This window comes from Pseudochaenichthys georgianus, chromosome 15 (genome assembly GCF_902827115.2).
Source record: "Pseudochaenichthys georgianus chromosome 15, fPseGeo1.2, whole genome shotgun sequence".
Classification (NCBI taxonomy): Eukaryota; Metazoa; Chordata; class Actinopteri; order Perciformes; family Channichthyidae; genus Pseudochaenichthys; species Pseudochaenichthys georgianus.
In genome coordinates, this window is record NC_047517.1 from 29,259,570 (window position 1) to 29,331,658 (window position 72,089).

General features: G+C 41.3%; 2 long non-coding RNA genes across 2 annotated transcripts; one reads left to right on the top strand and one right to left on the bottom strand.

The window, feature by feature from the left end:
- Nucleotides 1–8,786: 8,786 nt before the first annotated feature.
- On the bottom strand, nucleotides 8,787–9,948 carry LOC117460125 (uncharacterized). The gene is made up of 5 exons (XR_004553604.2): nucleotides 9,863–9,948; nucleotides 9,590–9,776; nucleotides 9,382–9,437; nucleotides 9,188–9,300; nucleotides 8,787–8,976 (listed from the first exon to the last, which is right to left on the bottom strand). It is a non-coding gene; the product is annotated as an uncharacterized lncRNA (long non-coding RNA).
- A 2,215-nt stretch (nucleotides 9,949–12,163) lies between these two features.
- On the top strand, nucleotides 12,164–13,463 carry LOC117460103 (uncharacterized). The gene is made up of 3 exons (XR_004553599.2): nucleotides 12,164–13,028; nucleotides 13,113–13,296; nucleotides 13,374–13,463. It is a non-coding gene; the product is annotated as an uncharacterized lncRNA (long non-coding RNA).
- Nucleotides 13,464–72,089: the final 58,626 nt, after the last annotated feature.

Consider the following 72,089-nt stretch of genomic DNA (forward strand, 5'->3'; position numbering starts at 1 on the left):
TTATTCTGAGAGTTATTTCCCTCTGCATTATGAACGCGCATCTAACCCACGGGACCGCGCCGCCCGGCACGTTCATGTTACGTGTTCAGCACTACATGCGTTTATCTTTACCCATGGATGCACAATAACAACGGACCATATCGCCTTACTGCCAGCCCACGGAGCTGTAATAATGGATATATTGCACATGTTTGCTGTAATTCATCATTTGTAAAATATTATACTACTTATGATGTAAATCTTGTACCGTAAATGTTGTATTAAATAAAGTTAATATTACCGACGTAGATTAACGTTCCTGTAGCTTCTTATTGCACTTGCAATTGTTTTAGTTACTTGTGGGCTACTTAAAGGAATGGTATGCTCATGACACTCATTTTTAAATAATTATCATCCGATAAAACAGGCCAGTCTTCTTCTTCTTTTTTTAATCCGATGACATTATCAGTGATTTTAAACTGATTATATACCGAAATAACAACACTGTGGGCGCCGCCATTTTCCGGACGTGACGTAAACCATGCGTTTGGTTTTCGAAGACACGTTGATCTCCATGTTATTTACTGTAGTTTCTCTCTTCAAATATGCCTCACTGTATCGCGAAATATTGCCACAATTCTGATAGAAACAATCCACGGAATGCTCGGTTCCATCTGTTGCCAAAAGGTAAGCGTAAGAAGTACATTCGGAGGCAGTGGCTAGCGAAATGTGGCCGGCCCGAACCGAAAGATTCACAGACTCATGTATGCAGCGAACATTTCAAATTTCCGGACGACTACTCTGAGAGTATGATAAAACATAACATGGGATTTATGGAACAACCATTACTTAATGGAGATGCAGTACCATCGGTCTTTCTGGTGTCATCACCGACCAGAACACCAGTTCGGAGGAACAGCCAAGCGACGGAGGAGCAGAAGTAGTGCTCGGAGTAAGAATAAAGTATGTTATAGCGCATTTCCATTGCAGCGGCTCGCCCCGTTTTAACGTCCTTTAGTGTCCAGGCCAGGACAGTTTTTGGGGGCCTTTCCATATAGCGTAGTACCGGCTAGTGTGTATTTTCCCCCAGTTTTTTCCGGCCCCATAACATCGTGATTCTATGGCCAGGGACAACGAAGCTGAGTATGCTAAACTAGAGAGGGAATCGCTATCAAGGGTGGTACTACATGCATACATATAGTATCTTATATCATATTCCTATTATACACACATGCATTTCCAAACATTTGGACTACCTATGTTGCAAATGTATTATCTTTTCAATTTACACACGGCATCTATTGCACGTCTGTCCGTCCTGGGAGAGGGATCCCTCCTCTGTTGCTCTCCCTGAGGTTTCTCCCATTTTTCCCTTTAAACTGTGAGTTTTCTCCGGAAGTTTTTCCTTGTACGATGTGAGGGTCTAAGGACAGAGGGTGTCGTATTGTCATACTGATTCCCCCATCCAATCTCTTCACATTGGTCAAAACTTCTTCCTCTGCTGACGAGTCCGAACTCAAATACTCCGCCATGTTTCCGTGTGTTGACAAAGTGAACGCATGGATGATGTCGACCATCACGTGACTACTGAAAATGGCAAAAATGGCGGCGGCCAGACGGAATATACAGGTTTTGATAAAAAAGAGCTATAAAATCATTATTTACCGGGGAATATCGCTGATTTCTTCAGGGTATGGTTTAATAATGTTTCACTAAATACTGAAGTTTTGAATAATTATCTAATGAGTGGACCATTCCTTTAACATGAATACTCACAGTTACTATCCGTTTACTCCATCACATTTAAAAAAGAAATAGGCTATTGTTATTTTAACTCCACCACAGTAATCCATCATCAGCTTTACTTTTTAGATAAAAGTTTTAACTCACAATTGATCATAACAGGCTTCAACATATACATTTTTATATATTACCAAGTGGTTTCATGTACAACCCACAGGCCCGGTTCCAGAACAAAATGACTAAGGGTGCATCTGAGATTAGAGAGGGTGCAGTGGTAAAGTGCTATTTTTAGTGGGGAGTGTACCTAACACCCTCTATGGGGGTCCTCACCTCCTCTGGGGGGGTCCGGGGGCACGCTTTTTTTTTTTTTTAAATATTGAAGTTAAAAGCATCAATCTGGTGCACTTTGAGAGCAACATTAAGAGATCTATGGATCTATGTGCCCTTTGCTTGATTCATGCCTTCCCAGTCCCTTATCACGTAGCCTATAAGAGCATGGCGCCAGTTGTTGTAGCCAGTTGTGGTGAAGGCACCTGACTTACTTGAACCAAAATGTCTACATGCATAGCAGAAGATGGCATCTTTTTCACATGAATATTCCAGCCAATCTCTGTTTTGAAACCATGAGCTGCAAAATGAGCGCCTTACCCCACTGTACAGGCGAGTTGGGTGCTTTTTTAAATATACCTGGGCAGGCTCTGTTTTGCAGAGGTCCTCTGGCACTTGCGGGCCACTGAGAGGCTGCTCTGCCTCTGTGGGCGAGGCGGGCAAAGCCGGTGAGTCCAATAGGGTCTGTCTGCAGACCGCAGCAAGGAGGCGTTTCCTATAGGGGCGTTTCCTATAGTGAACGACGGGAGCCGGCTCGCGAACGAGACGTTTTTTGTTTTGTTTTTGCGGAGGGATCTAGATCGGCATGAAGGCACAGTATGCAATGTGCAATGTGGACATTATCCCGCTTATTACACATGGCCACATTCTCAACAAAGTAACGACATGACTCCCAATAATAATGGAAATGCTTTTATGGATTTAGAAAAATATTTTATTGATTTAAAAAATAGTTTTTTGTATTGATTTAAATTGACATGCATCCGCTAAGAAAAGTAGTCCGTTGTTACTGTTTGAACTAACGTAACAACGGCAGGAACTGCTTCTATAGTGTTTTTGAGGAGCTTTTTGATTACAGATTTGAAAACATCGTTGCTTGCTTTAAAAGTAGCACAATTCATTATGTCAAACCTTGAAAGATATCCCTGCCCTAATGCCAAAAGTAACTGGCAACTGTAGCGCCAGGAAAAGGGAGTCGGAGGCGATGTATTCAGAACGGAGTTCCACTCTTTATTATCCATTAAATATAGAGAGGTCAACACATCGTCTGCTCTGCTTAACGAGCTAGCAGGAATGGAGGCTAACTCTCCAGGTGTTCCCACTAAAGGGTCCGTGTGGCAACACAATAAGAGAGGTGAATTATGTCCCATAACGTGTCACCACACAAGCCCCCCCAGAATTCACGTGTAAACAAAATCCGTATGGCGGGGAGGAACAATCCGCCTGCCCCCACGAGACCTGCGCACCGGAGTCGGTACAGCGACCTCCGCCCGTGCGGCCGCTGACAGAGGAGGGACCGGAACAACAGGTCCACACTCCCTGACAGGAATCAAAGCCGGGGGTCGGCCCCGCCGAGCCAGCACCACCGGCCGGTCCACGTCCAAGTGAGCAGCCTTCACCCGGTCAACCGAGACGTGCTCAGCCTTACCGCCCATGTCGACCACCAGGTGTTTTTCACCGTGTTCCAAAACCCGGAAAGGTCCGTCGTAAGGGGGCTGCAGGGGGCCTCTGTGTGCGTCGTGACGGATGAAGACGTGCCCAGCTGAGCGTAGCTCCGCGGGAACTTGAGACCCTGGCGCACCGTGCTGAGTAGTCGGGACTGGAGCGAAAGCCTCCGCCGCGTCACGCAGAAAAACTCGCTGGGCCTTGGCAGACCAGGGAGCTGATGCATTTGGGAGGAAATCCCCCGGAACTCTCAGCGGCTGACCGTAGACCATCTCCGCTGTAGAACACTGCAGATCTTCCTTAGGTGCGGTCCTCAGGCCCAGCATCACCTATTCTTAACGTCCACTAAGAGTCCATGAGCACACAAAAAATCCGCTCCGAGGAGGGGAAAAGAAATGTCCGCTGTCACGAAATCCCAGCTGAAACGCTGTCCTCCGATGCACAGACACATAGGCCTCACGCCGTACGTGCGAATGGGACCGCCGTTAGCCGTCGTCAATCGCGGTCCGTGCCTAACGTCTCTGCACCGGGCTGTTGTGTAGCCAGGAAAAAACGATCCGCTTCCTCAGCCAAGGCACGCGGCTCCGTGACAGGCGTGTTGGCCAGCGCCGTCTGGACCCGGGGAGGCAAGTGACGCAGGAAAATCTCCGTGAATAAAATCAGGGGATCTTCCCCCCCCTAGCAGATTTAGCATTTTCTCCATTAGCTGAGATGGCTTGCTGTCTCCCAGGCCTTGAATGTCAAGTAACTGGCGGGCCCTCTCCTTAGCAGATAAGCTAAATGTCTTAAGGAGAAGGGCCTTAATCGCCTCATATTTGCCATGATGTGGGGGGGCTGCGATGAATCCCACCAACCTGGACGACGTAGAGCTGCCCAGCGCTGCTACCACATGGTAGTATTTCAGGTCCCAGTCACGGACCTGTCGGCAGGCGAAGTGCGCCTCCACATGTGCGAACCATGCCTCCGCGGCGTGCTCCCAGAATTCCGGCAGCTTTACGAACACATTGCGTTCAGCCATGCTCGTTAATTTTCCGGAAACTTTCTCGGAAACGTCAGGGTCACCAGTGTAGCGCCAGGAAAAGGGAGTCGGAGGCGATGTATTCAGAACGGAGTTCCACTCTTTATTATCCATTAAATATAGAGAGGTCAACACATCGTCTGCTCTGCTTAACGAGCTAGCAGGAATGGAGGCTAACTCTCCAGGTGTTCCCACTAAAGGGTCCGTGTGGCAACACAATAAGAGAGGTGAATTATGTCCCATAACGTGTCACCACACAACTGAATATATGTCGCCGTAGCTATGATGTCTATGTCTGGACCGCTGCGTAAAAAGGAGGGTTTCTGACCCATTACTTCTCTTCTTACTTCTATAAGAATAAAACACGGAGGACGGAGATCTCTCTTTGTCCCCCTCTTCTCCCCGCTGCAGCCTAGCAGTTGATCTCAAAGCACGCTCCCCTCTCCTGCAGGGAGAAAAACTATATTTATATACTTTATATAGGTTGATACAGTAGCCCCTTTTTTTAAATAGTTTTTATAGGTGTTGCCATCTGTTTTGTGTAGCGTGGTTCTACAAGCAAGTCAATGCATTCATTGGGTGGTATCAGAGAGTTACACGGGTCTGTAAATGCAATGAAAACAATTGGCCACAGCAAATAATGTAATTTTTACTTTTGAATACTTTAGTACAAAGGATGTCTTGAATAATTTAAGTGATATATGTGTACACATACAAATCATTAGTCAAAACAGCACTACATTTGATTTAATTAAAAGGTATAATATGTGGTCAACTGAAGAGCCCTTTGGGAGCCAAAAGAGCCGGCTCTTCTTGGTGAGCCAAATGATCGGCTCAGCAAGAAGAGCCGGAATTCCCATCACTAGAACTTGACTTCTTCTGCTAGGATTTATAAAAGCAGCTGGATAAAAAACGTTAGGAAACGCCCCTATAGGAAACGCCTCCTTGCTGCGGTCTGCAGACAGACCCATCTCGGTGAGTCGGGCAGGAGGACGTTAGTGTCCACGACAGTAGCGTAATGTCCCCATGATCTGAACTGTTATTACCTGCAGTAGATGCAGTGTATGCTGGCGATAAGGGCTGGTTGTTTTAACCATTTTCTGATCCATCATTGACTGCTGTGTAAACACCTTGCAGATGATGAATGTGCAGCGGCACAGGTCACGCGCACCTGACATAATAACGTTACTTACCGTTTAAATTGATCAAATAAATGCATTAGACAATGCTATTCAACCACAATTACAATTTATTTTATTTCAACTATATTCTTCTTCTTCTTCTTCTTCTTCTTCTTCCTACCATTGTTAGTAATAGTAGGCAAAATGTAATATTTTTCACTTTTCATTTTTTTCACTTTTTATTTTTTACTTTTCATTTTTCAAATGAGGGTGCATAACGACTCAACTGAGGGTGCAATGCACCCTTATGCACCCCTGTAGAACCGGGCCTGCCAACCGACACAAGTATCATGCTAAATGAAGCTCTGTTGCTTGGATATCACTAGATCAGCGTAATATAAAAGTACATAACGATTGATGTGTAATTTAGCATAATTTACTAGCTAGCCGCTAGCTGCTAACTGCCGCCTCGTTAATATAAATCCAGTACAATGCTGTCATGAACGCGCGGTGCTGTTACGTGTACGCAAATTCCCGTGCTTAATGTGAACGAGCCTTTTGGGTGGTGTGGTTAAAGTTGCGCATGCTCTATGAGTGCACATACGGGTACTTCTCAGGCATGCCGGGTAATCTGTGACGTTAAAAGTTGGGCCATTTTGTCATCATGCGCTAATGAGCAACTCTCATCATAGGAATGAATGAGGCCCCGCCTCCCACGCTGTATCCAGTTCTTATTATACATCCATGGCGCCAATGAGCAACTCTCATAGGAATGAATGAGGCCCCGCCTCCCACGCTGTATCCAGTTCTACATCCATGATACAGACATGGAGCTGGCCAGCGTCTGACTCCACGATAAGGAGAAAAGGTATGTGCACAGAAGATTCATCACCTGTGTGGAAAATGTGAAATGGCTCAGTATGTCAATAAGTGTAGTTTTCAGGGTTTCCACACCCAATCCTAGCGTTTAACAATAAGGGATCATCACTGTATTACATTTGTACGGAGCCCCCCTGGTGACATTGGTGAGAAAAATATTAATGCGTGGCCACGAGTTAATAATGCGTGGCCACGAGTTAATAATGCGTGGCCACCAATTAATAATGCGTGGCCACGAATTAGTTATTATGTTCCCACACATTAGTAATTCGTGGGAACACAATAATTATTACGCAATAACTACCCTGCTGAAAAAACCAGCATGGACCAGCATGGTGTTGACCAGCATGGACCAGCCTATGTTGTGTTTTGGTCACCAGCATGGTCTACCAGCATGGACCACCAGCATGGTCTACCAGCATGGACCAGCATGGACCACCAGCATGATCTACCAGCATGGACCACCAGCATGGACCACCAGCATGGACCATCATGGACCAGCATGATCTGCCAGCATGGACCAGCATTGGTCCATGCTGGTCCATGCTGGTAGATCATGCTGGTCCATGCTGGTGACCAAAACACAGGCTGGTCCATGCTGGTGACCAAAACACAACATAGGCTGGTCCATGCTGGTAGATCATGCTGGTCCATGCTGGTCCATGCTGGTGACCAAAACACAGGCTGGTCCATGCTGGACCATGCTGGTGACCAAAACACAACATAGGCTGGTCCATGCTGGATTTTTCAGCAGACCAGAATTGATCTATCACCAGCTTATGTTAGTATTAAATATACAATGTATTCTGGTAACTATCAAAATAAAGACATAGTGTTCATAACAGTATTTTTATTTAATAAATTATACATTAACAATACAATAATATTACAAAAAAAACCTACATCTAAATAAAAATATCATCTATAATAGATGCATTATTTAGAAATAACAAATATAATTCAAAATGTAAATAGCAACAAAGAAATTATAAAAAAAAATGTTCAAAGTATTTTTTTCTTTTTCTTGTTAATATCCATTATCTTCTCTGTTATGTATCTTCCGGTCTTTGCCAATCCGGCCAGCATTTATTGGTCTTTCTCGTACAGCCACTGCTTGAAGCAAACTGAAAATAAGAAACAACAATGTTTTAACAAATCGTATTAAATTATGTGATGACAGAACTGTAAACAGAATAGTTATTAACTTTCTTCCTTTACTTGGCATTCTTCAAAAATACACAGATTGCAGCACATCGTTTCACGTCTTTGTAGAGCCTTTCTCAGCAGTAGAGTAATGTGTTGGCGAACCTTTGTTTCCTCCTGACAGATCACTTAAAGGTATACTCAATTCAATTCAATAGCTTTATTAGCATGACCTCAGTTACATATAGTATTACCAAAGCTCTGTATAGTTGCAACATCTATACAATATATATATACAATATATATATATATATACATTATATATACTCCCCCTTGTGGCCAAAGTGGGACACAACTCTTGTCTTCAGATGTATGCTTGAGTGCAGGAAATGTAGCTCAGTGACTTTTGTCAACTAAACATAAAACAATACATATTTTAGTAAACGGGACATTATAATCTCTGCACATTAACTCTATAATTGCCTCTGCCATGGTGCCAAAATGAAATGAAATAAAGAATATATAAACCATAAACAAATACAGAAAGTCGTGTTCACTGCAGCGATCTATTTCACACACAAAACTATGTAAGATCGAAAATAAATGTTGTAGTCTTTTTGCATATTAGAAACAGAGTTGGCGACAGTAAGACTGCGATATAATGTTTATGTAGCAATAATACATATGACATCTATTTTTTTAACGTCTCCATTACCGATAAAAAGATTGTTAACGTTGGACCTTAACGGTACCACGGTCTTTAATAATTCAGCCCCGGGGGCCCGTTAATGCTGGGGCTCGGTACCCATCCCTAGTTTTAATTATTACATCATCAATATTACATTTCAAATAACCAAGAACTTGGTATCTCACAAAGAGCAAGTGGCTAGTGCTGCTAAGAACATACCTTTCAAAACTGATAGCTTCTGTGGGGTTAGAGGCTGCCTGGTGGTCTTGGTGGTGGGGCATTCCTTTCCAGTCAGGCTCCTTTCCCCTAAGGTGTCGGTGCCCCAAAACGCCACAGCCAACTCCTTCACGAACATGGAGTCCCTTGTGTTGTTTTTTATTTTTGCCCAGACCTCTGGACGCACTGGAATCTCCCCTTGCAAATCAATGACAACAATCTGAAACATAAAATGTGTAGTAGCCTATACATAAAAGCTAGACACCAATATGAGACTGAGGAGCAAAAATAAAAAAGCTCCACTATGGAAATAATATATACCTTCCCATGTGGCTCGCTCTTTGAAGGGGAATTATTGGGGTGTGTGGGTGTCCAGGGTGCAGGCTCACGCTGTTCAGGTATCTCAGATTGTTCTTCTACAGAATGTGAATAAGACAAAGAAAGGACAAAAACATTTCATCAATAGTATAAATTCATATGTGTATATCTCGATGGGCTGATTGTTTACACATTTCACTGCCATCTTGTCTGTTTCTTTTATTGTAGTTGCTGATGAAAGTTAAAATGCAAAATCGATCCAAGACTGTCATTATTATTTGCTTGCAATTTAAAAACAAATGTACTTACTTTGTGAAAATACCTGGTTTCATATTTTATCCAAATTAATGTTTAGATTTGCTGTCCTGTAGGTGGTGACTTCCCCTTCCAGCTCAGCTTTGGAATCCTCCAATGTAGCAGATCTTTATAATGTAATGAAAAATAAAATGATCAACAAAACAGCCTTTTAGCCTACCACCAGTCAAATCTGTTATTAAATGTACCTTCTGTATTAACCGTCTAAAGATAAGTTCCTGTTGTAATTGTGCAGCTGTATTATCTGGGAAATAGAAGAATCGGGTAAGGATTCGGTATTGGCAGACAATCAATATCAAATTACTCGGATCGTTATAAGCATCAGCATTTGATCACCTTTGTCTACTTGCAGCTCAAATACAAAGATAACTCCACTCCTCTCCTACCACTGCTTACCTCTAATAAGCCTTGGTAGAACTAGTCATAGGGTCCAGGACTGACTGAAGACATGTGGAACAGAGTCCCATACAGGCATGGTTCCATGTACAGGAAACTGGAACTTTGACCAGGTGTTTTCATCTTTTCTGCCTGAAGATTCACAAGTTCTTGATCAGGTGTTTGAAGTGGGCTGGCATGATCCTTTCTGCAGCAAAACAAAGAAAACATTATTAATAATAGCAATGATGGTAACAACAATAATATTAGTATAACTATTTATATAGCACTTACACAATTGCAAAGTGATTCTCACTACAAAAATAAAGAACAAAACAATATCATCAATACAAAAAATAAGCATTGTCAACCTCCTTATTATGCTGCAGCGGCAATAGCTTGCAACTAACGCTAGCTTCCGGCTAACGTTAGCTTGCAACACGCGAGCAAGCAGTTAACGGGAGTTTGCAGCTAACGGGAGTTTGCAGCTAACGCTAGCTTGCCTCCAACGTTAGCTTGTTTAACTCAGCGGCCAAGTATTTTGCTTGCTGCTAACTAGCTAAATGGTTCTCCAACTAGCAGTTGCTAGTTGGAGAACCATTACGTTAACGCTACCATTTTAGCCAAAACTCATAACAAATGTAACTAGCATATCTTAGTTGGTCATTTATTAACGCTATCGTTTTAATGCAGTATTCAGGACACCATCGCTCACCCTTTACAAATAATATTTGTCCCTTGAAGAAATCGTCCTCCCAGCGTACCCAATATACAGTGTCAAGGTTACTTTGTATATATTTCTCCCTGTCAAAGTCCTTGATATAAGACGTCGGAACGATTTCTTTTACTCCGTCGTCCAAGTATTTCACGTAGGCAAACATTTTTGCTTAATAGATCTTGTGGTTGCTGTGTGGGTCAGTCCAGAGCCCTATAATAGAGATTATAGATCTCTGGATCAGTCGAACATCTCCTGTCTCTCAGCCAATCACAGAGTGAATTTAACTCACGCGCTTCCCGCTTTGTATAGTTAAATATAATAAGACAAGTAAATACCATAGACTGCATTTCTCTTACAGTTTGTATCTGTGTGCAGTAGACGTAGTATATAGATATATAATGCTTGCAATCTTTTGAACTCTAGCAACACAGATAAGGTTTACAAATTAAATTATACTAATCAGTTTAGAATATCCAAGTTTCTTTTTTGGCAAATAAATTACTTTTATCTAATAATATTCATTGTTTTTTCTCATTTAAAATTACAAATGTAATCTTGTAAATGTTGTGTTTTGTCTGAATATGTACCCCTCTCCCTGGCTCCATAATATTACATTTAATGACCCCCAATGCCCCCCCCCCCCCCCAGCTATATCTCATATTATTTTCCTCTCCTGTTCTGATGGAGCTGTAGCTGTGTCTCTCACATCTGAATTTATAATATAGATCTTAACAATTATTTATTTTTTAAAGTGTGGATTTTTCTAACTACCTTTTTTTAAAACCAACAATTGAGTGTCACCTTACACTGGTGCTATAGTCCGAGTTAGTAAAAACTGCTCGTTAATTTAAATTGTTCGGTTTTTACTGTCAGTAGAATAATTTCAACCTATTATTGGTGAAATTGCCATTCATTAGTCAGTCTGTTAATGATACCCATGTTCTTTTTTCATTTTAGAATTTCAAAACGGAAGTACTTGGAGCCTCACAGTACAATCAACGCTGAGCTAAACTGAAAAGTGGACATTTTGATGTAAGTTAATTCATGATATTTTTGTGTTAAACCTTTCAAAGTATCAATTCTGTAATTATTATTTTTCATTCTTACCTGGTGATGTCATTTTAAGGTGGCAGATGACTTCAAAAACAATTCAGGGTCACACGTTGCAGATGTTGAGGTGAGCGAGGATTATGCTGTTTCAATTTATGTAAGACATTATTTCGGACTGGACAAAACAACGTTTTCTTTATCCTGTGCAGACCATGCAGGGCTCAAAGCTATCTTTTAAAAGTGGTTGCCAGGCTGGCAACCAGGCATCAGCTTTTGGTTGCCAAAACTGAAAATACGGTTGCCATTTTTAGTCACCTTGTATTTTAAATAATTAAGATACTATACAGTTATACATCAACTTAATAATGAACATGTGACACAAAAGAATGTTCAAATGCTTTACAATAAGTAATTAACACAATTATTTTAAACCTAAGTGGTAGTAAACTTGTCCACCCTCAATTGCTGGTATACAAAATACCAGTAGTGCAGCTGCTGTCATGTTCTTCACAGATCCACAAATGAATTGAGCAAGTCACTAGTTTCTTGGTCATCCGTTGTCTCCCTTTCAAATGTGTTTTTTGTTTACCTTTGTGCTGACCCCCACCATAGATGCACTGGCCCTTCAGCATTGAAGTCTTGAATTGGCCAGACTAATACATGTCTAATGTTAAATAAATGAAAACCATTCACAGCTAAGAATTAGATATTAATTATTAATGCTGTAAATTACCTTTAATATGTCTAACTATATTTAAAATGTGTTACCTTTGTATAGAAGTGATTATCATTTTATGCCAATATTTAAATGGTAAAGTTTCGTTTTGCACTTTTATTTTGGTAGTAATAAGATCGGGACTCTTATTTTGAATGAACTTTTACCAGAAGTGAATGGACAACATTCCTCTTTGCTTTTCGTCCGGGTTCATCTTGCGCTTTATCAGTTGAATGAATCACTTTGAACATTCGTTTGAGATGTTGACGGGTTGGCCAAACCTTTTACTCCACAGTCAAACAACTTAATTAGCTTCGCCATTTTTTGTAAAATAAACACACGCGAGTAAACGCGCATCGCTTTATGGCTCGGTAATCACACCAATGCACATGCAACTTAAGTATCAGGTTCCGACTGGTCACAACAATAATTAAATATCACTCTTAATACAACAAATAATAAATTTTTATCTATTTTGGGGTGCACATTTTGCTGTTTGCTGTCCTTATTTCTTTATGTTAAAAACTGGTTGCCACTGAAGGCAACCAAAGGCCAAGAAGTGGTTGACATTTTTTCTGAATGGTTGCCAATGGCAACCTGGCAACCGTTACTGTCGAGCCCTGCCATGTCTCCACGTACAAGTTATGTCTCAAATGTTGAGGTAAATGCAATCACAATTCCCTTTGTGCTTTGGGTTGTCATACATTTCTGTATTCACTCACATTGTATGCAGAACCTGCATTCTTAAATACATGTTTTCTGATGTTTTTTTCCATTGCCCAGCAGATGGATTGGGATTCCCCATTTGAAGGCACTGTTTTTCTGGAGTCCTTAATATAAGACGTTGAAACGATTTCTTTAACTCCGTCGTCCAAGTATTTAACGTAGGCAAACATTTTTGCTTAATTGATCGTTTGATGTGGTTGCCCTGTGGGTCATCCAGAGCCCTATAATAGAAATTCTACATAAAGAAACAGGTAGATTACAAAGAAATGCATTTGATGCTCCCAGTTATTTGCATTATCCATCCTATTATATTGTTTTTTTTCTTCCACATTTAGGTGCCAGTAACACATGTTACTCTGGGGAGAATTCTGGAGGCAGGCGAGACCCCACTCCCCAGAACGTTCCTTGCTCGCCTACACCAAGACCTGGACAACCCAGGTGGACTTGGGGCCTTTAGCATTGCCGGAGGGGACACACGGAATTCTGGAGCGCCCCCGAGAAGAGATATGGGCCAGAGATGTAAATACATCCCTTCTTACTTTTAATTTCAATATTTGTTTTCCTTGAACTGAAAAATGTATAATATGTCATTCCAGGTCCTCAAACATTACATCTGCATGTCTGCAATTCTTTCAAAGAAATTCTACATTTATCAGAATTTTAACTCTTTAAATGTTTGTTTACGTAATGCCATTGCTTGTGGGGTATTTTTTTCTTTATGGAATAGATCAATGATTCGCAAAAACAAAATGCATTTGTATTTGTAAAGACAAACATGAGAAATTGCTATATATGGTCGAAAATAGTAAAAAGCTACATTTTGAAGTCAATGTCATAATTATTTTATGCTGCAAGATAGATCTAATATTGTGTTTTTTTAACGGTAATCTTTTGGGTGTGAGTGAACAAATGTATTTAATATAGATATTCTATGAATTTGCAGTTATTTATGTTATGTATAACTGAAATATTGGTATGTTTTTGTATTTCATGCCATCTTAATAATAATAGATTTTTTTTTTTCATACCATGTTATAGCATGGACCAGCATGAAGTTCATGATGGTCCATGCTGGAATAACGGTTTTTGCGCCAGCAGACCAGCATAACGACCAGCAGTCCATGCTGGTCCCTGCTGGTTCATGCTGGTGTCCATGCTGGTCCAAGCTGGTCCAAGCTGGTCCATGCTGGTCCATGCTGGTCCATGCAGGTCGATGCTGGTCCACCAGCATAATGACCAGCATGGACCAGCTTGGACCAGCTTGGACCAGCATGGACCAGCTTGGACCAGCTTGAAGTCCATGCTGGTTTTATAAATCCAGATAGTGTATAGAAACTGATGACTGAGTGACAACAAGTCAAGTAAAATTGGAACGATATTGGCAGATTCAGATTTCACGGATCAATCACTCATTCAGACACAAATGACGTCTCCTAAGTACCATGGTAAGGTTTACAACTAACTACAATCACATTTTGATAAAAAAAAAAGCCAATACGTGCTGTCCTCCAAACTGGAGACATTACATTGCTCTTTATCTGCAGTCGGAGAAGAAACGAGTGCTCAGGGACCGTCTGCAAAGTGCAACTATTGATGTGTGTCGTGAGTTTGGTAGAAATATACTGTATAATAGTGAAGTGATTGAATATTATTATATTCTCTTTTTTCGGAGTTGCACTTTGCAGACGGTCCCTGAGCACTCGTTTCTTCTCCGGCTGAAGATGGAGACCAATGTAATGTGTCCAGCTCGGAGTGATTGTAGTTCGTTGTCAACCTTACCACGGTACTTAGGAGACGTAATTTGTGTCTGAATAACATTTTGTTCATGAGTTATTGATCCGTGAAATCCGAATCTGCCAATATCGTTCTAACTTTACTCAACTACGTTTCAAACCGTGCATTTTCAGCAGCCGAATCAAGTGCCTTTTGCTAAGGATGACACTGTGCTTAACTGCAAGGGATTGCAGAATATCATTATAATTCATAGTACCCAAATGAAAATAAAATGAAATCAAATCAAAATGATCCATGCTTCGCGATAATAGCCGTAGCCTACGGTAGGCTACAGAGTTTAGCTAGTGTTGTCTATGGTTGTCACTCAGTCATCAGTTTCTATAGACTATCTGGATTTAGTTATTGCGTAATAATTATTGTGTTTCCACGAATTACTAATGCGTGGGAACATAACAACTAACTCGTGGCCACGTATTAATGTTTTTCTCACCAATGTCACCAGGGGGGCTCCGTAGTAACATCTATGCCACAGATAATAAAAAATCATAGGCTCTGTTGCACTTTCATCCTTCAGAGTATCCTTCCTGATAGCTAAACAATTCTAAAGTGTGATGCTCTAAGCATACTTCATATGACTCTGCTCTTTAAAGATAATATGATTCCCACTTTTAGACATGCCCTGTGTGCAATAGCAAATAGAGCTTCAGTGGTTTCAGTAACTGTGCTGTTTAGTGAAAACGCTGCTAAAATACTTTTCTCAATTTAAAAAACCCACAACAACAAACAAGATGCCAGAGGATGCATACATTTCTTTGCCAGACTGTTTGTCAAGCAAGCAGTGAATAGTGTTGTAAATCTACTGGGAATTGCCATATAGATTATAAAAGCATTTTGTATTTGTTCCAGATCAGGTGTCATGTCTGAGACAGAGTCTGTTGATCACCTTGCTGATGGGAGCAGCAGTAAGTCATTTGTTTTAGTCCTGTAATCACTGTAATGTTCTATGTTAGTAGATGGTGCTAAACAAAACTGAAATCACAAAACGAGACTTTTAGTGAAGACTGAGGTATATGAGCATTACATTAGTTAAAAAGCTCCCACCTTACTTCAAATACAGGATAGACTCATTTACCACTGTCACAGACCACTATAAATGTTCAGCTCCAAAGATTTCAATTAACATGCCCAATGGTACCAGCAGGAAAAGATGAAAGTTAAAATTACTCATATGCAAAAAGTGATTGGTCTCAGATTAGTTCTAGGACGAAATCATGGATATGATCTATAGTGTTTGATGGAAAGAGATTTCTTCTCGGTCCGGCTACTAGGACAAGAGAAACCAGTCTATCTGTTGTAACAGTGGTCACGTGTGCAGCTGTCTAGCCATCCTATAAATTGTCAGTAATGACAAATTGCCAATAATGGCTGTGCAGATTTTCTAATTAATTCTAGAGAGAGAGGCCCTTTTACTTCTGCCCTTTCCACAAAGTAAAGGAACAGGGAAACTATATTGAGTGTTTTTTTTTTTTACACATCGTTGAGTCTCTGCAGTCCTCCCATAGATAGTATACAGTTCAACTTAATTTGCTCTCCGACTTTGAGTTAATGAGGTGAAAGGTTACAGACACACACAGCCATATGTATAATCCTCCAAAAGGCTCTGCAGACACTAGTTGCATGTTTTAATGATTTACATTTCCAGAAATTCTATTTTAAATGAATTTATACACTTAAAAAAACAAACCATTTGTATAACTGTTCCACTTGAAAGATTAGGAAAATTAAACTAGATTATAAACTATTGTTTGCTAAGTGTATGCTGCTGTGCTGCGTAGCTTTCAATCATTGATAATGACATATTGCGTTCTGGCTCAGGACATGTGTTTGTTGCTAAGGGATGCCAGTGAGCTAGTTTGGGCTGTTTTTGGCTTCTGCGGTTCATATTCAATTCAACGATGAATATGAATTATTGGCAGTTATGGCTTATGCATGCAGGCCATGTGCTGCTGGCTGTTTGCTATGGTGATACATCTCTATTTATGTGCAACCTCTGTGTATTCATTTCCAGTAGTACATTTTGAGCAGTGCATCTAATATCTAAAGTGATACATTTGAAAACAATTCACTATGGTCTGGCTAATTTTTGGCCCTTTTACCCTGGGGATTTGAAGTTGTCGAGGGATTTTCCATTAACTAATTCAGTCTTATTCAGACTGAATTAGAATGATTTTGCTGCTTGGTGGCAGCAGAACCTTTCTGATGAACTATATTCCCCCATACATTTGTGAATGTGGGAAAAACATTGCCTTTTTTTACCTTCATGTAGCAAACATTAAGGAACTTTGTCATTCCTATGGGGCCGTGTTTCAGGTGATTTGATGATGAATGTATGTCTCATTTTTAGCGTGTTGTGGGCACCATCAGCACCTGACAAATATCTTACTCTAGCTCCTACATCTTCCACTATGTTTATCTTCCATAGTTGCTAACCTTTTATTCACGACATTATAATTTGAATATTTTAGTTGAAAACATCTGCTGGTACTGTAAACGTTGTAGAAGAGAGATGACACCTCAACCTTGTTTTGTATTATAAAGCCTTTTCAAAACTGTTTGAATACACTGAAAATAGAGGGTGGTCGAGCTGAAAGCAAGGCTGTTTGTGTTTGTTCCTTAAACATTGACATGGGAAAGGGTTCACTTTTCCATGGGTCAGGGATAACAAGCATAAGGACATGCAGCATAAAGTTGTTTAACAATTTGAGCCTGGTCTCACAATCAAGTTGTTATCAGTTACAAGTTCTGCAAACAAAGCAATATCCTAGTTCTGGTGCTTTATGTGGGTTTTTCTTCCTTTTACAGAATCACTCTTATATACATGTAAACAGCTTACTTCCTATACTCTGTGTTCTTCTCATTATATACAAAATAACTTTCATCTTGTATTTACTGTAGATCTGAAGGCTGTGTCTTTTTCTGTTGGCTGAGCCTCAAATTGCTGGTTGTATCTTGGCTGTACATACATTCTCGCAGCGATTCCAGGCTCAGTTAATCGTGTTCGCCCATCTGCTTTGATGTTGTTACGTTCCCACTTGGCTATAGGGGTACAAACGGGAAACGACACGACCAGATTAGTATAATTATAGGTGATTTATTTATAAAGCAAGGTGTAACAAAATGGCAGGCAGGCAGCCTGAAACAAACAAAAGGGCCAAAAGGGCACAGGTTGACAGATAACCAAACTAAGGGAGGACTCAAAAGGAGTCTTAAGGCATACAGGGAAAATACATACGAATATACTAAATAGAGAACAAAACAAAACCTCACTTCAAGAGTGGTACAACTAACAAAAGGGAGTCTAGACAAAACACACAGCTAAATTAAAGGCAACAGTCACACAATCCTAATCTACTCTAAACACTAACTAAACTACTCTACCCTCTAACTAAGCTACTCTAGACACTCAACATTAAGCACATAAGTTGTCACTCGACACTGAATACATATGTTGCACCAAACACAGTCTGTAGTGTCCATGACACAAGAGCAAACGGTATGAGGCGTCTGATCGCAGCAGAGCCTCCAGAGTGATGATTGTCCGCAGCCTTTGTACTCCTCCCCAGCAGGTGTGCACCGGCTGTGCGCTGCGATTGGACGACGTCAATCCAATCCCCATCTTCAGAGGCGGACCAGGAGATGGGCAGCCAATGATGTTGGCGCAACCACACAGTTCATTTACATGAACACACACACAGCTGAAAACACTCACAGGCAGATTAATGAGCAGACAAACAGCATCCGTAACAGATGTCCTTTTTCTGGTAATGAGTGTGACATTGCTGTACACAAGCATGACAGTAAGCAACTGAATGTAGTTATTTAGTTTAATGAAGTGGGAGTGAGAGGTCATCCTGCACGCCAGGACCTTCATAAACTGGGCATGTGTGTTTGGTAGGGGTGTAACGGTTCACAGAAGTCACGGTTCGGTTCGTACCTCAGTTTGGGGGTCACGGTTCGGTACGGGTTCGGTACAACAAGAAAAAGCAAAAAAAAGTCCCAAATGCATAATTCCAGGTTTGTTGTTATTTATTTTTTAACAGTAGTGCAAGTTTCAGTTTAAAAATAAGGAACTCTGACATTTTGAATAATTAACTTTATTACACAGTTAAAAACAAACCATAAACAGTACCACACACACTCAGGTGGCCATATTATCTATAATGGCTGATGTCAAACAAAAAGGTTTCATCAAGCTGTACAACTACAAAGAATGTCTTGAAAATATTACATCATAAATAATAAGAAAGTGTTTCAAGAGCGCAAAGTCGTTGAAAAACATATGCCAAAAGCTTCCGTTATTTATTTTGGTCTCACGGCTTTCATGTCTATTGGCTTCTTAAAAACAGCGGGGATCAGCTGTTGAACTGCTGTTGTCTTTTGCCGGGCCCGGGCTCCAGTGATTGGCAAATCTGGGTGATGCCTTCTGATGTGATTTAGCATGTTTGGCGTGTGTTCCCATTAGCATACCGCACCGCTGTCGAACAACGCCGACACATTGTACTCGTCCGGTCCACCACTCGCACTCCATCGTTATTTAGTCCACAGGCAACCCGAAATGTTCCCACACAGCTGATTTAAAAGAAGCAGGTGGGTTCTAGCTCCTGTGTGTTATCTGAAATCGCCATACTAACTTTTCTTCTTCTTGTATTTAGTTCATTTTGTTGTTGTTTCTTCTTGTTCTTCATTTGTTGTTTAAGGGCGGCTGGCAAACAGCTTTTAGGCGCAATACCGCCCCCTGGATTATATATAGTGTAGTCGTGGATACTGCCCTGAATGACAGACTTTTTTCCCACTCGTAAAAAAAAAGGCGTATTCGTCGTGTGACTGCATGTGCCGAACCGTGACGTCCGAACCGTGACGGTACGGGACGAATACGGATTCCGTTACACCCCTAGTGTTCGGTCATTAAATGCTTGTGTATGTGCTGCATTTTCCTGAAACTGACATTTATTCTCACATTATTGCTTCTATAATGGTGTTTATGTGTGGGTCCCTAAACTTAGATTATTGTGGGAATTATTTTCTACAACGACAATATATCTGTATCCCCTGATTTGAAAAAGGAACAAGTTAGACAAACATCCTCATGAGCGTGTTAAAGCAAATACTGCGTACAGTGTTCATGATGCAGGGCATTGCTAGCAATAGATGACTCGTGCCTGTGGCTGAATAAACACACGCCTGGCTGCATCCCCAACTGGCTCGTGCACAATTTCAGAGGCTGTCTTTTCACATTATTCTTTGTTTGTTTAGTGCTTGGACAGCCGTCTCACTTCTGTAGAACAAGGTTCCCCGCTCTCACATACTTGGCCCATCTGCTCATCCGTGTCATGATTCATGCTTTCGTTGATCTGGTGACTCAGAGGAGCAACAGATACATCTTAAGCATGCAAGTAGCCAATGTTTCTGCATTTCAGTTATGTTGTATGCATAGTCTGTGAAGTCAAACTAGTAGTAGTAGCACACAAACAAGGGTATTCATTTTGTATTGCAACTTAATCAGTTGCTCTCTATGGGTCCCTTTTTAATAATGAACACATATACTATATTATTCTAATGTATCATTTAGCTTGTCTGAGCCCAAGCTTTTATAATGTAGGTGTAAATTGTCAATTTCAAACTTACATTAAAATAAAACACCTCTGGACTGACTTCTGACCTTTAAATTAACACATCAACCTTTCTATCCCTGGCTGAGCTGGCTGCCCTCCCCAGGGGGTTACTATATCTCCGATAACAAGGCTTATTATATGCTCCACTTCCTTTAAGTCGGCCAAATCATTAGGCTATAAATGACTTAAATCACACATGTCATCCATCATCGCCCTTTCTTTTCCCAGCTAGGTGACGGCACAAACAGTCTTGTGAGAGGCAAATGTTCTGCTCTGTTTGGGCTTGGTTGTACACTTTTAGGAATAAAATAGTTTGCGTTCTTCATTTGTTGATGTGTAATAGTCTACACAGCACTAGAAGTAATGGGATTAAGAGGGGAAAGAGGATAGCCTAATGGGACGTATTCGTACAGCTAGTACTTAGACCAGGGGTGGGGAAAATGGCCATTTCAATTTTCCAACATCCTCCGAGGGCCGTACAAATGATTGACCTCTGCTTTTAAACCCCCTCCGTTGACAATTGACTAGCGGTACCGAGTTGGGCCGGTCGCCCGGGCTTTTTAGTCCCAGTCCGCCCCTGGTTGCATCTCAACTCAGTATCTTCCTTGCCTCTGAACATTGAATACCAAAAAGTCATGAAGGCAGCGTGAATACATTTGAACGAATGGTTGTTGCTGGTTCACTGACTCATCACACCTCATTGAAATCTCAGTTTGAGGCCTCAGCGTGGTGGAAGGAAGTCACTGCAACCCCTTCGCTTGGTTCACTTAAAGCTCTTTTACACCACTTGCCAACATGTACTAGGTCCCTTTGAGCTGTATCTAATCCTCATTTTTCACACGGCTGGCTGTGCCTTTGGGATCAATTTGGGGTTCAGTATTTTGATACTTGACATGCTGACTGGAGGAGCCTACTGTCTGATTAGACCAGCTCTATCTCTTGAACCATTGTGGCAGTGGCTCCAATAATTACAGCCCACTCACTGTCTGTGGGTGGGGGGGGGGGATCTGTCCGTCCCTTGCTCCCCTCTCAGTGTTGACTGCCGCTGCTACATTTCATTACACTCACATGCAGCTTTTTTAGGACACGCTGACAGCAGGAGAAAAAGCTTAAAATTATGTTTTTACCACTTTCTCAATTATCTCAGTTCCTTATTATGTGACAGAAATACAGATATCAGCCATTCATGTTGGCAGAAACTGTAACAAATGAATTTGTCATGTCGTTTTAATCTGTATGTAGTATTGAACCAGCTAAAGACTTTTGATATGATGCTTCCCTCTAGTGGATGTGAAAAGATGTGCAATAAATAACTGCTTTTAAATATTAACTTTAAGAGATGTTGTAGTTAATAATAAATGCAACAATTTCATTTGATTTAATTCAAATTGTTAATAAGTAGCTAAATAATTATTATACACAACTATTGAGGTTATGGCTATTTAATCGTTTTCATAATGATTACAATTATTGATTTCCACATGTGATCATTGAAATGCAACATCCCTCTACCTAACACTTGATATTAACAGATTACAAAGACAGGACATGACAGGGGGAATGTATTTGTTGAAGCACATCTGGTCCTTGTAGTGGTCATTTCCTGTGTTAACCAGAGGAGGGCACTCTCTGCTCTCTGTACTCTGGGCCAGCTGAACCTGCTGGAGGTGAGCTGATGGCTGTGTGCTGTCTGAGCTGTCAGCACTGATTAGTGCTGTCTCATTAAAGTGATGTCAGTGGCACTCAATTACCAGTTAAATGAACAGCTGCCCTGCCTCGGGGCCAAGTCAACGACACCGACAGGTCAGGGAGGTCTGCAGGTTAACCGGCTATGAGCAGGAACAGAGAACAACCTCTTGTTTGTTTGTTTTTCTCAAACGGTGGCAAAGCTGTTCAATAACAACTTTGTTACTGCCTTATGTTTCTGCTCTAAACTTTCTATCTAACGAGCACTGCAGGGAGTAAAACTCCTACTGTGTTTTTCATACTTGTGAAAATATAATAACAAATATAAAGAGTCAGAGCAAAATCCTCTTTCTTACTTAACACCAACATAAGGACTTCAGTCTAAAGAGAAATGGTTTTACTAATATTTTACCCTTTTAATATGTATCTCTATTTATTTGTTTGAATACATGTATCACATATGGATTATGTGTTCCATATGCAGCTAACTAACATGACTGCTTTATATTGAAGTTAAGATTTTTCTAACAGTAGACACTCTTTGCCATGTGGGGGCACCAGTGTCTGAATTTGCCCTATTTGGCTTTGACATCTAGGATGTTGGTGTAAATAAAATTGTGATTTTTAAATAGTTTTAAAAAGAATGTTGCCTCTGGTGCTAGTCCCTCATCGCTTGTGTTTGAAATGTGCTTTTAACAAACCCCTCAAAAGAAATGTCGCAGAAAGCATTCAATCTTTTGGTCTCATACACTGAAGGCCAACCACACTTTGGCTCTTTTACCGTTATCCCCTTCCTCTCCCTCGGCTCCTTGTTACCCGACACATGGTCCACCTCAGACAGCCACTCGGCTAGACCAGGATCTGATTGGTATTAGGGGTCAAAACCACGATATCCCCATTTGCCTTTCCCCATTAATGGCCTATTTAGCGTGCTGCCGATGGCAGTGCAGAGATAGCTGGGCTTTTATACCTTCTGACTGGATATATTAGCAGGTAATGTCCTTAAAGAGGATTAGCGGATGGAAAGAGAGGAAAGGAGAAAGAGAAGGAGAGTGGCTGAAAGCGCCGTAGGGATGGCATGGCAGCAAATGGAGAGGTGATAGCAGGGAGGACAGGAGAGCTTATGCTGCTTGTGCTGCCTCTGGCTATGGAGAGGGATTAGTATCCACTGTGGATTCTCCGGTATCCGGAGGCTTGTTGAGTCATAGCTGTTTAATTGTTAGCATTTGATGTATGTAGGAAAAATAAACCTTTCTTCCACATATGAGCATTGAAGAAGCGGTTATAATATTGAGCTGTCTCCTCTTTTAAACGCACTCAATTAGACAAATCACTTGTCAAAGTCAATAAGTAGTAATTCACTACTGGCTTTTCGTGGTTAACTTTTGGTTCTGATCCCTTGGAGTCAGTAAAGAATGTGCCATGGGTCGAGGTCAAGAGTCCCAAAAAAACCAAACAAAATACCTTGTTGACTGTGTTCAGCAATTAACCTGCTTCCGACTCAAATACATTCTTAAACAGGCATTGTGACCTTGAAAGAGTGACCTTAAAGTGTGTGTGTGTGTGTGTGTGTGTGTGTGTGTGTGTGTGTGTGTGTGTGTGTGTGTGTGTGTGTGTGTGTGTGTGTGTGTGTGTGTGTGTGTGTGTGTGTGTGTGTGTGTGTGTGTGTGTGTGTGTGTGTGTGTGTGTGTGTGTGTGTGTGTGTGTGTGTGTGTGTGTGTGTGTGTGTGTGTGTGTGTGGTGTGTGTGTGTGTGTGTGTTTGTGGTATTTGAGGACAAACATGAAGCAAGACACAGACAAAAAAAAAGTAAGAGGCTAAACAGTTTAGTAAAAATAAAAGTCACTTAGTCCAACCATAACACATTCTTAGGCCTTAGGGGAGTTTGGCTCTTTGTGATACTAATATGCCAAACGTTTTTACTTTTCATAAAATGTACCACAGTCTGTCTCTATTTCAATGTAAATACTGCTATATTTTACTATTTTTTTTAATGTTATTATAGTTTTCTTTAAATAGTTTTCTATCTGTGTTTTACATTTAGTTTTACCTTTATGTATGCACCACAACACCGAGTCAAATTCCTCGTACGTGTCAACCTACCTGATAATAAACCTGTTTCTGATTCTCTTACCAGACCAGAGGATATTTTTGAAAGACAGTATTTCACAAACATTGGCATCAGTTATACATGTTTGAATAGTCCAGTAATCACATTCTTGTCTGGCGATGTTTGATTTTGGTCCAATGATAATACAGGATATACACATACTGTATAACAGTGTGCTAAATACAAACTGATGTTTATTTAGTGTTTGGATTAAGTGAGTTGCATCAGCCGTTTCTGGTTTCTCCTCAAGACCTTACAGATGACGAACACTTTGAGCTTCTCAGTCTAATCTGCCCGTCCCCTCCTCCACTGTTCTGACTGCCATATGACTAATGCCCTAGACCCGAGGCCTTGGCTCGGCACAGCTAAGCTGTTTTGGGGGGATTTGATCATGCATAGATGACATTGAGTTGGAATGGGTCACTGCAGATTCTGCTTTAGCCACAGTCTGCTGGAAAGGAGTCAAGTGGAGGGCAAGCACCTGGACTAGCTGACCTTTACCTGCAGAGAGGAAAGAGAGCGGCATCAGGAGGGGAGGCTGCAGAGATCCAGTTTTTCATGAGTGTTATTACAGACTTTCAGGGATGAGTAAGTCAAGTATTTAGCATCAAATGGTGTCCTGTTATCCAAACCGGAATTGTATCAATCCTAATCACCCTCCTTCCATTTCCTTATCCCCTTAAACTTCTCCGTGTGTGCATTTCTGCGCATTAATTCTTCCTCATGCACACTCAAGTTTCCACATCTTGAAAAAGTTTGAGACTGCTCACTCTCCTCGGGAGAGATGAACACAATTGTGTTCGTGCCAAGACAACCCTGTGAGCATCTCTGCTCTCAGTAGCACTGCAATGAAAGAAGCATTGTGTGCTGCTTCACGCTCCATGGCCAATTGACTTCTTTTCCCATTAATCAAATGCGCTGTTTACCTAATCTGTCATAGCATTTCAAAACCATTAAAACCAAGAGGATTATCCTAGTATTTCTGAAGGTGTTTCTTTACCTCGGGTACAGGTGCCCCGATAACACTCCCTCTGTGTTGCTCAATCTCTCTCTCCTTCCTCCATTCCTCCTCTCAGTCTCCCCCCTTTATTACCTTTTCTTTTCCTGTTTACACTTTCTTTCCCTTTCTCAACTTTCCTTTCTCTGCAAGGATTACTTTCTGAATGATTCTAAATGCTTAAAAGTGCAACCTCTCCATCCCACCAATGGACCACTCTACCCCTGCTCTCGATAAATAAAGTATCATTGTCTGATTAAAGCAGATTAAGCAGAAGGAAAGGGGTCAATCAAATTGGGTTTAATTCTTTACTTATCTGGATTCCTGACTGCTTTCATAGTGTACACTTTTGTGTCTTTGAGCAGGAAGTTGGTGTGGGTTAGCGGGGCTACATTTCGGAGAGTGTATCTCACTGTAGAGCTAAAAGAGGAAATTGTGAATTGAGTTGCACTTAAAACCCCTCTTTGTAAAACTAGACGAAGCGCAAAGCAAACTCACATGCCAAAGCTGTTGGCCAGGATCTACACAGGTTAGTGTATAGGTTATAGCCGAGCGGCACTGCAGCTTGTTTTGCCCTGAAGCTGATTGGATATCAGAAGCTATTGTGTTTGGGACCTTCTAAATGTGTCCTATAGGAATGATGTCAATATTTGACACATTTGCATCTCACGTATTAGATGACATGCCACTTTTCTGTTTCTATGCAGGAAGTAGTTGGTCCTTTTGAATAGTGTGGCAATAGTCACCTTGTGTGTTGGTGTGGGGAGATGTATGTGTAGCAAGTCCGACTTTAGAGCAAGAGACTGGAGTTATATGACCTTAGTCACTCAGTAGTTGCCTTTTCGAATAATATTCTAGCAAGCAAGAATCTTAAAAAAGTTGATGACGAATATTTTTGTTCTCATATGGTGAATATATAATACAGAGCTGCTTTATTTGTCTGTTGCTGTGGTTTGGCTTCCCAAAATATTATGCACTGATACCATCTTGATATTAATGAAGGTTAATAATACATTTCACTTAAGTGTAATCTTGAAATAAGGAATAATATGGCCTTCAATAATAATGTATATTAAAAACTGGGTTTTAGATCACTTCGAGTTGAGGCATTTCTTTAACCAAGTTGTCTTTTGGTGACATGGACACATTAAGTGCTCATGAACTCTACTGCTGAACCATATATAAATGCCCTTTTGAAAATGTCAGTATTTTCAAGACTGCAGACAGTATATTCTCAAGTAGTGCAAGTTGTGTGTTTTAAGTATGCTTTCACACACACACTAATGCACAAGTGAGTCAGTCATGTTGATTGAGTGACTGCTGATGATGCTGAGGGGTTAATCTGTATTTAGTTGGTCCATCCGGATGCCTTAGAGGCCATCTTATTAAAGGAAATGAGACGTTGTGAGGCCTTTTTCAACAGACAGTTACTGAGCTCCGCGTGCATTCCTTTGTGTTTCCTGCATAGTGGATAGGAACAGCGCTGTCCACAGTGGGCCCTGACAGAACAAAGCTAAGACAAAAAGGCCCTTGTGCTGGTACACATGTTAGAGAGGACATGCCGGTGTGTCAATCCAGCGCAATTTTGAAAGTTTATCTCTAAACAGAACGTGACCACCGCAGACGGCTGAAGTTCTGAGCTATTTGCATCAAGATAGCTGAAGAATCTAGAACCGTAATGCTTTAAAAGATTGCCCAACCCCACTCCCCAGTTACAGAGAGGAGGTTGAAAAAATGGGGACCTGTTGAAATAGACTAATAACGTCTTATTCAGGTCATTTTTTTGGCTTGCCAAGGAGTTGACTGTACGTTTAGATGAAAGGGTTTAATTGGAAATGATAACCTGCTGACAGAGGGGATCTGTCAGCCCACAAGCCCTGGCTGTCTGTCTGCCAGTACTGCAACAATATCCACAGGGAGATTGGCAGATAGAAGCTGCTGTCAACGCCCTCAAGCTCAGGGTTGTTCCAGTGTAAGCCCTGCACTTGTGTTTGCTTCAGCTAGGATACGTGGCATTATTGTTGGCTGTTTGAAAGGCATCTTGAAAGTTTAACACACAACAAGCAAGCAGCGCATTTCCACCCACAAACAATTTCTGACCATTTACAAGGACCCAAGGTAGATGAGCAGCAAGGAAACTCAAATGCTTTCAGACCATCAGAGCAGTTCAACAAGATCCAGGACATCAAAGCCACTTAAATATTTTTCATTCTTGGGGCCACAAAACGCAGGATGATATGACAGACACACAATAGGCCCACAGTTTCCTCTTGGCCCCTGCAGCAGTGTTGACATGAGTAGAAATTAAGTTATCACCCCTTTTTAAAGTCCAGACGGCTGTCAGACAAGGCCCAGTGGCACGGGGGAAGATGTGATGCTTCCAGCAGCGCGCCGCTTTACATGGGAAGCTCAGCCTCACATCTCCCTTTCCACTAGCACTGCATCTCATACCTGCTTCCTACGTGTGTATCAGGAATGGTTTGTTGTTGACTTTTTTATAAAACCTGGCCGTGGGGCTTCTTTGTCTAAATTGTTCAAATATAGGAGTATTTAGTTCTAATATGAGTAATCATGTTTTATATAGTATTCCCCCTTTTATTTACTTTATGAATTTTCTTTTATAAATATTTTTGTTATATTTCTTTCTGATGCCATAATCATCCGTTCCCTCTATACGTTTTGGTCCTGTAGTGATGTCCTGGTTTACTCACCAGTGTGAGTCATTGTGTGTCTCTTTGGGTCCTGTTGCCAGTAACTGATGTGGTTACAGGATAATCAGTCCAAAAATAGACTCCACACAGTTTACATTTTTGAATTAGGATGGTGACTCAGAGTAACTGGGTTTGTTTGCCGATATATTGTTGCAGAAATAATTGTAAAATACGATATTATTGTCATTTTTAGACCATTCTGTCACACATATGATACAATAATGGTAGATGTTGCATTGTTGGAGAAGCCTGTGACCTAAGATTTTCAACGACATAATTACTCTGTAGTTTGACAATAAAGAACCTTGAACCTTTTTAAAAGAGCAATTCATTGTTCATACTTAAGACTTTTCAAGAATTGAGCACAACAGGACACTTTCAAGGTCAGAAACAAATGATCCATGTATTATGTTTATTAAGGATCCCCATTAGCTTTTGCTCTTGACAAAAGCTACTCTTCCTGGGGTCCGACACTTAAAACAATACAACAATAATACAGCAACATTCAGGACATAAGTCCTGACATCATTAACAACATCACCAATATCATCAACAATCTCCAACATCATCAACAATGTCATCCACTTTCAATATCAATCTCAGCCAAGGATGAGTGCACAAGACACCCACCAGTACAACATATGCGATCAAATTCAATTAGGGTTCACAGCTCACAAGGGTACATGGTCATTAGTAGATGGCCCTTCAATCGCTTCTTGAAAGAGGCTCTGGACTCTATTTCAGCAAGGTAGTATGTAACGTACCATGAGGCGACAACTGATTATCAAAACACCTTCTGGCCTTATGCCAGGGTTCTTGTTTCTCAATCTTCTTCAGTCCTCTTCCCATGTTTCTAAACACCCCAATGTCTGAGAAACCTGATTTCAGACTTCACATTTCCAGTGAATCTGTTGGGGACAAATCTTGGCTCATCATCAAGCAACTTTGGTTACATTTGTTTAGGTAACATTGATGATGAACCCTTCGGTGTGAGATCATACTTGGGGCCATAAACCAGTTTTCTGAGCTTGATTATTGTGTATATATGTTGTTCCTCCTGCTCATTGCACCAGTCACTCTACAGCACCTGACCAGCTCTTGACTGGTTCCAGTACTTCCTCTTGCCACCTTGTCTTATTCTTAAGTGGTTCCCCCAGTCCCTTGACAGCAGTTCGTCTTGCATTACTTCCTTGGCCATTGGGTTTGCTTTCCCCTCAAATGGCTTCCTTTGGTTCAGTGAAACAGACTGGCACATTTCATTGTTGCTTTCCATCATTGGCTTTCCATCATTGCGTATACCAACAACCTTTCTGCAGTGAACCCATCTTTGTCCAGACACACTGGTGTGACCCAGCAGATACTGGATGTCTTGGACTTACTCGACTGTCCATCGGGTTTAAACACTGTGGTTCCTTTAGAAAAAATTAAAATCTGATTACAATAAAGAAGGCAACTTTTTCGAAAGAGGTACTTTGCCAACAATATTGCAAGGTAGAGGGCTATTTCAAAAGCAGCCACCTTTTGATATGTGGCTCCCTGTATCCATTTAGAAAAAAGATCAAGGCAAATAGAAAATATTCTACAAACTTCAACTTTCAATACACCATTGTCCTGTCCAACATGTCAGCATAATGATTGACTAAATAGGGCTGTCAAATTCATCTTTTTTCATTGTACTTCCCTTTTTTGGCATATGAACTATTCTAAAAGAGGTACAGAAAGCACCATAGACGTATCAAACTGTCATCATGTTGACCCCATCAAGGGTGTGCCCCACCCTAGATAATCCCCACAAAAACAAACATTAAGAGGTTCCTGCTTTAAAATGGGAGTCGCTCGCCATGAGAGAGCCACCATTTAATTACGACACACAGGAAATTATCCCTAGAATGGACCCTGTGCTGATAAGAAGTCCAAGCCCAATGGATGACAGCTATAGAAACCTGAGAGAACTTATCACCAAAGTGGAGGGTGGGGGCCCACGACTGGGCGCCTGACAATCTGATTTGACTGTCATCCCCAGGTCATAATTAATATATTTATCAAATTAATAACTGAAAAGAAAATCTCATCGTCATTGGCGCTATTGTAAAAAGAGTCTTGCCCTGGCCCCAGAGGTGAACAGTGGCCAAATTCATGTGGCGGTCGGTTTCCCTTGTGGGTAATAAGGCTGCTGTCAGTGTAATGGGGGCGGGGGGGCAGCAAAGTGAGCTGCCTCTTTTAGAAGCCATGACAGATAAATTACCTCCCCCCTGCACACAGTGAAACAGAACTTAGAGGAAGAAAAGAAATATGTTACCGTCTGCTGACAACCACAACCACAGTCTTTGCATATGAAACCTTGTTATTGTATAGAAAGTAACACAAAACATGTTCTAGACTTCAAAACAAAACGCATGATTTCTATAGTATGTTTTAAAGAAAGCTTAACAGATGTCTAAACACTTGTGTTTTCTCACTTTATTTTAAATGATTCATGATTTAACTTGGACGTTATAAGGTAAGGTACGTTTATTTATATAGAACATTTTCAGACACCAAGGCAATTCAAAGTGCTTTACAGAAAGGAACACAATAAATAAACAGAATGGAATAACAGATCCATACAAACCATGCATAACACTTTCTTGGTATAATAATGTACTAGAGCAAATATTAATTTCAGATTGTAATTTATTTGTATCAACTGACCAGGTCAACATGGATTTTCACAACAGTCCTAATAACCAATATGGGTTATGTATTTACATTTGTACAGCCAGTCACTAAAAGCCTATTCATATATTTCACATCATATCATATCATATTGCAATATTAACATTTGGAATAGTGTTTCTGCCTCACGGACATACATTTATTATTTTTCTCCTTTTTTAGTTCTGGTTTTGGTTTCCACCAACTTCTGAAGGAGATATGTTTCCTTAGCTGCTAAGCGCTACACTTTACAGGTATTCACTTAATGGTATTTTCCAAAATAATCGTCTAATTTAATCAATATTACATTTTGACCTGTGTAAGAGGGTGATATTGTGTGTATTCCCCATGGGGCTGCATATTAATTCTGACCCCAGACCACTGCCATATCCTCCTCTGTGCAGGTGGAAAGCCACAGTGGGGATACTTTTATCGGGGCATTCCAAGGGTACAAAACAGGAAGGAGGGGAAGCCGAATTGTAAAGGTAACACAATCAGCCGCTAAAGTAGTCACAGGAGTATCGGTTTCTTTAAGCTGCGCTGAGCGCGGCACAAGATTAAGATGTGGATTACTGAACATTTACTTCATGTCACACAGACAGAGGCATGTGGTTTGTTCTATAAAGTGATACGGCACCCTGACCTTCTAGCAATCCTGTCACGTGATCTAATCATCCAAAAGGGATGTTTTTGTTATTTTTGTGCATTTGATTGTCACAGAGTTTGGAGATTGGTAGAAGTCAAAACATTTAAATATCTGTATATTTAATCATTATGGTGTGACTCACTGCATTTGAACACGAGACTTAAGTTCAATTGAACCCCGCATAAAGCTCAGGGAGTAATTTCTAGGATCATTAAGACAACTCTTTCCCATGCACACTTTGTGTTAGTATTTCCCCACAGACTGGAACCTAAACCTGTGGGGCAGACTTCACCTTTGACTCTTGTACTTGACCCCGTACCTTGGGAATGAGTTTGTGGAAGTCAGACATGCTCAGACACTGTTTTGAATTTCTGCTTGACCAATCTCTGCTTGATCTGAGAGACATGGCTACAGAAAGAGAATCACGGAACATTGTATGTGACATGGAGAGGGAGATTTTAATAACTGACTGTTTAGTGTTTACACACCCTTACAGTACACATGACCAATCAATAGATTAAAATCTTATCTTTAAAAATCAAACATTAATCCATTCAGGGCTGTCTCTGAACACAGCTGTATAATCTAGAGGAATCAAACACACAACTGCCAATCAATATCTGGTGTGTAAGTTAAACCTGCAGTGTGTCAGATGTCAATCACCTTTTGTTCTATGTCCTCAGGGGTTCAACCCACTCCTCTCCGAACCCTGAATCCACTGCCGCTCTGTATAAGTGAATGGCTAGCACAGGTGCACATTGGCGCACAGTTACATAGACCCCTCCTTCATGTCCTGTGTGCATTGTGTCCATTTTCTTTAGGTCCATGTTCCATGGGGGCAACAGTATGTGTGTTTCAAGCTTTCAAAAAGGCCTTTGAGATCCTACCCACCTGTGCTGCTCCTTGTTGCAAACAAATTACGGCTTTCCACTAACGGGGTAAAATGTCGGTGAAGATATAGAGTGAGCAAAAGAGTGAGTAGGGGCTGGGCTACCCCCCCCCCCCTTCCTCTCCACATATCCTCACCAACCCACCCTACAGACTTTCTTTCAGGTTCTTGGTGTAGAGAGGGGCCGTCCGGCTGTCCCAAAGCGTTTCGCCTCTCTGAGCACGCACAAGATGTCCATTCATGTGCCATGGTTCTACAACTTCGCAGCCCCCCTCCCCACCCTTCTCTCCCTTCAACTCCAGCTGAGGCAATTCAACTCGGGCCAGAAGCAGGGACCTTTAATCTAACAGAATGTAGCAGGCACCTGAACTACTTAACCGCTGTGCTTGTTCAAGGGGGTGGGCACGGAGGCTAAGGTAACTGGCGTGTAACAAAAAGCCCGAACTTTATCCCCGGCCAGGATGAGTACATTTCCTTTCTGTTGTTCCCTACAAAGGCCAGCAGGCACAAATGGTCTGCTATCTGTGTCACTGGGAAGTGGAGAGCAATTTGTTTCTATTAAACAGCACTGTCCTCATCTTCCCCAATCGACCCCCCCTACAACCCCACCTCTCCCCCTCCCCACCCATTGATTTGGATGGCTTTTGTGCTGCAGGTAAAACCCTGCTTGTCAATGGGTTTCATTTGAGCTCACCTTGACCAGGTGGAGACCTTGTCGTTTTTACTAGGGGCCCCCTGAATGGACATAAACAGGACCCCCTCATTTTGTTGTTCAGGTTAATGTGAGTATTTATGGGGGGCACAGGGGGCTTCAGGTCAAATTAACCCTAGAGGTTGCTCAGAGAATGGAAACCTGCAGCATTCAGGGAAATGGCGTACTGGCGCTGTTGATCTGTCCTTTTCAGTTCATGGCTGCAGGTCTCAGTGATGCACAGCTACTCAACCCTTGTGCGCACACGCACGCACGCACGCACACACACACACACACGCACGCACACACACACACACACACAGACTACGGCATAACCCATCCCTATGCTTCCTTACTACATCATAGCAGTGGCAGCTTGACCTCTTTGATTTATCCGGATTCCTGTAGAGGGCAGAAATATAACAGTGAGCCACTGTATTTCACCGGCATTGGTTCCAATATCACACAGACTCATCCCCCCACTTTGACAGAGGCAAGATGGCTGCTTTCAGAAGAGGGTGTTTCTCTTTTTTATTTAAACCCCGGTCTCAGCCCATTCGTTTAGTCCCTGCTATAGCTATGGAACATTTTGAGTACCATCGTATATCAGTCATGGTACCACAAATCAAGCCACAGGAAACCTTGCTATTATTTTTGTGCAGTGTAAATGTGTATACTGCTTATGAAACAAAGTGACACGGTTATAGGTGGGCGCCTACTGGAAAGCACATATCAAACTGTGTTGTTACCTCTACTTTTGTTGCTTAGTTTACTGTTTGATTGGATTTCTTGTACATTTCTAGAGATCCCATCATCTTTACCCTATAAAAACATAAAGGCATACTTGTCTTCTGGCATTTGAAAAGGAATATATTGCCTATTTCCTGGTATTTTCTATATGTAAAGATTCAGCATATACATATACATGCCTATTTAGGTGGAACATTTTAAAGTGGATAAAAAAAGTCTAAGAAATATTTTCATTTTGAGAGTATGTGTAAAACAACACAATAATACATATGTGTTCAATTGGTTTTGTTTTCTGTTTCCCTTCCTTTATTTTCCTTTGCTCTTTTTTCATTCATGCAGTTAATTAGGAATTGGACACATATGGTTCAATTCATTTAGCTAATGAGCACTTCTAAATGGTTACGGCGAGACACTATCGCTCCTCACTTTCTCTTCATCTGTCTTTCCATTTCCTTACATTTCCCCCCCCCAGACCTCTTTTTCCCCCCTGCCCTCCTCCCTTCCATTGTATTGACGCCCTGGGACCCCATCTGGGCCCTTTGGAGGCGTGAAATGCACAGTAATTATTAGTAATCATCACACACCATCAGAAACGGATCCTAGTGCTGTAATTACATGATAAATGTCTGCCTAACACATGCCCTCTATTTAGCAGCCCCCTGGAGACCGTGGATAATAGACAGCTAACAGGGATCCGCAGAATGGGCCTTTCAGCGCTGGCCGAGGCTCATTGTCTACGCGCCAATACACCCTCGCCCCCCGTTTGGCAACAACGCAGACCCCGATCAATCCCCTGCACTGCCCCCCCCCAGCAGCCTTCTCACCCCTCCCCATACACACACACATCTCTTGTCAATGCTAAGTAGACAGCAACGTCAATCATGGGCATTACACTGCATTGCTAATGGCCTCCAAACAATTTCACAGGAGAGAAAAGAGTTTTGTTCAGCCATTCATCATGTAATGGTGACTTGGTTTAATGCTGCTGCCTCTGACCCCTGAGCAAAATGTGATAATTGGCATTATTATCATCAGCATGTCTTTTGTTGCTTTTTCCTTTATCGTTCTGGTCAGAATGCAGTTTTTGATTGTGTTCTGTTGTCACCTACCCAAGTGGTTTTACACTGCAGACTGAACCCAATGAGGTATGACATGCTTTATCTGCATACTTTTTTGGATTGCAAAGGATTGTATAACTATTTTTAAACATGTTACTATTACTACTATTATTTATTTTAATGTACACTCACAAGATGTACAAGTATATTTTACCAGTAGATTGATAATGACTGCTTTCCATGCATTAAATAACAAAGATAATTGAACTTGATTTTTTTTATGGGGACAGGTGTTCACACTTAAAATTTAAATTACAAATGTATTTAACATGTGGAGCAATTTCTTTTTTAAATCAGCCAGGGGGCAAAGGAAACACACAATCAAGAACATCACATATCCTATATTCCAGGTTTAACGCCATTACTTTTAGCCGTTTAGCAAATGTAACATAAGCCTAAGTTCAGCATGCAAAGTCACACAGGGTAGGGTGTCCGCAGGGTCTTAAAAAGTATTACAAGTTGATAAAAATCAATTTAGCAAAAATTAAGGCTATTAAACAGCATTAAACAGCATTTTCCAAGGTATTACATTTTGTAGCTTCTTTTCAATAAGTATATAAATTGTCCAAAGAGGTTGTATTCTACAGTCTGCCTGCATGTAATCATTGCGTAGGTGTGTAGTGTGATTCTGTGTAGTTTATTTATGGCATCCCGTTGGATTTGACGTCATCTGAACAGGACATCGCTCGCTCACGGCTTGATCTGTTTACGCCGGTTGTTAAACAACATCGTTATGGGGAAATGCAAGTTTGCGTCCAAATGGTTGGAAGATAAAGAGAAAGGACAATCAATACTGTGTATATAGTCAATGTGAGGTAAAGTGTGTCGCCAATGTAACCGGTTAAAACTCCAAGTGGCGATGAGGTCTTAAAATGTATGGAAAGGGTCTTTAAAAAGGTCTTAAAAGGGATTTCCTTTGACTTCAGGATTCCTGCATATACCCTGTCACAGGCCTGTTTGGTGTGACACTGAAAGCACAGCCAAAGCTGAATGTCACAGAAAGGAGGATAAAAGGGAGGGGATGTCAACTCTGACTATAATGAGACTGAACCGCTGTTTTTAATGCAAATCAGGCCTAGGTGTGTCAATATACATGTGCACGGCTACGTTCAACGCTTGTATCCTTTTTTTTCATCGAGCGCTTCTTTATTATGTGACAACGGTGATGGAGGTCATCTGAGTTTGAGGTCATCTCAGTTTGAATCTACATATGGACTGATCAGATATCCATGCAAAGAAGGATGCTCTTATCTCAAAGCATATTGTGAAATGAGGAATAGAGTTTTTGAACAACAAGGGAAATTTGCCTGAGATTTGCCTATAGCTGACGCCAAACAACGGCCAACTCTATGGGGACATTTTATATATTAGCCAGGCGGGCCCGCAAGCATGTTGGCTGTTAAACAAATTTGATTTATACTGTATTACACATTGTTAAAATATTAACAGCAATTGCTTTAGATGTTGGCATACTTGCTGTTTATTTCTTGTTCCTGTTCATTCATGAATACATAACATAACCGATTTACTGCCCTTCGGTTGCCAGTTGGTACCATGGAAAGCCCAAACTACCTGTTTACCTGAAATGACAGTTACAGAGAGAGAGTTGTGAATTTAATAAGACAAAGGCAGTTTGAGATTAAACTACAACTATAGTTTACCTGCATCAAAAGTAACTGATGTTCGTAAGATGTCAAATACATCTGATTCTGACAATACTTCATTTTACCTCCAGATGGCAACAATTTTCCTTTTTTCCTTTTTTTGTAATAACTTTAGGAATCAAAACAAAAAACTGTCCTTTGTTTTAAAAATATGAATACATGTATTTAATCGATGCAAAGAGATGAATGTGTTCCAATCTGTTGATCAGTATGTATCCTTTCATTAGTTGAGTCTTTATAATCTTAAGCTTATTGACCACCATTGCCATGCCAAGACCACACACAAGCACACAGAAACTACAAATGCATCAGTTCTGCCTCAACACAAAACCAAAAGCAGACATTGAATGAATAGCAGCGCAATCTCAAGCAGAGGCTGACAATAACAGACATATCAACTATCTCCTAATTGATACAGCTAGGCGGTCAGTCCGTCACTTAATGAATTGCTAATAGCCCTCAGCAATGCTGTGAGTGACAGGGGCCGAGCATTCCACCTGGTGGAGCCTGCCTAGGGACCGCAGTGGATGGGGATGCTTCTCATTAATGGGGGCGGGATGCCTGGCAATTGTTCAGTCTTGTGTGGAGAGGCCTCTTGCACATGGAGGCCACGCTTCTCCCTCAGATAGCCCCCATAGCCTCAGACAGCCGAGTATCACAGAGTCACCGATAATGAAGACGTGATCAAAGAGATGCAGCATTCCAGCCGGCCTGGCCGAGCAACCGAACAGGACGAGGCAGAAAGGCAGAGAGAGAGACTGACAGCAAGACAAGGAGAGAAAGGAATAGATGGGATGAGGGGGCGATATGGAGAAAGGGGTGATAGTCCACTCTGCATAGCAATGCTGCAATTAGAGAGTTTGTGAAGCATAGTTCGGCTGCAAACGAGACGCATTGATCTGCAAGCATGGCCATCAACACTGAGAAAGTGCTCGACAAAATGGGTTGGTGTGCGATGGTCAATTAAACTATTTTAATGGTTAAACTGGGCCAACGTGAATAAAGAATTGATGTTACCTTTATCATATATGTATTTATATAATACAATATCTAATTATATTTCTATATATTTTTGTTTTATCTGCAGCAGTCAAACGTGACTGAGAGTATCTCTGTAGTTTTGTTCCAGCTAACGCAACCTGTACACAAATGTTGTTCATGTTAAAAACAGCAAACAACTTGATCTGTTTAAATAAAGTGACACTTTTGAAAACACCTAAGAATAAAAGTCATACAACGAATTATGGTTAGAAGTAGAGGTACGTATGCTACTCATTCATTTGCTGCACTTGCCACAAGCAGCAGCGTTATTTATCTTAATGCATATAACTGCGAGCCCTTCAACTGACCCATAATTTGCTACTAATAACTGCTGTGGGTGGAGTGATTATAGCTTTTCATTAGTGCCAGCAGCTTTTACTAGTGCTACCCCAGCTAAAGGGCCCTTGCTGTAATTGTTAGCCATTATAAATATAGTACGTGGAAAGTATAGGGGGGCCGATGACGCCTCTTTGTTAACTGCTGGTGATTGAGCAATTACACTTTGGCAACTTAATTACCTCTTCACAACAACATGGCTATGAGGCATTAAGACTGGCGTTATGGTAAACATTGCTGTCAGAGCGACGGCCTTGAACTGGGTGATGCATGAGTCTGAGTTTATCACCAGCTGCTACCAGAAATAAACAAAGCACATAATGTCAGGTGTAAATTAACAACGTTTTTTTTGTAAAATCGTTCATTTCGTTATGTAAAAAAATTAAAAATGTTAATAATTACTTTTAGAATACTAAGTGTATATGATAGTAATCTATGTAAAATGGGAGTAGTGGTATTTCTTTTTGTATTACTACTGTTGTAATAATATTGATATGACTGACCACCAGGCTCTTAGTTAATTGTGTACTCAATGTAACTTATTGTAGAATCCATAGAGAGGAACATCGGACCCCACAAGCACTGCCTGTGCTAGCTCTCAGCATAGAAATGCTAACAGATGTTGCAGAGAGCAAAACAAAAACCACCAGAATAAAAACCAACATTCATTCGTCAGGCCAAGTAGGAATCACACTATGCAAGCTCCTCATTAAGTGGCATTAAAACTGTGAAGGTCTATAATTATCGAATAAATCCTTTCCCACATGAATGAATTCATCTGCGTGCCATAATTCTTCCCCACACAGAGCAGCTCTGGCGGTGAATGAGTCTTTTGTGCACCACTGTGGGAAGGCTTTTGTGAAATTACACCTCTGCATAATGATGCTAATCATAAATTAGCATTTCAAGATGGAGCAGCATGTTTGTGTGTGTGTTTGCTTGTGAGTGTGTGCATGTTTCGAGATTGGCAAAGTAAATATAAGCAATCTAATTTTAATAGTTGATCACTAGTTCACTACATTTCAGAGTATTTGAAGGCATGTTCAAATATCCTTTTTCCCCCTTTTTAAAAAAAACGCATTGTGCCATCTTCTTGCAGTTGTATACCACAATCAATGACTATAATTTGTTGTGAAATGTAAAGAATGTATCTGATGTGAAATCTTAAATATGTCTCATGGTTTGTTTCAATGTTATTTCCCCTCAGGCAGCTGCAGGCCACCGAGGAAACACTGCAGATTGTGAGAGAAGTTGAACCCAAGACTGACCTCTCTGCTTGAAAGTAAGTTTCATCCCTTCAAATCTTTTTCATTCCTGTTTGCTTTTTCATTCTCCTCTATAACTATAAATCTCTCATTTCCGCCTTTTATTTTCTTAAAACTGCTGCAAAAATTGAGAAATAAGCCAGTGCACACTGCAACACAGGCGAACATAAAATCAACACAAAACACAGGCATTGTGAACACTAATAGAAGCCACATGACGGTGATATTAGATTCAAGTTTCTATTCATTGGCTGAGAGTAGCAGGTGTGTGTTTCATTACCCACCAAAGAAAACACAACTCCACTGTGGGCTTCTTAATGTAGGGGCTTGACCAACTAATGAAAGCAGACAAAGAGAGCGATCTAGAGGCAGCGCCCACTCTGCGCCTCACACACACTTAGCACCAAGCTGGAACCTTTGCCAATTAGGACCTGTTTGTTTGATGTGACAATTAACAAGGAGGCGCTCGTTCATTAATCCCAATATGGTTTCACTCTGCTCATTACTACGATGTCCACCTTTGTTACAAACATCCGTATTTTGAAGGAAAGGGACACGCGTGGATGCTATTCATCATTAGTTTGCCTTGTGGTAGATGTTGTGGTTGTGTGTTTATTAATATTAAATAGTTTACTTCCTCCAAATAAGTAAATAATTGAATATAAGTCCTGCATTATATGTAAATAGGCCTGTTGGAGTCGTTAAGATGGACACTTGTAAGTCGCAAATAATGGTTCAAACTCGGCGTCCTCATACGATTCTTGATATTTACTCGCTGACTCAAACATTGTTTCCAATCACTAGAACAATGACAGTCAATATGTGTCGTGGTTATAAATACATGATTTGCATGAACTAGACTAATGTGACCTCAGAACAAAGTACACATGTAAATGATAACTGATGCATCGTGACACACAACAAAAGGTTACTGAAAGATTTCCAGTCTCCACATTTCAAATTAAAATAACATTTACCTAACCTTAATCCCGGGAAGGGGATGATTAAAAAACACATTGTTGTACATTTACAGTTAGTCATTGGCTGGCCTCTGTTGTTCTCCAGTGCCATTTATGCCATGCCATTGTGACCACAGTGCTTTGCATCTGTCTCTCTCCTTCTTTGCCAAACAAATGGAGCTCGTACAGTATATGAAAGAATATGGCTTTTCAAAGATAGAACGTCATGCAAACAAAGACATCGAACATACTGTATTCCTGAACATCACGACCGCTTCCACATTGTTTCCTAATCTAATTGTCAAACATTATTTCACTAAATTCCCAATTAAAGCCCTTTCGATACTTTTGAATTTCAGGTGGGGAGACGAAGAAGTAGCTCATTTTGGAGGGTTTCTTTTCTTAAAAATACATATAAAACCCACTCCATCATCTATAGCAAAGGCACAGCACCAAGAGGGAAAAGGCTCACATCAAAGCAACAAGCTCAAAAACAACATTTTACTACAGTACAAAAGTGAGAGCAGAAGTTGTCGCAGGTATCTATATTTAATATATTGTGTTTAAATGTAAAACAAATGTCAGTGAAAGGAAGCTGTGGCTGTGAGTGTGCACTAGGTGGTGCCCCATCTCTTCACCAAGACAAAACCACATGGTGGTACTTCTCAGCTAAATCCTACACTAAACCTGTAATGACCACACTGTGCATGCAAGCAGAGTGATGAAGCGTTAGAGTAAGTGACAGAATATCAAGTTACCAGCGCTGATATATGTTGTTTTTCAATCAACTTGTTCTTTTATATTTTTCGGACAAAGGAAATATGTACAAAAGGTTGCTTGTAGTAGTATAGGAAAAAACGGATAAATGTGACAGATTCACACATATAGGCACAGTTAAACCACGCACACACACTTATATAATAATGCACTCACACATATAAGTGCATACAGCTCTGTACACTCTATACACTCCCTCTGTCTCTCCCCACACCCTCTCTCTCATAACTCATAATAATGTGATCTGAAGAGAGAAAACTAGTGCTGCTTGATTAAAAGGGATTCAGGTGATGAAGGCTCCAGTCTTGTTGCTGAGGGCCTATAGTTTCAGCCCGGCCCAAGGCAGCAGCTGGGAGCGTAATTACACGGGCTGATTTATACATCATTACGGCCTCCATATAAGTCACCCCTTTTGAAAAGAGCAGTTAAGCTACTTATACTTTTCACAAAACAGCAGCAATTCTGTATAAAATGAATGTATGCTGTTCCTCTGAAAGCATATGGTATATTTCTCACCTATTAATAATTCAAGTTGAATGAGCAAAAATTAGTTGGCTCGGTTACCGCCGCGTTTGTCCCACATTAATTTCACCGACATTTTGTAAATGGGGCTATTACGCTAAAAACAAAGCAGAGTGAATGACCACGCTTTGCCGTACTTAGGAAAAGAGAGGGCCTCATTCGTACACCTGTCATTTTCAAACAAGGCACCATTATGGTTTGCAGAGAGGGGATATCACACCTTTCATTTAGCTGTGTCCCTTCCCTGGAAAAGCAGTAGCCTTGAAATTGTTACCTGCCAGAGAAAGCCATTTGCAATCTGAAAATCCAGACATTTGCTTTTCACTTCACAGTCTATCAAATGGCCGCATTTTATTCACCATTTCAAAATGAAAAAAGCATAACATTAGCATTTCCACTGAGGCAATTACAAAGCCTGCGTGTGTGCTTCACCCTTCACCTTTTTTAATTCTACACAATGCATGCATTGAGTTACTCCTAAACTCTGAAAGTCATAACTAAGGTTTGATTGAAATCGAATGAGGTCCTCATTATTTGGGTAGCTGCAGAAAACACAAGTGAACAGGTGTTCTTTGAGATGCATCAGAGCATATACTTTTAACAACCCTTGACACCCCATATTCACACTGAGTTTGAGCACCACACACACACACACACACACACACACACACACACACACACACACACACACACACACACACACACACACACACACACACACACACACACACACACGCACGCACGCACGCACGCACGCACGCACGCACGCACGCACGCACGCACGCACGCACGCACGCACGCACGCACGCACGCACGCACACACGCACACACATTCAGCAGCAACACAGAAGACTCAGCTCAATGGGGCAGAGCACATTGTTGCTTTAACCTTCTGCGCCAGTTATCCCTCTCAGAGCTCCAAGCCTTGGCAGCTAACTCTATTGGCTTTTTGTCATAGAGCCTTGGCTTGTACAGTGGCTTTGGGTTGATAGCAGAGGGGGAGAACAAAACGGCAAGGGAAAAAAAAGCCTTTCTTTCACATTATTTCTGAAGTGAGTGAGTGTGAGCAGGGGCTGGAGGAGGCCTAGTCAGGGCTTGTAGGGGCCCCGTCGTCTTGGGGTCATTATGCTCGGCAGATCATTAGGCTCTGAAGAGGAGGCACACGACACAGCACCCACAATCTCTCAGCTGTGCTGCCAACCCCCCCGTCACCCGACCCCTTAAGCTACTCACCAAGACTGAGCGGTGAGTAAATGACCTGACCCCTGCCAGCCACTCTGCTAAATACTTGTATGGCTGCTTGACGCTGAGATGAACGCAGGCAGCAGACTTCCTTGCTAATCCCCTGTATAGCACGTAGGCTGCAAAACGGGCAAATAACTAGGTGTTCACATTTCCTTTTGTCCCCTTCTATGTTTATTTGGTGACCTCCTGCACCTTGGGATTGGAGAGAGTTTTGTGGTGAGGTTGAATGTTCCCTAGCCAGGTCAAGTGCGCTAGCATAGAAATGGCTACATTCAGGAATCTGCAATTCAACACTCACATGTGCAGATTGAATGTGTTTGTGTCATTGTGAGGTTTTACATGATGAATTCTGTCCTTAATGGAACCATTAGCGTGCAGGAAGAAACCAGTCATACAGAGGTCATATCTCAAATGGTGCACTGCCATACATTTGAGGGCAGTGACAAGTGAGAAGTGTTGGATTCGTATTGGTTGATACATTTACAAACTCGGCCCTCTCTCCGTCGCTCACCTCCCGACTCCCTCGCTATCTCTTCCTGCTTCGCTTGAATGTCACCACTCTGCGGGAGGATTTAACGTTGCTTTTAACCCTCACCGCCTCATAATTACCTTGACATTTACCCTGCATTCAATCAAGTTTTAACAGCAGATTTATTGCAATGACTTTTTTGTATTGCAGAAGGCTGCAGTAATTATGCAGGTTATTAAGAGTCTTCGTGTTAATGCAGTTTTCTATCGATAACATTCGGCATAGACTGTTTTCCTGTGTGGAAGAGCACAATGTCAGCTGCCTGTTTAAGACGGAGTGACACAGGAAAGGACAGAAATACTATTAGATGAAGTATCAGATGACTTGGGGTATGAAGAGTGGAAGAGGGTAGCACTGCTTCTCCCTCCTTTATTGCTCAGGTTATTATCACAACTGCTGGGGAATTGTCGAGACGGGGAGATAGGAGTGGCAACGATCCATCCGGGACTCGTTCATCACCATGCGCCGCAGCCCCCCGAATAGAAATTACATCTGCATCTGAATTAGTAACATTATTCGCCAATTTGGCTCAGAGTGAACATTGTTCCATTGAAGGTGGAATTAAATTAGAAAATGAGTGAGTCTTTAATTTTCAGATTATAAATCAGGGAATATAATTCACCTCCTTGTACCTTAAGGGCAATCACATTATCCTAAGCGACATTTTATCCTCAGCCCCGCCAAGTGATCTCGTCACGACACGCAGTCACACACCAATCATGCTTCCTGGGGAAGCAGGAAATACATCTCCTCCAGAATTAGATATTAAATATGAGTGTCTTCTCCTGTGTAAGAGCTTATTTCACATGAAATGTGACGGTCCTTTTGACTCATAAACACTAGAGAATTACAAGGCTCAAGTGATACAGCTTTATTTTTCAGCACAGGACATGAAGTACATCATTTTGTTAGTTGCAAATCAGCTGAACATGTATAATATATCATTATATAAGCACAGATTATATTTAACACATAGAGAAAGGCATAGTAACATCCAAGGCTTTTCTTAACTATAAAAAAACACTATTTTGCCTTTTGTTGAAGTATTTCATCTTTTTTATCCTCGCTCAAGCCTTTGAAAGTTCCTGCATGGAAAAAAAAATCTTCTTTAAGATCTACTCAGCTTTAGCGCCTTTTTCCAAAGAGTTCTGTTACATTATAGTGAAATGCTGCTTGGATGTAATAAACAACTTGTCAACTTATAGCCGCACATAACCTGGTCAAATGAGAAGGAATAGATCGACCTTTTACTGCCAGCCGCTGCTAGACTGTGGCCCAAAACTCTCTGCCTGTTCATTTCATTCTGGCCAATGCCCAGACCTCATTAAAAATGAATGCACTCCTTAAACCCCAACACTAGGCCTTTTCCATTAGGGAGAGAGATATGAGGGTGATAAACATTATTTGTGATCGGATATGAATCGTGCGAGGATTGGCTGCAATATTGGAAGCCACATTGAAAAGTGATTGTGCTTGAATTCCCCCATGCAGTTTCACGCCATATCACAGCTCTTGTAATTTGATTCCTATTCATTTTGGCCATTGTTGTGTATTATATTGAAAGCCATATCAAGCTGATCTAGACCAACCAATTTGGATTTTTGTTATTCTGTCCCACTTGGTTGATTTTAAGCTGATCAGGATATTTGCCTGGCACAGTCTTGGGCATTCTGAATGGCCTTATCTTACATTTAATTACCATACTGCCTTTGTTGGAGCAAAATTCATCTATTTTGGTGTGTAGTGGTGGGGTGCGTATCTGTCCGTGTGTATAGAAGAGAGAGGAAAAAAGAGGGAGATGGGGGAGTGTTTGGTTGTCTTCACTTTCTGTCTGAAGCTCTGATGTCACAGCCTCTTTGATATACTGTACAGGTGTATTTTCACAGAAACAGTGCATTGGTGGATCCCCCATAAAGGGCAATAAACCTTGACAGGCTATTGGAGATTCACCCCTGAGCGCTCCACTGACAACCTCCCAGACATATACATTTAATATTCTATTGATTGATTGATTTTATGGGACATGGTTAACATTATCATCAATACTGCCCTCGGGACCAAGACACCAACTTAGTCTGAAAAGAATAGTACTTGTCATAGATTATACATGGTAAGGTGCCTTATAAACATCAATATGAAGGGATTTTTTTATTATTACAGCACACATATGGTATACCTTTTTTATGTAAGTGTGTGTATACTGTATCAGGGCAGGTGTGCATTTTTCAGAGCATGTTAATGTGTGTGTAAGGCAGTGTGTAGGCATTATGCTTGTATCTATAAGGGAATGCGTACAAATAGATGGACGTCATCCAAGCACATTTTACAGAATCCTCCACACTACGGGTGATTTGAGCCGCATTGGCCTGACTGTTTGACCCCGCCATGGTAATCCACATGCCTACGTTTCCTCCAGGTTCGCTGACAGTCAGAACGGGATGATAATGGCCGCCCTTGGACACTCTTCACCAGGGGGCAGGGATGTGATGGGCTTCAGCTCAGGCACATATTAATATTAATACGTATAAAAGCCGTCCGGCTGGCACAGAGTCATCAGCTGTAGACGCACGCAGACACACACAGGAATGCTTAAGTGTGCACTTACTCATACACACACTCTCAATCGCACATTTGCATGCTTACGGACACACACATATACACACAAACAAGTAAAAGGCCCATTATGGATGTGACTGCGTATCATTTGCGAATGGACCGTTTCCCAGGGTCAGTTTGAAACATTTGCCAGCAGGAAACCTACACAGAGTGCTGGTTGTTCACACCGATTGGGGAAAACACACATTATGTAAATGATTCTTCTTTGGGAATGGAACACAGACAACTAGAAACAGTGTGCTAATGGCTATCGTGTCAGCCAAAGCTAATGGTTGTTGTGTGTTTGCTTATGTGTGAGCTCTTCTTCATGTGTATGTGCTTTGCACTGTGTCATACATGTCAGTGCATGGGGTTACATGACATGTGCTTAGTCTGATCCTTATCCAGCAATGCATGAAGGAATAGAAATGCAGAAAGAAATGAAAAGCAGGCAACAAGGAAAAGGTGTTTCACGCTCTACATATTTCGGTTAATTCACAAAAGCGGTTTGTCAAACGTTCCAACATAGACTGAGCATGAAGAGAGAGCAAGGAAATAAAACAGCTTTTTTCAGGGGCTTGGAAAGCACACAATGTCACCCCTGTCTCTCAACCAACAGAAGCCAGTGTTAACTATCAAATTCTATTTGCATGTTTTTATATTGGCTGATAGTTAGTTTTCAACAGCATTTACGAACAGTCTCAAGTAATGTTGCATGTGAGCAGTCCATTTAAATATTGGGAATTACAGATGTTCTGTGTTTGGGTAGAGGCCATGACGTTCAAACACAAGGGCGACAAGGAAATAAAACTGATATTATTGGAAAATGAAGTTACCGAGGGGTGTCTGAGTAGCTGACATGTACAGTGAACTGAATAGCAGACTTCAATGTCAATAAGCAAATCGCAGTTCTTGCCTACAAACGTTCTTGTTTTCCTGTACATTTCAGACAGAGAAGATGTAACTGCTGAAAGGGAAAATGAAATAGCAAATGAAATGGCATTCTACATGGGATCTGTCAGGGATAAGCGTGCAGAGGCATAATGTTCATCATATGTCACTGAACTGCGTGCTTGAACATAATTAAATCATGCTTTGATCCGTACTCAAACAAAAATGAATGCATTCCCTGAAGTATTAAGAAAGGTGTTGTCAGACCACAACATGTTGCAAAAGGGATTAGCAATAAACAAATGCTCTAAAGATAGAAATTGGTGTATGTCTTCAAGAGCAGAGGGGCCTTTGATTTTGACCCACACCTGGATGTTCTTGTGTCTGACTGGACGTTTGTGACCTCTTGTTATCAACAGGCGATGTTACGAAAGGGCGAACACTATAATTACCTTAATACCCAGCCTATACAAAAGCACAATGAGGTCATACGTGAATAAAGCCCACCTTAAAAGCATTTATTGGGGGGAATTAAACCATGGCTTCCTGGGGCTAACTCTATGAGGATACTTGACTCTGTCACTCCTGCTGAACAAAGATGCGCCAAGCCCCGTGATTGCTCTAAAAGATGGCTCCCCGCGACTGGATAACTCAATTGAAAAATAACAGAAGTGGAAATACAGAAGGGATAACTGGATAATGATAGAGAAAGAAGAGAAAAATGATGAATATGTTGTGTGGATGTGATTTTCATTACTCTACTCAAATAAGGAGACAAGGAATTGGAGCAAATTATTATACAATTTTTTTGTTTGTTTTACCTTTAGACTACTGAAAACTCAGGTCTTCTCCAGAGCAGGGGGTTGGGCTGGGACAGGTCATATTTCACTGTCAGGCCGACTTGCCCCAACAAAGTGACAGCAGGTGACAAATACCCTGCCTCATGATTGAAATCTGACAAAATAACACTGTGTTTTATAATAGCGTCCCCAAGCAGAAATATGGCAGCCGCAAACTAAACAGTGCTTTATCACCTCCATGCCAGTCCCAGCGGTTCTCCATTAAGGGCCAGATCATTGTGTTTTGCCTCCCCCCGTCCCAGCTGACCGCCGAAGTGACAGCCCCGTCTTGCTGCCTTGACATTGAAAAATATTTGTACTGACAAGGCCACAAATCACATGCCGACAAGTTTTAAAACTCAATATTCACTCAATGTGCATCTGCTATATTCTCGTTAAAAGTGTAATATGGTAGTCTCTCCCCTCCGCGTTCTTTTATTATTACTGTATTGACAGCAACTATAATAAAGTTGTGCTGTTTTGATGCCAGGGAGGGAAGCGCGGGAGATGGAGAGATTGGAAAAAAAAGGTGTTAGAGACGAAGAGAATAGCTGCAATGGTTGAACGCTCACACAGCGCTGTAACAAAAGTGCTCCATTTTCATGACAGAACTTCATCTGACATGTTTAGTGTAATGGTCTACCTGTAGATTTCTCAATAAGTCCATCACATTGGAGATCCCAACACAAGTTTTGAAGCATCACATGTAATGTCTTGACTAATATTCACATCTAAATCCCTGTTTCACACTATTTTCAACGCTACTGTCTTTCATTCTAACACATTAGAGTATAATCAGTATACCGCTTGCCTGCCCTAGACCCCTATGCTGTACTATACTAGTGCTATTGAGCCAATGGTTACTCTAATATCCCCTTAGTTTGAAGCCTTGTCGACCATGTAGGCCCTAATGTGTGCCCAGTGCGCACAAGTAAGTGTGCTTTAGGCTCATTGTTAACATAAGGCCAAATCTGTAATATAGCACGGACAATTAAGTGCACAATTTTTGTATAAATGCAAAATCCCTCACTGTGAATTATTTAATTCCCTCTCTACAGTTCATTTAATAGAGCCCTTTTGGCGGGTGGTTTGAGTCACAGAAAACTAATTTGATTCTGCTCCTTGATTTAATTAGATTTTATGATGTATGGTATTGCTAATTCGGTGGCTCACCATGCGTTGTCGGCGCCTGTCCCTTGCACTGGCGGTGAGCTGTCAGAGCCCCATTTTTAACAGTATTGAAAAATTCAAGCTTTATTATTGCCCCCTCACTCATTTTCTCCCATCAAGGGGAAAGTAATGAGCTTTTAGTCTCTCCTCCTTTGGTCTTCTCCCTCTCTCTCGTATACTAGCTCTGTCTTTCTTTCCTCGATCTTCATTTCTCTTTAGCTCTCTATACATTTTTTCTTTTCCCCTCTTTGAAAACAATAAGAGAGGATAAAGAGTTTGGGGAGGCTCAGGGGAGAGAACTGTAAGCAGGGAGGCAGAAAGTAGAAATGATGGCACCAACGAAATACAATACAACAGGAGAACGGAGAATGAAATGAACAGAGAATGAAATGAGCAAATAAGAAAGCAGGACAGGGGAAGGATGATCGAGTAAAAGAGTGAGAGAAAAGAATAAATGTGTCAGACAGAAGTGGAATGTGAACATAGCGGTGATAGTGAATATCAGAGATAAGTAGCAGCTCGAGAGGGAAAAGGAGTCACTGAGGAAAATGAAGGAGATCAAGGAAGGGAGAGTGAAGGGGGAGGCGAGGGAGATTGTGCCATACGCTTACAGCGCTCCAGGCTTGCTGCTCTGGCATTAGCGCCCTGATTCATGAGTTAAGTTTCCCCAACTGCCCACGGCTATTAGCTTTCAGTTCCTTCGGCTGTCATTTAGACTCCAAAGAGTCTTTTTGTTAATGCACTGTTTTAATGAGAGTGCACCACTCGCTAATATATTTGACTGTATGAAAGGTCACAACAGGAAGCTAAACAGATTGAGAGAGTGGGAGCACAATGATGGCAGCGGCGCTATCAAGACAGGTTTTTCGAGCAAACGGATTGGAGCGGGGGGGCGTCAGGGGTGGGCGGCGGGGTTGGCGTTAACCGTGAGGCAGCCACGCTACAGTGTCACTGTTCCACGGCTCATACCCCCTTTACCCAGCATCCAACTGTGCATAATAGGCCCTGGAACGGATGGGTTACGGCTCCCTCTAATAGTTACGCCCCATCCATCACTGGCTTTAACCAGCGAGAGAAAGAAAAGTTAGAAAAAGAGATGGGAAGAGACAGGGGCAGACACCGGGAGGAGGCACATGTTTCATTACCCATATAATCACCAGTCTGATTGCCACACAAGCAATATAAGAGCGTCTTACAGCAGCCGCAGGAAATTTATGGCTGTCTGACGATGAGATTCCCACCAACCCGTTAAATATCCCTGGAATGCCGAGCCAATATGAGAGCAATGGAACAAGGAAGCTTTTAGAGTATTGAATAAGACTCAATAAAAGTTTGCAGATTGAAAAACTCAGATCATTCCTATACGTCTTTTTATTTCTGTCTTTCTATACTGTGTCAACTCTAACCTCACAATGCTTCAGCCATTTATTTTACAAAGGTTTTCCAAATATTAGGTCTAACAATGGTGAGGAACAAAATGATCAAACATTTTGACAACTTCATATAAACAAGCATGGCCTCCGCCCTCCTCCCTTCTTGCTCTTTGTCAACACGCAGCCGCCGCTCTGTCACGGGACACCCGTAAGGGACTGTTTCCGAGTAGCAGAGCCATGTCTAGGTTTGGGCCCCAAACCCGATAATCTAACAGTAATCCATTCAAAACTAATCAAACATTTACAAAGGTGCCATGATGGGGAGAGAGGTCTATTCATCAGCGTCCTCCATCACCAACACGCAGGCCGACCTCGTTACGCTCGCGGCGTCTCAATCTACCTATGCAAATGAGACAGCAGCGCGCGGGGTGAGCAGGGGACTGACAACCAGACTTGTGTACAGAAATTATAAACAAATATTCATCCATTATGGGTGGAGCAGTGTGCGTCGGGAAGTGCCTGGCAGTGAGGCAGAATACAAACTCTTCTTTTGTCAGACAATTTTTCACTGAGCAGGAAGTGACAGCGGTGTCAAGGTGAATTAGCAGCATATGTCAAGCTTTTGTTATAAATCCTGGCCTACTGTAAGCTTTATTTCCCCCTCTGCAATGTATGTACACGGTTGATGATATATCAACACCGCTCAGTGATTAATAATTCAGCCGGGGTGATTCCATATGGGAGTTGTGGTGGGACGTGGGACAGGCCTTGTAGTGAGGGTTGAGGGGGTTTTGGGGGTGAAAAGTGGGACACCTTCCCCATAATCCTGTCCCAGTGCCTGTAGGCCCCAGACCCTTTTCCCGTCCATTACCCAAACCATTTGTTTATTGTGCAGTAATTACAAACCGCTAGCCTAAAGGCAAACAGGCTAAGAGCCGCTGTAATGATGGAGACATTTATAACAATATATCATAACAGCAATGACATCAAACAATGAATTTATGTCACGGGATATCAATATCTACGAGCAGCAAAACAACCAGGTGGTTATTACTTCAGTGAGGCAGGTCTTGTTGGAAAACGGGAATATGCACTTGTTAAGGTAGACTATTATTGATTTGTAATGAACTGCATTCCCCCTGAAAAAAGGAGTGTTAGCAGGGTAATATGTTGCATTTTATTTAGCAATTTCATGCATGTTTGCTTCACAAGGTTAAAAACCACAATCTGTTCTGAGACAAGAAAAGAAGATTTTCTCATTTTCAGCACTCCAGAAGCCATTTAATGCTCCCTGTGTAAGAGTGGCAATCCCTATTACCGCTGGATAAAGTGTACCCTTTTTTATTTGAAATGAAAATGTCAGTAATTTCTTTTGAGATTGATGACTCCTCACACGCGGGCCCAATAAATGAAAAATTGATGAGGCTCAGTTCTCTCTTTTAATATTTAAGGCAATATTAAAGTCTCTCTTACATCTCATGGAAATAGTTTTATTTAAAAGGAATAAGACCATTGGGCATTGTTTACTGAACACCTCATGCATGTTTTATAAACCCGGAATTCAAAGGCCCTTGAAATCGTTACTGTTTTGCAGTAAGTATAAAACGACTTAAGAGGAAGTCGAATGGCATCGGCTTTGTTGTGTAGCTGCTCTCGTGTTGTTGGATGTAGGCTGATTTGATGAGGGTGCCAGTGGTGGATAGCGGTGCCAGAAAAGGGAGGAGGGAGTTGCACAATAAATGGCTGAGATTTTATTTCTTCTATTGGGTCGTAATGTGTGCTCGGTGAGGAAATTGATGTTTAATGTGGCTGAGCGGACGAATGGGATGAATTGCCATTTAAAACAAAGACCCGTGGGTTGAAAGCAAGGGAGGAGGGAGAAGAGGGGGAAGTTGGAAGTAGGACAAGGAGAGGAAGCTACATGAACTGTTCTGATAGTTTACAACAAGGCAAGGAGAGTCCCATGCAAAGGAGGGAAATGATACCCAGGTATTACCGGTTAAATTGTCTTGGTTCAAATAGTTTTTCAAAATGGGTCGAACCAGGGAGGTATGCAAATAGTACACAATGTATCAAATCCAGCAAAGGAGTTCACCGCACAATGCCTTACCTACAGTATAGTGACTTTTGTACAAATACATCTAAATAATGCTGAATTAAGCTGTGGCTTCGAGTTCAATTATTGACCCCAAACTATGTTAAGGCAGCTGGTGGGGACTTCAAGAAAACAAAGCCCTTCCAGGACCATTAAAGCATATTCACACTTCTACTCTATGGCTATATTTGCTGCCAAGTGAGACATTTGCCAAGATTTAAGTTTGGTAAATGGTTGATTGTACCAACGTTCTCTTTTTACATGTATAAATATGCTATCATGCTGTGTGTATGTATCTGTGTTTGTGGCTGTGTGCCTGCAGAATGCTTACACATACTGTATACACATACACACACAGTCAGAAAACAGCATATAGTGGAACGCCTCCTATACCAGCAGGACACAATCAGCGGCTCCCAAGTTGAGGGGCCCATTACATTGTAGTGGTGGTTAACAGGGATATTCGAACTGAGAACCAAGATACTCCAGCTCCCATTTAGACAAATTAAATCAAGTCCCATAATGCTTTATGTATCTGTTGCCTGGGTTACACATCCTAGCACACCAGGTCCCTTGATGGAGGGCGGAATGAAGCCTTTTATATCAGATGCTTCGACAACAGGGGGTGACTACTACCTGCCAACTATTATCAAAGGCACTGGTTTCATAGCCCTGCCATCTTTTTTGATTGATCTAAATTACACGTCAGTGAGTGCTGCAGTAACATGATCTATAAAGAGATAGCGACTACTTGTACATTATTAAACTCCCCGAGCGGCTGCTCCGCTTTTGGATTGCTGTAATTATCTGTGCTGGAGGCACAACAAGTGGCCCAAACACAGCTGTTAGCCTGCCTGCACACCCGAACACTGGTTGGCATTAATTGTTTCTGAACAGAAGCTACATTTGGCAGAGGTTAACATTAAGAGGAGGGGCGGAAACATGCCTTTCTCTAAAAATGAACCATGGGTAGAGTTTTATTTGAATATCAGATAATAAGAATATTATCAGAGTACAACAAAAAAATCATTTTTTTTGTGGGAAAAATGATTGGTTTTAGCACTGTCGTCCCTAGGTGAAATTTAAAACACAATTATCTAGAGGGAGCACAGGATGTGCTGCTCGACTGATATTTTCCTCTCAACATCATCCTGCTAATATCCCATGAAAGGAGATGAATCAGCCATTGGTGCTTTTTATATTTTAAACGCAGAAATTCCAGTCAATCCTCCTGGCTCTCAGAGCAGCTGCCTGTGGCCTTCTCACATCCCATATATCTGATGCTGTAGGAGAGAGAGAGAGAGAGAGAGAGAGAGAGAGAGAGAGGGAGAGAAAGAGAGGAGGGGATTCTGGGATACCTGAGGGACCTCTGTGGGACTCTGGTGGGGGTCATGTGACCAATGGTGTCCGACTCTGTGGCACCAGCCAGGGTTTGTGGCCAAATGCTGCTGTTTGTGGTGACAGAGACGGTAAACGGGACGCATCGGTTTTACCGCAGCGCCTTTCTTCTTTACCTCAGCGCAGATCTTACTCTCTGTATTGTGAGCACATCCTGTACATTGCAACTTACATTCTTAATGGTTGGTGTGGGGGTAATAACAGTTATATTAAGGATCATGGAAATCACACAATCATCTTATATAATGGGGTGGCTCTGTTGCAGTTTTATACAAAAACAGAACATGCATGTAAACAGATTTTTTATTAAAGGGAATTCATACACAAGCCCACATAATGGGGTTGTCTTGGTTTACATCATCACACACCATCAATGCCTTTTGCTTGCAAGTCTTATTTCACCTTTTACGAGGACTGCTTGGGAGTGGAACAGCAGATGCAGACATTGAATTCAAATTCATACAAGGCAGACATAATATCAGGCAATATAGAGACAGACAGAGAGGCTATTGAAATGCAAATAGACTGCTGGGGCCGCGGCAGCAGGGAAAAGAAATTGGCCAGGATGACAATGCAAGTAAACCACTCCAGTTTGTCAAGAAGGCCACGCTTTGTCACAAAACTGGGAATGGATTTCAGTACAAGTGCTGCTACAGCACTAAAAAGAATAATATTCAAAAATAGTAGGAAAGGAGAAATAAAATAGTTGCCCACTGCACAACTCTCATGATAAGATTGAGAAATGCCTTTAAAGTTAGCGGTTTTCAGTTTATGGCAGTGTGTTTTCCAAGGGACCCTCTTATGTGTGCTGGCTTATGGTGGACCATGAATGTGATGCTGAGGGTGGGAGGGCTACAATGCGCATGCACGCTGGTGCTAGTGTGCATACACACCTTCTCCATGCTTCATTCTCCTCATGAGTGGCCTTTCAGTGCTTGTTGTGTTTTGTTAGTCAGGTGGCACGCTCCATCAGGAGGAAGGGCACAGAACTGGGAGGCCTCACCGGACCTTCAGCCATAATAAATTACCTACAAGTGCTGCAGAACAATAACACAAAAAAAGTGCGAGCCATCCATTTCGCCACCATTTACAAGAAATCAATATCAATACTTAATGCAATGCGGATGAAAAATGAGCAGAGATACAGGGGCATAATACAAGCTCAAATGAAAGACCTTGGAGTGCTGCTTCCCAAGGGTTTGGGGGATGAGGAGGGAGGCATGATGTGAAAGAAAACGGAGGTAAAAGAAAGATTGCATGATAGCTTTTGTTTTTGTCCCTCATCTATTTTTGTAGTTTAAGTTTCAAAATAATCTATTTTCTCAGCTTGGTTGTTTGATTGTTAATCAATGCACCATTTTGTCTCGCCAACAACCCGAGACAGAACATGTGCAAACATCTATTTAAAATATTAGAAAAGAAAGCAACATTCAAAGCTGCATTTTGGACTTTTTGAAACTAACCATGGCAGCATTGGAGTTGATCGTCCGACAGTAGATCAGTTGATTGCAGAGCCATTTCCTTAACAGTCAGTGGAGATCTCTTTACCAAGTCACAAATGAATCATCTGTTGAAGATAAACATGATCTATATTTGTCCCCGAGGCTTGCTGTATGATGTCATCACCGCCTTAACATCCCATTTCATTGTGGTGCTCATTGATGTATTGCAGGTCTTTGCACGCTGAGTAGAACATTCGTAATCCTTTTGACCGAGAGATAATAAAGATACTTAAAAAAAAGGAAATCTTATAAATGGCAGTGGCTTGAGTCTTTCCCTTTTAATTTTTTATGATTTGTTTATCACAAGGAATATGTTATCAGTCTTCCTATGAAGCCACATTTGGGTGTTTTTTTCTTTTTTGAGGGATTCATGTTGTATTATGCATAGACAGAGCATGAATTGTGTAAGTGGGGGGGTCACATGACTGAAAGACTACTTTTCACTGCCAGGTGCATCACTGGGCTCAATTAGACTTGTCATCCGCAGTGAAAGGCCTTTTTAAATGGTGCTTTGTGTTGCAGGTCCCCATGTATTGTGGTTCGGTGAAGTTTAAACTACACTGGTTCCCTGGAGGGCGAGCAGTTTACTAAAGTTTATATCCTTTTGTCATTTCCATATCTCTACCCCCTCCCTTTTAGTCCCTGATGGCATATGCACTATTTCAGCATTGACAATCTGAAACTTCTTTAGCAAAAGCATGAATCTTTTTGCGCTTTCTGCTGTTATTTCCATCCACCTCCTGCTTCCTGTGGTCGTCTCAGCCCCGCACTCTATCACCAGCAGATGGCACTGCAGCCAAGTCATCACGCTACACAGCCACCGATTTCACCTGACCTGCCAGCTCCTGCTGCCAAAGAAAAAAGTGCAAATGTATTTGTTTCACTCTGGCTCTGAGGGCTTTTTCAGCCGTTGTGTTCGGAGGCCAGATGCAGTGTGTGTGACACAGAGAGAGAATATCAATAACCAATATGCTCACAGGCCAGTGGACGGCGGTTCCAAGTCCTATGAGCACACAGCAGCGATTCCCTTTTTAAAGTATGTCCTTAGTCAGATTACACTCTTGTTGCCCTGAAAACACAAATGATCACAGCTTCGGTGATAAGAACCAAAAGCTGAGAATTGTTGTTCCTTCCTTCTTTGTACTCCAGTTTCTCCGGTTACGGCCATCAAAAGCAGTGCGTATATTCTTTATTACGTCTGCCTACCTCTGACTTATCAAAAGGCAAATAACATCAATTAGTCTTTGGAGCATAGAGTATTTTTGTATTGTTAAAGGTCTGGTGTCGAGTTCTGAAGGGAGCCATTGTCCCTTCTTGAGCTTGAGTCCTTTAGAGTCCATAAGTGTTTATTGAACTCAATAGAAAGCATTGGGACAAAGGGACCTGATATTCCTTACTCACTTGCTGGATAGTTTGTATCATAATTTCACTATAAGCCGCTGCAATCGGCGCAGTGTGAGGAGTGTTGGCAGCCGTTCAGCGCGGCTCTTTGAACCCTAGCCGGCCCGGTTGTATTGTGGGTTCCACCTGGTTACTCTTGAATATCAACCCGAACCGTGGTGTTGACTTTGAGGGTATTTGGGGTTTCATGTGTGGAATTAGGAGGTTATGTGGTGGGGTTGAGCACTGGGAGGATTGACATGACATGTAAAGGGTGTTTTTCCATTGTTGAGATGTGGAGCTGCAGGCTAAGAACTGGAGAGACTGTTTGGAGTTTTTAATATCTTAGGGAGCGCAAATCGCTCTTCAGTATAAGAGAGCGATTAAGAGTTCCAATTAGACAATAGAAGGCTTCTACACATCTAAAATCCCACTATGTAGGGTCTTGTTGATCAGTCATACACCTGGATTCAAACATGTCCATACATTTCTCTCCCAGACGGATAAGTAAGTGATATATCAGTAGAGTAGAGTGTGACAAAGTTCACTCTCTTGTACTCCATGTTGCCCCGGGCTGGATGAGCTCATTGCTGTGCAGTATGTAATCAAAGCAAAGTTGAACAGAGGGAGGACCTGGGTGTCGCATGTGTTAGCGCTCACATCAGGGAAAAACACTCGTAAGTCACCATTGTTTATTTTTGAATGGCTGTATCGCGAAAACAGCTCGTGGAAAACGCACTTCTCTGTCACTTAATTTCTCAGAGAAATAGCTCAACACTGCGAAAAATATTAATGTTGGGTTTTCATTCCAAATGTATCATGAGATGATCAATACGGCTCTCATATTTGTCATTGATTATAATGCTGGGGATGATTAGCTTAGCTTAGCATAGGGGGAAACGCCATGCTGGCTCTGTCTATAGAAGTAGAAAAAAGCACCTAGGCCTAAGTACCAGCACCCTGAAACTCACCAGTTCACATATTAAAGCTTTTTATTTGTTTTACATATTACGTCTGTCACCATAAAGTAATTGGGAAAGCAATGTATGTGACTTCTCGGAAACAAGGTTGTTCAGAAAAAAGGGAAAATGGTGTTTCCCAAACTACCCATATGGACTGTGGCTTAGTTTTCTTCTTAGTCTTCCTCTTAGGTCATGCTTTTCAGCACTTTATTTTCACGAAGTAAATGAAGCTAAAGCCATCAGCAGTCTGTTTGTTTTTATTGCAATTCGAGTTAAGTGTTAAGGTTCAGCATGTTTGCTCATCCTGAAGTAGTTGGTGCAGAGTATTACAACATAATTGAAAAAATGTAGCTTCACGTTGAGTGATATTCATTTCAGTGGTGTTGAAATTTGGGGTCATCAAACCAAGAATTCAATGACTACACCCACTCTATTAATATTCATAAATCCTGAAGCTTCCTTTCTGCCTCACCTTTGCTGATCTTTTCCCCCTTTCCTTTCCTTCGCTCCCTCCCTCCCTCTGGCTCGAGCGATGATTTTTTTTAGATCACTTCCATTAACACCGGCATGCTGAGCTCTAATTACTCACTCACTCAGCGTTCTGGGCTGCCCGCCGCTCGTTTGGGTAAGCAATGTGGCCCGTTAGCAAGATGCTTGTTAACTGAATGCACTTAATTATATAAGAAGATAATTACGTGTAAACGTCGCATCTAAAAGCAGCCATACAGCCCCGCTTGCGGATTTAATAGGTGCATGTTTAGGATCCCTGTTTTGTTTATTTTAGAGTGAGGTGATTAATTGCCTGCTCTAATGAATCTGCCGGATGTTGTCTCCATGGTGGCACGGGCCCAATCGCACAGGCTTTAAGAGTGCATGTTTATTTGCTTTTTGTGGATAATTACAACATGGAATGTGCTCGAGTTACTTCAGCATTTTAACTGATATTCAAGTATTTTACCCTGAGCTGGTGACCACTAACGTGCATGTTACTGGACAGCCAAGAATCATTCAAAAAGGCCCTCGGATTCTCCATGAACATATGAGGCAGCAGCAACTTAATTATGGCCCCACATGATATAATAAGTAATAATCACATGATCTGACCAGAACAATATGCATCTCCTTCCTTCTATCGTTGAAAAAAGCAATGGGTGGGGGTGTAGCACGACAATGATTCATTTATCAATATTCTATGGTCTAGGGCAAATGATGCGGCTCTAAGCTGAATTTCATTCAAGCCCCTGTCAAATGAAAGATTATTTAGTGTGTTTTAAGAAGGCGGAGTGCTGGTTGGAGATAGGGGTCAGAGTTGGACGGCTCCCCAGGGAGGTCCTGAGGGTCTCGGGGACATCAGTCGTCCATTATGAGCTAATCAGGAGGGGGAGTGTGTGTGTGTGTGTGTGTGTGTGTGTGTGTGTGTGTGTGTGTGTGTGTGTGTGTGTGTGTGTGTGTGTGTGTGTGTGTGTGTGTGTGTATATGTGTGAGACCATGTGTGTCCATGTATGTATTGAGAAGGGGGAGGAAAGGATGGAGAGAAAGGGAGGTGTGTGTGTGTGTGTGTGTGTGTGTGTGTGTGTGTGTGCGTGTGCGTGGTGTGTGTGTGTGTGTGTGTGTGTGTGTGTGTGTGTGTGTGTGGAAGAGGCCTCACTTGCGTCTCTTAATCTCTCAAAGCAGCAGAAGGCAGGATCCCCCAGGACGTTCTCCATGGAGCCTCTCTGGCCTCATGAACATGGGACAGACACCTCCAGCCTCCAGATGCTTGCTGTTCGATACAGTCCCCAATACTGACATCCACCCATACTCTCACCGGGCTGTTTGCACAGCCCAGGGGAACTGCTGTGTTAAGAACACGATATGGTATTTACAAAAAAATATTTGTAAATGGAGGCCTTTTGGCTGTCTGTAATGGGCTGTCCATGCTGCTGTTTCCCACCCTGCCATGTTTAGCAGGAGGGCTGGAAATGAAAACCAGGAGGGATAAATGGGATAGATGTCAGGAGACGTTAGGCAAGGCAAGGCAAGGCAAGTTTATTTATATAGCACTTTTCGACGCAGGGTAATTCAAAGTGCTTTACAAAAAAGAAATGAAAGACATTAAGCATTAAAAAAGAAAAGCTAATAAAATAAACATTAAGGAAAAATACATGGATAAAAGTTACAGTGCAGTCTAAAATATGAATAGTTCAATTAAACATTACAAGAAAAAGTACATGGATAAAAGTTACAGTGCTAATAAAATAAACATTAAGGAAAAATACATGGATAAAAGTTACAGTGCAGTCTAAAATATGAATATTTTACTCAAAGAACCTCCCTTAGGAAATCCGAACATTTCCGTCCATATATTTAATTTAGATAGACTTTCTTCACCATATTTTGCTCGCATGACATCCACAATCGGACCCTCAGGAGGCTGTACACACCCCCTCCCCTGCTTTGCTTCCATAACAAAGTCTTTAAAGTGTTACCAAAACACTCCGTGTTACCAAAACACTATTTTTCATCCGTCGATGCCAGATATTCCAAATATCTCTGCTTTCGAGCAGTCCCTCTCATAAATGTCATGGAGTTTAATTACGTTTAAACATTACAAGAAAAAGTACATGGATAAAAGTTACAGTGCAGTTTAAGATATGAAAAGTTCAATTAAAAGCAGCGACAAAAAGAAAAGTCTTCAGCCTGGATTTAAAAGTAGTAAGAGTTGCAGCGGACCTGCAGGTTTCTGGGAGTTTGTTCCAGATATTTGGAGCATAATAACTGAACGCTGCTTTACCATGTTTAGTTCTGACTCTGGGGACAGAAAGCTGACCAGTCCCTGAAGACCTGAACGTTAGCCCTACTGTCTCATCCAACGCATCTTTAAATCACTCAAACTAAAGACAAACTAACAGCTCCTTCACTTTCTGCCAACACAATTAAATCCTAGAGAGGTTTGAAGAGCCAAAGTGCATTGGAAACAATAAGTCATATTTTATTTCAGGCAGCTTGCGGGGGCCCACTGCAGCGGATGTGAGGCTGTGAAATTTCCAGTAAAGACCATTTTTCCTTTTTTTCTTTGAACGAGCACGTTCAGATAATAAATTGATGTTTCGATTAGATGGGCTTTATTTGTGACCACTCAGGAAACAAATACACCACAAGAAACAAAATATTGAAAGGGAAACTCAACAGAAAACCTCCATTGATTTTTGTTGTCTTCCGTCTATAGAATGAGGGGGAAAAGCCCATAGCTCTGATGCACTAAAAGGACTAATAGAGCTGCATATGATAAACTGATATGCCCTGTTTTTGCTCATGTAGTTTAAAATGTCATAGCTGGTAAACCCGGAAATCTTCCAGGTTCAGTCGATTATGATTTCACAATATTCACTGTGAGAAAATCAAAATTGGTGTTGGCCGGATTCAGTGGAGATTGTAATAAGCCAGGAATGCAACACTCTACAAACAAGCACAAGCAGATTATCCTGTCATGATGACCGGGGAGGCCATTTTTAAGATTACTTGAAAAGATAGCACGCTTTATTCCATAGAACACTTAATTATACTGCTTGTTTGCAGTGTTCATTTGGAGGATACATGGATTGGTAGCCTGTAAGTAGAGGCTGCTTGGGGAGGATTGGGTGTATCAGAGACACCTGATCCATCCCCAGGCGCACTTTTACAGCCTCTGAAATGAGATGCATCTTTGATTTGCTTGCCCTGTAAACAGACAGAGACATGAAGCAGCTCCGGTCTCAGCCTCGCTCAGAGCTGCCAAAGATTCACCCGCTGAAAAATGGACACACCTGACTGACACTTTTTTTTCTTCACACAGCCATATTAAATGACATATGAAACAGTTGTGCGGTAATCAAAATCTTCGCACTAATTATTAGTGAGGAAATATATTCCTTACTGTCAGTTGTCCTTCAACAATGTTAAGACGGTCTTCACTAGTTTTCTCTTTCATAATACCAAGCCTTTTTTTCCACCATTGGTTTGAAAACACACACACTCACTCACACACACACACACACACACACACACACACACACACACACACACACACACACACACACACACACACACACACACACACACACACACACACACACACACACACACACACACACACACACACACACACACACACACACACACACACACACACACACACACACACACACACACACACACACACACACACACACACACACACACACACACACACACACACACACACACACACACACACACACCAAGACACCATAGATTCTTGTTGTTTGGGTTCCCTCATCCCCCGGGGCCTCCTCTCGGCCTGTCAACATGAGGGCCACGACAGGTCCGTGAACCACTGACAGCCGACTGCTGGGGGCCGCCTGCCGCGGTTTGAAGTCTGATTAGATTGTACAACATATTCAAAGGAAAGATAAAACCTCTATGGGAAAATAGTTTTGCATGGGGCGATAGAGAAGTGTCAAGGGTATGTTGTAATCAGGAAAGGTTACAGATGTTTTGTTTGAGGGCAGGATCTAATAACTTCTGTTACAGTTACCGAACAGGTTCTGCGGTGTGGCGAGATGTCACATGCAAAACCGCTCTGAAAGGATTGCTTCGTACTTTTATTGTGTGTTACCAACTCATAGTGAGTTTAATTATTCAGAGTTTGGCATTTGCGTTGATTAATCCAAGTGTAAGGACGAAAGAAGGAATTATTATTTCATTATTGACCACTAATGTAATGTAACCCTGCTGGTAATAAATAGCAATGTATAACGAGAGCTTAAAGAGATTAATATTGAAGTTAATTTATAACAAAGAAGTAGCGAGCTCGTTTCAGTTAATTAATATTAATTAACATAATTAATATTAATTAATGAATTAACTATATTCAAGGATATCTCTTTAATGAAATACAGCAGCTTCACTTAGAACAAGTTCTGTTCAAAGAAATCTACTACTATATATGAATATTAATGTACTGTAGCTGCAGATAGAAGACATAACTGCATTTATTACTTAATTTAAAAAACATTTGGCCTGCACAATGTAACTCATGCTTAATTATAATATGCATGTTGCCTCTATGTTTTACAGCCTATGCAGCTGAGATATAAGACACCATAATGTATGCTTCTCTTATAATGACCTATTTGAAACAAGTTATTATTTACAGTCAGTTGTTTAACTGACAACCAAACACAGCAGATACATTAATAGAGCTGTTATTCATTTGTAGTATTTATTGAAAAGTGTCATCGTGATAATTCTTTTTAAGTCATTTTGTTTTAGTTTCTCTTCTCAAAGGTAAATGGGTCTGTTTTACTGTGTGTGTGTGTGTGTGTGTGTGTGTGTGTGTGTGTGTGTGTGTGTGTGTGTGTGTGTGTGTGTGTGTGTGTGTGTGTGTGTGTGTGTGTGTGTGCGCGTGTGTGTGTGTGTGTGTGTGTGTGTGTGTGTGTGTGTGTGTGTGTGTGTGTACTTGGCTAACAGGTGTGTATTGCAGTCTAAACAGACTGTTTATCACATTAATGCCATGCCACCGCTTGTTTATCTAGACAGATGAATCACGACTTAATTGGATGTAATGAGCTCAGTTGTTTTTAATAAACTATTCCTGGCAAAGTGAACGAGTGGAGTGGTGGGAGTTTCAGGACAGAGTATCTGAGTGGAAACATCCTGCCCATGTTTTTTAATTGAAACGCTACATGCTCTTTTATCGTGTAGAAGGGTGGCTATGCATTTTCCGCCTTTAATTTGTACGATAAGATTTTACATCTTTATATATAAATTTGACAATCTGCCATATAAACCAAGGGAGAAATGTCAATTCCACCCCATGATTTTGGTCTGCTGTGACCTTTCCTGTTGTGGGCTGAGAGTCAGTGATGAGTCAGGATGGAGAGTGTTGCTCCTCCTCCAGACAGTCTGCCTCCACTCTGTGAACATGAAGCGGTGCGGTCGGCTAATGTGGCCGGGGAGAGAGCAGCGGAGCTAAGATGTCATGTCTGTCTGTTGGCTAACAATTAAATGTGGCACCTCAAGCAGATCAATTTGACTTTGAGGCTTCAGGTTTTAACTCCTCACTCATCTCTCACTCACTTTTTCTATCTCACCCTCCGGATCTCTTTACCTCTGCTACAGTTTTTTATTTTGCACATAGACACATTTAATTTATTCTATTGCACCACATTTGTAGCCTTCCTTCACACTTTTGTTTTTCTTTGTCTTCTCCCTTTATTAGAGATGTTATCTGTCTGCTTTTTGAAATGACAGGCAGACAAAAGTCTGCACTTTAAACAGTTACAGCATCAGAATAGAAAGAGGGCTACAAATGCATAAAACGACACGCGCGCCAGACAGACTCCTACTCCAGGACGGAGACAAGCGACGCAGCGGGGAAACACAACACCAGCACAAACCAGCACTTGAAATATCAACGCTCCAGCCTTCTAATTAAAGCCAAGACTAATGGGCCTTAATTGCAGCGCTAAAATGTACCAGTTCTCTTTTCTCTAGTGTAACTTGACTACACTTTCCCCCAATATGGATTAATGGGGACCGGAGCTGCAAACTAAAAAGCAGTTAATTTATCGGAAGATCTGTTAGGGAGGATAAAAGGAGGGAAGGAGGATAGAAACAGCAGAGGAGGGGATGTTGGCAGAGAAACAAAAGTACATTACCAGCCTCTTGTTATTGAAAATGCATTTCATATCTGTCTCCCGAGGTTTGCATTTGGATTAAGCTTGTTATTTCTGCCTATTCTTTGCATTGGCTAGCACCCAAATCAGTTTACTGTGTTGCAAAGGAAGACAGGCTTGCAGGACAACAGTTACATTAACTACTTGTGCTTTTAATTATATAACGAGAGTGGTTACTTAGTGAAGAGAAAGGGGAGACAACGGGCTAGGGAAATGGCGGAAAAGGAGGGGAGAACGGGGGCTTGTTGATGGTGTAGATATAATGCCAGCTTTTGAAAAAATCTGTTCCTTTTGTATGTTTCTTTTGTTAATCAAGGTAAAAGAAAAAAGGCTGGAGCCATTTTCTGTGGTGAGCGAGACAAAATGTACTCAATAAGACCACAATATACGTGTTTAAATTACTCTTTCCCCAGGTGGAAAACCATTAAGCTTGGTGCACCAATCTGGTTTTTTTCTCTCTCCACCATCCCGATCTTTCTTTGTTGTTGGTTTACTCTTCATAATAGCTTTTTATCAAATCCTGCTATTAATCCATTAGAGGGTGATATTCGTTTGGGGTAATTTCAGTCCACATCTCAGGCATAGGAGGCATGAGCAAGAAGCTTCTGCACTGCATTTAAACTAATGTGCCTTCAATTCTGATGTGATACCCATTACAATGCTACACACAGGCCGGCGTATTGAGAAATGTGTTTTTAATATTGGCCTCGTTAACATGCCAGTTGACTGAATAAAAAATAGAAGAAAAATAATGGTGAAAGCACTCTGAACATGTATCTTCCACATTCACACTTCATTACTTTTGTGCAAGCAGAGAAAAATAAGTCGAAATTGAGAGTGGTCCTTAGATTTGTAAAGTAATTTGCCTGCAAGGTCTGTACTTGAGAGGGCTTCAGTGAGCTACCACAGCAATAAGTTGTGCGGTGTCTAACATGGTCACTTATATTTGACTAAATGTGTTTGTGTATCTTCTATCAAATCCTAAATTGGAATGCGTTTTCTGATCTGTTGCCATCTTTGGACAATCTGTTGTCATTGAAAACAATATTTGATCTTACACAGCATTTGTTAAGGTCTTAGGCAGAAAAACGACTTGGTTAATGATGGGAACGTTGTGGTTGGGGTTGAAAAACTACTTTGTTAAGGTTTAAGGGTTTACCTTTGGGGTTCATGCTTCAAATAATAACTCATTGTTAAAGTAGGGCTGCTCAATTAATCGTATTTTTATCGCAATTACGATTATGGCTTGCAATGATTACGAAAATAACGTAATCGAAATAAAACGATTATTTTTGTATTATTATTATTACTATAATATCGATTATTATTATTACAAAAAAAATATATATCGGTTTTTCAGTTATACTTAAAGGTGGGGTAGGTAAGTTTCAGAAACCGGCTCGAGATACACTTTTTGTTATATTCCATGGAATGCTCTTAACATCCCGATAGCAATGAATATCTTAAGTGCTTTGACAAAAAATCCATAAAAAAACGTCATCTGTAGAAGCCGTAATACTGTAAAAAGTACAGTATTTTCAAATTCTAGCGATCTCGAGCCGGTTTCTCAAACTTACCTACCCCACCTTTAAAATTCAGGGTAATCAACTGTTCAAAACATACTGTTCAAAAAAATGTTCTCCAATAAATTGATGTTTTCAAAGTAAATGGATAATCGTTTTTAATAATCGTGATATCAATTATTGACCCAAATAATCGAGATTATGATTTTTGCCATAATCGAGCAGCCCTATGTTAAAGTGACTTGCTCAGGGAAAAGAAGAACAACATTGACGGTTAATCTGATCTACTCTCACACGTTTTGTTGAATACTCCTAACCCTGTTACTACCGTTCTCTGCATATGTTTGGCTACATAGTCCTACTTGTATTTGTTCCTCTATCTGTAGTGAAAGACAACATTTTAAAATATAACAGGGCATTTGTCAAAATGTTGGTCCGTTTGGGGACATTTTCTGAAACAACTGATTCTGTCATAAACTCTCAGAAAGGTATTCATTATTATTCTGACTGTTACTGAATGCAGCTGGACGCACCGTAGATAAAGGCATGCAGTGTACACTGTTTCTGCAAACATGTAGGAGTGATTTGAATATACAAATGTTTGCTGAAGGAAGAATTTGTGATACGGTCAATGAAAGTGATGGCAGCTATACAGTAAAATCAACATCACACATTTACAACACTGAAATAATGATTACACATAAGCTGCTTTGTAACAGTTACTGTAAGTGATCATTTATTTTGAGGCAATATAAAACACACCTGGGTATGTCAACAAACAACTGTATTTACATATTAACCAGTAAAGAGCTGAATATGTCCTGAAGTCGGACTCAATTTAATGGACTGCAAGTTAGAAGTAAATGGTCTCAAGTTAGATACAATTTATTATCACACAATCAAAAAAGCTATGGCTAGTTATTGCCAGTAATAATTGCTGCTTTGTGAAGCTCATTCACGTTTTAGTCCGGCCTCTATGAGGAGCTGTGCATGCTTTCACTCACTAACACAGCTGTACACTGGCAGCCAAAATGCTTGGGGCAATATAAAATATTTAAAGTCTGTAATGTCGCAGCATTTGCAGTAAATAATGGGAATTTTGAAAGTTCCTGAATCCAATAAAGTTGAATAGTTACCAAACCTTTTAATTGCAATGCTGGTTATAAGTTAAGTCATTTATAACAACCAATGCTTTGGCTTTTTTTATATGTGCCTGCATACACATTTCTCCTGAACCTGTAGTCAACAAGCAAACATAACATTTTGTGAATATCTTTGTTAAAAAGCTATTTCCATTTGTTCAACACCAGGACTTGAATGACTCATTAGGCGTGAGCAAGTTCTTCAAATGAATCCTCAAATTCACTTATATTCCCGTGAAGAGATTCAAATTAAGCCCAAAGTTCACCGTGACACCTGTCTTACACTTACAGCTTTCCAGTCAAGTTGACACAAGTACCTGCTGCAACAAAAGGCTCTCATGTGAAAGGTTAAAAAAAGAAGAAGCAATGTCTCGTTGATAGATATTGAAAAAACAGTCATGTATATTTTGTTCTATGTTTTTTCATATAAATATAGTCCCACACTAAAGGAAAGGGTTTCATCACTGCTTTAATTTGTAATTCTATTGTAATTGTGATCTTGAAAATGTTGGCACTGCCACAAGCCTTGTCCACTTTACTACACAAAATAAACACTTCATAAATGTATTTGCATTTAAACTACTACAGTGATTACGGAACCCCCTTGAAAGCGAGATGGTGCATCTCAAGGGGTTTATCCCAATCAATAAAAATGTCTATATATTACAGAGCATTAGCCACATTTGTGTATTTCAGGTTTAAGCTGCTAGTTTCGCAACTACTATGCCATCGCCATCAATAGCAACAAAACGTTTATTTCTCACTGTTAGCTGCCAAAATCTTTTCTTTTTTTTATTACAGATTGTGTTTCTTTAAATTTAAAAGTACTGTTTAGTTACACATTTGCCGTATCAGAGTATCTCCAGCTGTGATTCTAGTCAATTGACAGTTTGACTCTGCTCTCCCGCCTGACCAAACCTTTTAACTTTAATTGTGCTCACATTGGACTTCGGATCAGACCAATTTTGCCCTCAGCAAGAGCTCAATCTGGCTAATTGGTTTCGGCATTTTTTTAAACTGTAAGGTATTGATTACACGAGGTCATCTCTGTTTCACAAATACTAGAGTCTGCCTTGCTTTTGTTTGGAAACTTGTATAGCTCTCACTCATTCAGATTTGTGAGAGGGGAGCAGTCGTTCTACTCATTAGCCCAAAGACCAGCTGGATGGTGATTTGCAGCCACGCACGCACGCACGCACGCACGCACGCACGCACGCACGCACGCACGCACGCACGCACGCACGCACACACACACACACACACACACACACACACACACACACACACACACACACACACACACACACACACACACACACTAGAGCAAAAGGGGAACAACTTACACATGAAACTCTCCATAATGCTGTATGTGCTTAGAGCAATCGACTTGTTTTTTAATTAAACAGTCCAGTACAATGTACAGCCTGGATGGGAAGAACTGCACTTTTAACTTGTGTTTATATCAGGCCTGTGGATGTTATAGGGAGACCAATAGCAAATAAAGGGAGAATCAATGGGGCTTCATTAAAAGCAGCAGGCAGTCTTTTGCCTGGACACGGCTTAATTACAGTTTCACTGGCGTTTGCTTTAATTGGGGGAATAAAGGGAGTGAAGTGGAGTGAATGGAGGGTATTAGCATATCTATCACTGGGAAAGGCCACAAGGTCCTGTCCAACCTGCGGCTGTACACCTCAACTCTAACCTTTCAGATCCTCAGGCACAACCAACACAGTATTCTGCTGGGTTTGTGTCTCTCTCTCTCTGATATTAGAATAAAAACCCTTAGATGTATATTGCAATAGCTTGTTACCTTGTTTCTAGTTGACAGACTTATTGGTACGAGATTGTCTGTTCAATTTTGGATGTGAAATACATGGAAATATACATCTACCCTAAACAGCATGGATGTGACTAAATCAGTTACGCAACAGGGACATCGTGTTCAACAGCTGGGATATAGCCTAAGGGATCATAGCAAATGATAACAAGCACAAGCATGACAGTGTTGGACCATTATGCAGAAAAAACGTCAATGCAGACTTGATGGGAGTTGTACCAAGTGAAGCATTTAGATGACGTGTGTATTATTATTGATGTGAGCAAATATGACATCCTGAAATCAAGATTTCACCAAAACATTGAGTACAAAAAAAATGATTAGTCTGTGTGTGTAGATGTGATCCCTCTCTAGCTCTGTCTTTGACAATGACTGATAGCCAGCCGGGATCAAACCATCCTCAGTGCTGCTTCGGTGGCAGGTGAGCGGAGACAGTTTGAGTCTCATTCTCTCCCTCAGCAGTTAATAACAATTTGAAAAAGGGTTCAGGGTTAATAACACAATCATTACCTGGATGAGGATGGGAGACAGCTGTAAGCATGTATGCAGATGGGCGGCCGTCATTAGTCCTTGTCAAACAAGCTGAATAGGCGTGATCTAAGAGAGCACTTCAGGTTTTGTTCATGAATGAATAACAGCTGAGCAAGGTCTATAATTTAGCTTGTTTTGAGATCAGTTCAAAAAAGGGTGTTATTTTGTTGTACTGGGTTGTTTAATCAATCAGTCAAAATGTAGGTGAAAATGGTACAAACTGTACATGTTGTGACAGAAACGTGACCGAGTGAGCACACTGTGAGGTCCTTCATTATTTAAGAGATTGATTTGTAATTTGTAGTGTTCCCATCTGTCCTGGTTACGCAAAAATTATGGCTAAACCAGTTAGTAAACACTTTGCCCCATTGTCTGTTGTTTTGATAATCACCCATAATAGCATCCAGCATCAGTATGGTCTTTAAACCTGATTTAGGAGTTAATGGAATAAGAGGGAGAGGCAGTCAGTATATGCACCGGGCCTAATGTCATTAGAAATGTTTGCGGAGGCTAAATTAAATCAGTCGTAAATTGTGCTCTCAAGTAAGCCAGAAAAACCCTGCCTCGTCGAGGAGAGGAGGGGGCGGCGGGGATTCATATTTTAACCTTGCGTAGAAAATGCACTTAAACGGATTAAAATAAAATAGGGACCGTGTGGATGGATGGGAATGGTAATTGGTGGTGCTTTAATGGTTTCCTGTTAGCCAAGTCGGGCTGAAGGCAGAGCTATTTTAAAGTTGGAATCGGTGATTGAGGTCATAACTTTGCAAATCTGGTGATTAAGCCAAAGGGTGCATGTCACCAAACAGCACGTTACACATCTAATGGGGCTTTTGCTGAAAACAGATGTTTGTGGAGAGACTTGCAGTGCTCTCCATGCTAAGTCGTGGTGCAGAGCAGGTGTGGGATGGAGTGGATGGCTTTTGACCAAACAATGCAGTAGAATGTGGACTACGAGTGCTTTAGCCTGACAAAATGTATAAATCTGTGTGTGTTAGTGCGCTTGTGTGTGAGTACACGTAAAGCCCACCCATGTGTGTGCCTCATTCAGTTTCCTTAATGCTGTCAGTGCAGGCTCTCTGTTTGTCTGGTTGCATCAGGTAGCTCATCACACAACACAGCCCAGACGGTAATGATAGCCATAAATACTCTGGGAATTCCCAAACCTGGATTAAATTAAGACAATGTCTTTCCCAAAATCTGACAAAAGCCTTGAGGGGAAAAAACACAGTGTCCATATCACACAGTGTAATGTTGTTATACATCATACATGATGATATTAAAATTATAAAGTGCATTTCTGGGCACTTCTTTGTGACGTATCCGCCTTTCTCTGTAACATTACCTGCAGATTTGAACCCTGATGGACTGAAATGCAACTTTAATGTCATACTACATACCTTAGATGTTATAATACATTGACTTCATAACACACATATTTCCTTCCTTGAACTATCTGCTTCTAAGAACTTGCTGGTGTGGCTTTACCTTTCCAACCTGGGTTCACTTGTAACTCGGCACTGTTGGCTCCAGGTAAAACTGCGGCCCCATGCATGCTCATGTTCAGCTATTGTGTAAATTAACAAGGAAAAGGCTGTGTGGATTGAATGGCAAACATGCAGGTGATGACACATCCCCCGGCACACACAAAGTATGTGTCATTACTCAGTGCCAGTTCAATTGTCAGTCCAACTACCGTCTGTGTTATTTCTCTACAATCTGAGCATCCACTCATACGTTAACCATTATCCTGTCATTGCCTGCATTGCTTTTTAACTGGCAATCAAATCAGGTAATGTTGAGGAAGCATTTAAGACATTGCGGAAGTGATCCAGAGATGAATTTGTTTGGGTGTGGAGGATGAAAATAAAGTGAAAGATTACCTAAGCCTGAAACTCTATGCTCATGGGTTCAGTTTCAGGTCCCGACCTCTTATCGCCATATCTCCCGAGATCATTGTATTGTCCATTGGTACAATTGAAACTAAATTCAGAGTAGAAGAAAGTGACACCGCTGTTCAAGAAATCCCCTTGAACTGGAAAGCATCTGTCTGTCAACTAACGGCTCTATTTGTCGATTGCAGCAGAACAGATCATGACACTTTGTCTCTTGCTGTAGACACCATCATGAGTCGTACTAATCAGAACCTGTAAACTCTTTAAAGTAAGTTAAGAAGACCTCTCGGATGTTCGCTGTTGCTCTGTAAATGGAAACCTCGACTTGGCTGTCAGTGTGCCAGAGGTTGATGTCACTAAGTAGCACAGGGTGACAGAGACAGAGAGTACAAGTGTTGAAAAAGCAGGACAGGAGCATGTGTAGAATCATCCGTGTTGTTCCCTTTGTGTTGCCCGCTGCGGGGCACATAGCTCACTGGGTCACAAGTGTGAGCTAAAACTCTTTTGTGCAATGTCTGCGCCCCGAGGGTCCCCAACTCCTGGCAGGGAAAGATATCCCAATGCGCTATTTTTCTTTAACACTTTATTTTGCCTCCACACTGCCTGTGGCTCAGCTGCATTACACTGGAGTGATCTTTGTAACCCTTTTTACTTAAAGGATCATTGCGGTGAGATTGTATGCTTTTCTTATTGTCAACAAATCCCCCCAAAAAGACCAAAACCAACAATGAATTGATCCTACTAACAAGTATTTCCTGTTTAACCAAAGCCGGGTACAGCTCATTCCTCTGTGCCAAACACATCAGTGAGTCACACTGTAGCGTGGAAAGACATTGTCCTTCAATACCAGGAACATGAGTAACGTCGTTTATTTTGAATTGACGCCTCACATTACTTACCAGTACACTCAGTCTGCAGCTGAAAATGATACTTAAATAATACACTATCAGTTTAATGAACACTACAGTGCCCAACTGTATTTAAATGTAAAGTGATGACATTTTATATCACAAAGGTCAACTTCTCTGTTATGTCATAATGTGAAGCAAAAACGTTCTTTCTGTTTATTGACCAAGCATCTCAAACATTTTACTTTTTTAAAATCTGACACACTGTCGTGTTTCCACTGGTTTGTTTTCTTGACTCGAGAGTCGGCTCACTTTTGCTAGCAGGTGCCTTTCTCTTCTTCTTTTGCGCAGTGTAGTTGCGATGATCAGGTGATTGCCGAAGCGCCGGTGCTTGAAACTGCCGTGGGAACTTGGTAGTGACGTAAGTCTTTCATATACAACAAACAAAGACATGTCTGCACTTCAATACTATCAATTGTAAGGCAACATAGTTTTCTGGCTGATATTTAAAAAAGTTTTGGTTCAATTGAATTAAAAGAACTGCGATCACAATTGTTGGTAGCTAATAAAAATGCTGGGCTTTGTTCAGGATGTTCTTTGACGCACAAGTGGCAATTCT